This window comes from Enhydra lutris, unplaced genomic scaffold, assembly GCF_002288905.1.
Source record: "Enhydra lutris kenyoni isolate GAN:26980312 unplaced genomic scaffold, ASM228890v2 scaffoldscaffold13, whole genome shotgun sequence".
NCBI lineage: Eukaryota > Metazoa > Chordata > Mammalia > Carnivora > Mustelidae > Enhydra > Enhydra lutris.
Window position 1 is genome coordinate 55,092,805 of NW_019154097.1, and position 65,513 is coordinate 55,158,317.

At 63.6% G+C, this 65,513-nt stretch overlaps 2 protein-coding genes across 10 annotated transcripts; both read left to right on the forward strand.

Moving 5' to 3' along the window:
• Positions 1-917: 917 nt before the first annotated feature.
• Positions 918-29,907, forward strand: LOC111145695 (integrator complex subunit 1). Of its 5 annotated transcripts, none has more exons than XM_022500801.1 (47): positions 918-1,147; positions 1,580-1,870; positions 4,163-4,359; positions 4,503-4,640; positions 4,945-5,104; positions 5,244-5,349; positions 5,463-5,655; positions 5,746-5,891; positions 6,059-6,200; positions 7,039-7,215; positions 7,762-7,870; positions 8,440-8,560; positions 8,838-8,915; positions 9,548-9,705; positions 10,284-10,380; positions 13,076-13,167; positions 13,356-13,416; positions 13,990-14,187; positions 14,406-14,535; positions 14,804-14,983; positions 15,077-15,226; positions 15,573-15,752; positions 15,826-15,930; positions 16,902-17,069; positions 17,160-17,286; positions 18,150-18,311; positions 18,891-19,037; positions 19,392-19,490; positions 19,712-19,836; positions 20,750-21,004; positions 21,505-21,664; positions 21,962-22,102; positions 22,445-22,616; positions 22,694-22,817; positions 23,512-23,642; positions 24,122-24,209; positions 24,304-24,530; positions 24,621-24,744; positions 25,442-25,575; positions 25,964-26,156; positions 26,659-26,786; positions 27,051-27,163; positions 27,594-27,707; positions 28,732-28,802; positions 29,109-29,200; positions 29,331-29,440; positions 29,589-29,907. In XM_022500801.1, the coding sequence occupies exons 1-47, from the start codon at positions 1,090-1,092 to the stop codon at positions 29,702-29,704; spliced, it is 6,588 nt and encodes a 2,195-aa protein (XP_022356509.1). In that variant the 5' UTR covers positions 918-1,089; the 3' UTR covers positions 29,705-29,907. The 5 variants fall into 5 exon arrangements, with proteins under 5 accessions (XP_022356509.1, XP_022356511.1, XP_022356510.1 ...); XM_022500803.1 differs by having other exon boundaries at positions 17,160-17,271; XM_022500802.1 differs by having other exon boundaries at positions 5,469-5,655.
• Positions 29,908-39,324: 9,417 nt separating this feature from the next.
• On the forward strand, positions 39,325-57,858 carry LOC111146367 (MICAL like 2). Of its 5 annotated transcripts, none has more exons than XM_022501894.1 (16): positions 39,325-39,516; positions 46,427-46,475; positions 48,126-48,267; positions 49,131-49,318; positions 49,937-50,046; positions 50,274-51,059; positions 52,528-52,784; positions 53,836-53,926; positions 54,495-54,631; positions 55,018-55,085; positions 55,179-55,302; positions 55,407-55,497; positions 55,641-55,714; positions 56,340-56,454; positions 57,208-57,254; positions 57,643-57,858. In XM_022501894.1, exons 1-16 carry the CDS (start codon positions 39,374-39,376, stop codon positions 57,735-57,737), a joined length of 2,517 nt encoding a protein of 838 aa, XP_022357602.1. In that variant the 5' UTR covers positions 39,325-39,373; the 3' UTR covers positions 57,738-57,858. The 5 variants fall into 5 exon arrangements, with proteins under 5 accessions (XP_022357602.1, XP_022357603.1, XP_022357604.1 ...); XM_022501895.1 differs by having other exon boundaries at positions 55,021-55,085; XM_022501896.1 differs by having other exon boundaries at positions 54,495-54,517.
• Positions 57,859-65,513: the final 7,655 nt, after the last annotated feature.

The window sequence follows — 65,513 nt, forward strand, 5'->3', positions numbered from 1 at the left end:
GTTGCTCCGGGCCTGGTTCCTGCTGCCGGGTGGGGTTGCAGCCAGATACCCCTTGGACACACCCAGAACTCTGGGAGGAGTAGGGCCAGGGGTTCTCTGCTGCCATGGAGCCCTCACTCTAGGAGGCTGGACTCCTCCTCTGCCACCAAAGGGACTGGGAGAGGTTGCAGAGACCCACTGTGCAGGCGGGGAAACTGAGGCTGGGACAGATTCCTCTCCTCCCCCCAACCCCGGTTTTATTTTTTTATTTTTAAAGATTTTATTTATTTATTTGACAGAGAGAGATCACAAGTAGGCAGAGAGGCAGGCAGAGAGAGAGGGGAAGCAGGCTCCCTGCAGAGAGACCGATTTGGGGCTCGATCCCAGCACCCTGGGATCATGACCTGAGCCCAAGGCAGAGGCTTAACCCACTGAACCACCCAGGCGCCCCACCCACACCCCGGTTTTAATGTGGGTTGTGCCCACTCCCAGCCCTACCTAGTCCCCTCCTCACATTCCACGCTGGGCACCCCAGACCCTGCCATTGGACAACTAAACAGGACAACAGGACCCTGGAGGTGCAGCGCGGCGGGGTCAGAATCCCGTACCCCCTCCCACATTGCGCGTCCACGGGAGCATGGCTCAGTGACGTCACCCTCACCTGCATCAGCAGGTGCTAGACGGCTCGGCGCCCGGCCGGCCTCCCGCCGCCAGAGAGCGCCGCAGGCAGCACGCAGCGGTCCCTGGCCGTCGCCGCCCGCGGGCCCCTGCGGCGGGGTTTGCTTCCGGTAGCTCCGGAAGTGGGCTGCCGAGGGCGGTGGCGGCGGCGCTTCCGGTTCCGGGGCGGTCGTAAAGGCTGCGCCGGGCCGGTGCTGGCGACGGTGATTCGTGGGCCGCTGCTGCCGGCGACGCCGCTCCCCGCCCAGCCGATCGGAGGCGAGCATCCGCGGCCTCCCGGAGTCGCCCCGCGCGGCGGTCTCTGCCCGTGAGCCCGCAGGCTGCAGGCCCGACGGCCCCGGGGCGAATGAATGAATGAGCGGGGACGGCGGACCCGGCGCCGGCTTTCTCCGCGGTTGACACCTCGGCGGCCAGCGCGGGGCGGGGGACGGGATGAACCGCGCCAAGCCCGCGACGGTGCGCAGGCCCAGCGCGGCGGCCAAGCCGTCAGGTGTGGGCTTGGGCTGCGGCAGCGGCGGGGCTCCGGGTGGCGGGCTCCCTGTGCGCACCACATCCCGGGCGGGGGAGCCGAGGGCGGGCCGGCGCTGGGAGCCCAGGGCGGGAGGCTTGCTTGGCGTCAGATCGGCCTCTGCCACCGCGAGCTCGGTCTGTTCCTTGTTTTCCTCTGCAACGCGGAGGTCGCGGCCTGGCTGACGGTCCTGCCCAGGCCTGCTCTGTGGTGAGCACGGCGTGACTGTCAGCCCCTGTTGTCCCTGAGTGCTCCAGACACGGCTGCGCCCTGGGCTTGCTGGCCACTTGTCCCTTGCCTGCCCTGACCCTTGTTTAATCCCCTTGGAGACCGTGGGAGGTTTCGGTCCATCTCCAGCACCCTTTCCACCGCCACCACCTAAAGTGCGTGTTTGCTCACCCCTCTTCTCTGCAGGGCACCCTCCACCAGGAGACTTCATTGCTCTGGGCTCAAAGGGTCAGGCCAATGAATCCAAAACAGCGTCCACCCTGCTGAAGCCTGCCCCTTCTGGCCTGCCTTCTGAGCGCAAGCGGGATGCTGCAGCCGCTTTGGCGGGCGCCTCAGCCCTGACCGGCCTCACCAAGCGCCCCAAACTCTCGTCCACACCCCCCCTGAGTGCCCTGGGGCGCCTGGCTGAGGCTGCAGTGGCGGAAAAGCGCGCCATCTCTCCATCCATTAAAGAGCCATCTGTGGTCCCAATTGAAGGTAAAGTTGGTTTCTGGGCTTCCCTTCCCAGAAAGCACATCCCACCCTTCGGCCGCCTCCCGGGGATTCGCTGAAGGCGGCTTCCCGGCTTAGCACCAGAGTGGAACACAGGTTCTCTGGAGAAGTGGGGAGAGGAGTCATCAGGGAGTCTGTTCTGCAAAGCACTCCTCACACAGGTGCCTTTACTGCCATGTGCTTCCAAACTGGGATGGAGATGGGAAGTGTTAATGGGACCCAGGGCAGCGTGGCACAGGCAGGTCTCAGGCCCCACTGTGCTGCGGGAGCTCGTGCTGGCGAGTGAGCTCAGCAGCCTGTGCCGGTGTTCTGTCAGCTGGGAGACGGATGGTTGGTGACTCTTCAGCTGTTCCCACGTCATGAGGGGGTGCCCCTGCTGCGCTGACAGCGGCTGTTCTTCGGGGAGCGGAATCCTTTCTTTGCCTGGTGATTCCTCTGATGTGCTCGCCGTGTGCATCCTCTGTGTCTGGTCTGCGCATTGGACATCAGCAGAAACGGAGACCAGAGCCTTGTTTTGTGGGCTCTGTGTTTTCACGCGTTCCCCTCTCTGCCTGCTGCGTGGGCGTTTGGACTTCGGTGATCTCCACGGACAGTGAGGGCTCGTCTGTCTCCGTTTCTTCACTTCAGGAGGTGGTGCTACGACATCAGTGACGTCCAGGGAGAGTTTTTAAAAAATCACTTATAATTCTGTTATTTATAGAAGAGCTTTTAATCTATGTGCACATCAGGTTGGGCCTGCTTTTCTGTGTCATCTTCCCATTGATTATTTCTGGCTGCTCCACAGTACCCTATAGATCAGATCCGTGAAATATCAAGCTAGCCCCAGGTTTTGAGCACAGAGGGATTCACACGACAGCTTTGGCACAGGGAAGACCCATGAGGGATCGGTGACGTTGAGCCTTGAAATCTGGACAGGGTTTTGACAGGTGCTTGAGGACATTAGAAAATAAGCCGCTGAGCGAGGCATGTGTCCTGGAGAATGGAACCGTGCCCGGGGAAGAGGTGAGGTCTGGGCAGCTCTCGGGGGCAAGAACCGAATCTGGCAGGCAGGGAAGATGAAGTCAGCAGCGGGGAGCCCCGGGGCAGGAGGAGCAGGAGGACACGGCTGGGGCTTGCTGGGCTTCAGGGGTGAATCAGACCTCTCATCCAGCCCAACCCTCCCCGGGCCGCCGCCCCGCCAGCCCCATGGCACCCACTCCTGGCACCGAGGGCTGAGGCCCCAGCTGGCATCTCCTGTACGAGGTGCTTCTGGAGATGAAATGGAACGCAGTTACGGAAAATGTGCGCTGAGCGGTGAAGCACTTTACAAACGTGTTAAGCAAACAGAAGGCGGAACACAGCACAGCCGTGCATAGCCCCGGGCACGTGGAAGGTCGACGCCTTCACGGCATCCAGTGCGTCTGCGCGGCCTGCTTGCCTCGTGTCCCAGGCACCTGGAAAGCGTCCAGTGGGTATCACTGAGTCCTCTGCCCTCGAACGGTTTACTCATACCAACGGCAGCACTTCCCTCTACATGTTTGCATCTTTAAAAACCACCAGAACACTCTCTTGGGTCAGAGAAGACGCTACGGTGGGGATTGCAGTCTCTGCGTTGGAGCGACACGGGCTGTCACTCCGGGAAGGGGCGCGGTGGACCTGCGGCGTGCTCCAGGGGCTGACCGCACAGGGAGGTCAGTGAGCTCCGCGTGCCGCGGACGCACAACGGCAAAGGAGGGGGCAAGGAGGCATGAAGAAATGGTGGAAGTGAACATGGGAGAGAAGGTCAAAACCCAAGGAGCAGAGACCATTGAAGCAAAACCCTGCGGGGCAGATCAGAGTTGAGAGGGCCAGCAGCGCCAGGCGGGGAGACTAGCAGAGAAGTGGCCGCTGTTAAGAGGAAAGGCAATGAATGGCATTGGGCTGGTTAATTTGAAAACTCAGAAAAAGTTGACCTATTTGTAGAAAAACGTAGTGCAGGAGCAGTTAAACCCAGAGTAACCATGAGGGACATAGGGAAAGGTCTGGAGGTGGCTGGGCCGGTGCTCGGAGTCTGGAGGGCCCTGTTCCTATGGTGGCCCGTCGTTGGCTGAGTCGGGCCCTGTGAGGCGGGCAGCATGCTCCCTGCTCCCTCCCCAGCTGTTGTCCTTGGAGGTGGGGGACCCGTGGCACAGTCCTGAGACCCTCACTCACTGGGCTTCTGTGGGTTTACCCTGTTGCCCCCTGGCTTTGGGAGGGACCCTGAAGGCGGGTTCTGCTCCTGGCTGCCCGCTCTAATGATGCCCTTCTTGTACCTGCCAGTGCCGCCGTCCGTGCTGCTGGACGAGATCGAGGCCGCCGAGCTGGAGGGCAATGACGGCCGGATTGAGGGCGTGCTGTGTGGGGCTGTGAAGCAGCTGAAGGCCACGCGGGCCAAGCCCGATGGCGCACTGTACCTGAGCCTCATGTATCTGGCCAAGATCAAGCCCAACATCTTCGCCACAGAGGGGGTCATTGAGGTGAGGGCCAGGCTGAGTGAGACAGGCCTTCACTCTGGCCTCGTGTCCCGTCCCCTCCCACCCCAATCTGCTTCTCCAGAAGCTTGTCAGCTCTGCCCTGTGTGCAGGGCACTGCTTCCCTGATGACATGCTATCTCTCATAGGCTCTGTGCAGCCTTCTGCGGCGGGACGCCTCCATCAACTTCAAGGCCAAGGGGAACAGTCTAGTGTCCGTGTTGGCCTGTAACCTGCTCATGGCTGCATACGAAGAGGATGAGAACTGGCCTGAGATCTTCGTCAAGGTGGGTTCGCCTCTCCTGGGCAGCTCCCTGGGACCTCCACCCTGCTTGGGGTGGTGGGGGCAGAGCACAGGACCCCAGGAGGAAAAAGAGGCCAACCTGAGTGTGTCCTCTCGGGAGGCTGCGTATCTGGCAGCCCGGGGCGTCTGTCTCCTGTGCTGGTCTCTGGGGAGGTCGTTCTGGGAGCCCCCTCCCACCCCAGGCAACTGGAGATGCTTGGGGAAGCACCTGTCTTGGGAGCCACAGAGCGCGGGCAGAAGAGAACTGCCCAGCAGGGGCCAGGAGTGTGGATGTCTGTCCCATGCAGGTGTACATCGAAGACTCCCTGGGTGAGCGGATCTGGGTGGACAGCCCGCACTGCAAGACCTTTGTGGACAACATCCAGACGGCGTTTAACACCAAGATGCCCCCCAAGAGCATGCTTCTGCAGGGGGAGGTGGCACGCAGTGGCGGGGATCTCAGTGCTGGTAAGACACGCCGGGTGGCCGAGCTAGGGAGCATCCGGGGTGGGGGTTAGGTCGCCGCCCTCCACGGAGCCCGCTGTTGGCGGGGATGGGTGCTCACAGGGTGGCTGGGGGATGTGTCCACAAGTGCCTGGGTCCACAGGGAGCAGCCCTCACCCTTCCCTCACGGAGGAGGAGGACAGCCAGACAGAGCTCCTGATCGCTGAGGAAAAGCTCAGTCCCGAGCAGGAGGGCCAGCTCATGCCCAGGTAGGCGTGCCGAGCGGCCTCCCGTCCGTGGGGCCCTGCGTGTGGCTGGGAGGCTGGAGGGGTGGGCCTGTGAGGGGAGCCAGCTCTCCTTCTTTCGTCCCCCCGCCCCTCTGGCCTAGGTACGAGGACCTGGCAGAGAGCGTGGAGGAGTACGTCCTGGACATGCTCCGTGACCAGCTGAACCGGCGGCAGCCCATTGACAATGTGTCGCGGAACCTCTTGCGGCTGCTCACCTCCACCTGCGGCTACAAGGAGGTGCGGCTGATGGCCGTGCAGAGGCTGGAGATGTGGCTGCAGAACCCCAAGGTGAGGGCGGGGGCGGGGCCTCCTCCTCCGGGGTGCTGTGGGGGCTGGGCTGTGCGCGAGGCTGATGGGGCGCTGCCCCGCCCCCTGTAGCTGACCAGGCCTGCCCAGGACCTGCTGATGTCCGTGTGCATGAACTGCAACACGCACGGTGTGGAGGACATGGACGTCATCTCGCACCTGATCAAGATCCGCCTCAAGCCCAAGGTCCTCCTGAACCATTACATGCTGTGTGTCAGGTGTGGCCTGGACGGGAGCCGGTGGGAGGGCGGCAGGGCCAGAGGTGGGGAGCCGGAGGGCGGGCAGGGGAGTGGGAGGGGAGCCAGGCAGGAGCCAGCGGGCAGGAGGGTGGCAGGGTGGGCGGCCACAGTCTGCACCAGCGCCCCTTGATTCGCCCTGTGTCCAGGGAGCTGCTGAGCGCGCACAAGGACAACCTGGGCACCACCATCAAGTTTGTGGTCTTCAACGAGCTCTCCAATGCCCGGAACCCCAACAACATGCAGATCCTCTACACTGTGCTGCAGCACAGCTCGGAGCTGGCGCCCAAGGTGGGGTGCTCCGCAGCACGGGGGGCCAGCCGCAAGCCGGGAGCCCCTGTGGACGTGGGGAGAGGAGAGGAGTGCTTGGTGGCGGCTGCAGCCCCGGGCGCTGGGATGCGGTGGGTGGTATGGGCCGAGCTGCGTGGGAGAAAGCCCAGGAGGGCATAGAGGGCCCAGGTAGCAGCCTGACTTCAGGTTGGGTCCGGAGCGGGTACAGCCCTGCAATGGGGCATCTTCCTCAGAAGCCCGGGCTCAGCTTGTTCGGGAGGAGGCAGCACTGAGCCCCCCAAAAAGGCCCCTGTTTCCAAGCCAAGGCCCGTCCCACCCTTCTGAGGGCTGGTCTTTCCCAAACAGGACCGGCATCTCTGGCATTGGCCTTCGGGTCCCCAGTATGAGAGTCCCCTGCACTGCAGGTGCTTGTGAAGGGAGAGCCGAGAGCAGCCCTAGGGTCGTTGCTGGAGGGAGCTAGGGCTGTAAACGGCGTCTGCGCGGGGTGCCGCTTCTCGCCGCCACTCTGCCATCCCCTCTTCGCTCATCCCCGCAGCCCGGGAGCCTGGCACGCCTCACCCCCAGGCAGTGGTTTAATGAGGCCTGGTCCCCCACGAACCAGCTGCCCTGAGAGTGAAAGCCGTGTCCTCCACTGTGCCATGCTGTCTGGGAGCGGCTGGTGTGGAAGCGTTCCTGCTTGCTCAGGCCCAGTGTGCTCCAGGGAGACAGGGCCGTCTTCCCGGCGGGGCTGTGGGAAGCCTCGCGCAGGGCCAAGGGAGGCCCCGACGGCAGGCCTGTGATGGTAGGGGAGCTGGTGGCGGTGGGGAGTGACCTGCCTGGGTGTTCTCTCTCCTCCCAGTTCCTGGCCATGGTGTTCCAGGACCTGCTGACCAACAAGGATGACTACCTGCGGGCCTCGCGGGCGCTGCTGCGGGAGATCATCAAGCAAACCAAGCACGAGGTCAACTTCCAGGCCTTCTGCCTTGGGCTCATGCAGGAGCGCAAGGAGCCCCAGTACCTGGACATGGAGTTCAAGGTGCCCCTCCCCCGCCGTGCTCCGTGGCCTCTTCTGCCATCCATGGGTGGCGCCCCTTGTGGCCAGCGGCTGGTCTCAGAGGGTGGCCTAGGTTCTATTCTCTGTGGGGTCTGAGGAAGGACTGTGCGCATGTGGGTGACCTGGTGAGGCATGGAGGTGGGGACGGACTTGGGGACAGAGTTGGAGCTGCTGGAGCCGCAGGTGTGCCCTAGGGAGGTATTGGACTTTGAGGTGCGGAGGGAGAGGAGGAGGACAGGAGCAGGTTGTAGAGGGTCTTGAGAGCCACAGGGGCGAGTTGGCAGATGGCCCCACGCCCCAAATGGTGGGCCTTGCCCGGCTTTGTTGGCTGAACTTTCTTCCGTGGTCTGAGCCTTTCGCTGACCTGCTCCTGGTCCCCATACCTCCTTGCGCATGTTGTCTCCAGGCATAGTGCTCCCTGGGCATCCTCCTGCGCCCGCTGCCTGTGGGCTGCGGGGCCTGAGCAGGGCCTCTGGGCTGCGGGCCCCTGCCCCATGTGAACCTGGCTGTGCGGTGCTGTGCTTATAGGAGCGATTTGTGGTACACGTCACAGACGTCCTGGCTGTGGCCATGATGCTGGGCATCACGGCGCAGGTGAAGGAGGCTGGCACCGCCTGGGACAAAGGAGAGAAGAAAAGTAAGGACTCAGGACAGACCGGATGCCACCCAGCTTGAGAGCAGGGCCGGGGGCCATTCCCAAGGCTGTAGGCTGTCCCCCGGGGGACCCGCCCACCATCCCGGACACGCAGGGAGCTTCTGGAAGTTGCTGTTGCCTGTTCTCTGGGCCCAGGGCCTGCTGTCTGCTCAGGTCATCTGCTCACTGGGGGCCATTTCGGGCTTGCAGTCCCACTTCCGAGAGCAGGAGGATGGGGTGGGTGGTCCTGCTGCTTGGTCTCATCACGAAGCCTGCTGGGAGCCTGGCGGCAGAGGCTGCCCAAGTGTCTTGAAGTCATGAAAAATGTGAGGAATGAAACCCTTGGGAATTTGGGGATTTTCTTTATCTGGAATTTCCCCGGCCCACAGGAGGCTTACGCGGTGCTCCCTGAGTGTTCCTCCGGCTGCGTTGGTGTCCGTCATTGTATCCCTCCTGTCGCCTGTAGGAGGCGCAAGGATGGATGCTCAGAGACCCCATCCCTGCCCCTTCTCACCCCCCGACCCTGGGAGGCTGCCGTGCAGGCACACTGTGACCCTGCACGTCCTTTTCAGACCTCGAGGTACTGCGCTCCTTCCAGAACCAGATCGCCGCAATCCAGCGGGATGCTGTGTGGTGGCTGCACACCGTCGTCCCCTCCATCAGCAAGCTCGCCCCCAAGGACTACGTGCACTGGTATGGGCCGGCTCGCTCTGCTTCCACGGTGGCCCCTTCCCTGGGCCCAGCCCACGGGAGCCTGCCACGCTGGATGTGGCCATGCACTGGCGCTGGCCTCTCAGCCAGAGATGTGCCCCGAGCAGGGGACACGGGCTCAGCTGCAGGGTCTGGTCTGCCTAGGCTCTGAGAGATGCCCCGGAGTCCCTGCCTAGAGCGTGCAGTTTCCACCCTGCGGAGCCCAGTGGGCTGGGGAGCGCCCCGGGCACCTGCACCGACAGCCCCTCTCTACCCCCAGCCTGCACAAGGTGCTCTTCACGGAGCAGCCGGAGACCTACTACAAGTGGGACAACTGGCCCCCGGAGAGCGACCGCAAGTGAGCGTGCCCCTTGCATGCACAGGGGCAGTGTGTGGGGTGCTCTGCTCCCATGAGCACTGTGGACGCCAGGGCTCCCTCTGTCTGTTCTCCCGGATCACCATCCCTGTCCCCTTCCCCGTCCCCGTGTGCTGCACCTGCCGTGCCTCTGCAGTGCCGTCCACTCCCAGGGCTCCAGCTGGCCCATGTCCGCGGGACCCTCAAACTCACTGCTCCCTCTGGGCCTCCCAAGCAGCCACGTACACGTGCCCTTCCTCCCCGGGTCGGTGTTGTGGCCCCATCTCCCGAGCATTCTTGAGTGGCTCCCGGCCATCTTTACTTTTGGGTCCCTGCTGCCCGGTCCAGCTTGCGTGCCTCCCACCCCCGTGCTTCTTGCCCCTCCTTGTGCTGTGCTGTGGGCGGCTGTGGGTGGTGGCTGGTTTATCTGTGCCCCTGGGGGTCGGGCACCTTCTCGCTTTCTTCCCCGGCGTGGCCAGGCCTTGTCCATGGAGGCCTCAGGAGCGAGTGAGCACAGGAGCGGGATGGTGTCCCCCTCCCTGCCCTGTAGAAACTCAGAGCCGGGGCCTCTCCTGCATGGGGTGGGGGGCATGTGCAGCCCCCTCCTGAGCCAGCCCTACCTGCTCTGCCCACAGCTTCTTCCTCCGCCTCTGCTCGGAGGTGCCCATCCTGGAGGACACACTGATGCGCATCCTGGTCATCGGGCTGTCCCGGGAGCTCCCACTGGGTCCCGCAGACGCCATGGAGCTTGCCGACCACCTCGTGAAGCGAGCTGCAGCCGTGCAGGCAGATGGTGAGGGTCCCTTCTCATGGTCTGGCACCCCCTCAGTGACGGCCTCCCCCAGTGGGCCTCTGCTGCTCACATCCCTGCAGATGCCCCTTGGGCACCTGTGTACGTGCTCCCGGGCTGCTGGGGTGGGCCCGCGTCCTGGTGTCTAGCTGGGCGTCTGCTCCGTCCCACAGCCCCGTGCCCGCTGGACCTGATTGGTCCCTGGAATCGGGGATGGGGCAGCGGGCATTCATCTGGCAATGACTCAGGGCGCTGTGTCTGGGTCTGTGCTTGCTGTCTGTGGGATGCACGGCGGCAGGTGCAGCGTCTGCCCCCGGAAAGGGCCGCACCAGCAGTCCTGGGGATGGCACCCGTGCCGCGAGAGCCACTTGCCTCCTCCGGCTGCCGCGGGGCCCGTGTCTGCGCCCTTGGCCCACCTGCTTGGGCCGCCCGTGTCCATCCCTGTCCCTGCCCATGCCTCGGCTGCTGGAGAGCGAGGCCCCATCTGCCTGCTGTCCTCCCACGGCCCGAGCCCTGTGCCCCGGGCCCCCCCGGTGCGTGTGAGCGGGCTTCTGGCAGCTGCACGTGGCTCTCGGTTTCAGACGTGGAAGTGCTGAAGGTGGAGAGGATCCAGCTGATCGACGCGGTCCTGAACCTGTGCACTTACCACCACCCTGAGAACATCCAGCTCCCCCCCGGGTAAGGCGCTCTTTCCCTTCCTCCCCACCCCTCCTCCCATGTTGGGCATGCCGGGCACAGATGCCCTGCAAGGCCCGCAAGGCTGGACGTGGGGCCGGACAGCTTGCGGGGGCCCCAGGCCTGCTGTCCTGCCCGCACCCGCATCTCAGGGACTCGCGGCCCAGCTGTATCTCTCTCCTGTTTACGGGCACGCGCGCGCGCACACGTTCCCAGGCGCACAGCAGGGGTTCATGTGGAGTCCCCCATCCGCTTTATCGAGCTGAGGTCCGCATAGGCCTCACCCACTCAGAATCGCTGGTGCGCTGGTTCTAGCAAATACACGGGGCTGTGGTGCCGCCGCCACAGTCCTGGTTTAGAGCGTGTTTGTTCCCCTCAAGAAGCCCGCACTGGGAGCCGTCCCTGCTCTGCTGCACACAGCCCTGGGCGGCCTCTGACCTGCACTCTGTCCCTGTGGCTGGGACGTTGTTGGACACCTCACAGTGACAGAAGCCGGTGACCCATGGCCTGCGTCTGGCCCCCCTCGCTGGGCTCACTGGGGTTCAGCCAGGGTGTAAGACGGCCGCACTCCCTTTCTTCTCCTGGCCGCGTAGCATTGCTCCGTGCGGATACCACGCTCTGTTTAAGCTCCCGGTGCCCCGAGAACACTGCCGAGGACGTTCTGCCATCCCGTGCAGACCTGTGTTTCCAGGGCTCCTCCTGGGGGGGCAGGGGTCATGTGGTTAACTGAGGTGCTGCCAACTTCTCCGCAGCAGCGCCCGGGGCTCCAGTCCCGCTGTGTCCTCACCCCACCAGCGCCTGTGTCTCCTGCGCTCACTGTCCCAGCGGGTGTGCGGAGGTGTCCTGCTGTGGCTCCCACGGGCACGTCTCTGAGCACTGACGGTGCTGAACTTCCCTTCGTGTGCTGTTCGGCCATGTGTCCATCTTGTCTGGAGAGATGTCTTTCTGGGTCCTTTGTCCATTTTTAAGTTGAGGGGTTTGGATTTTTGTTGCTGGGAGCTCTCTATTTTGCATGTAGACTGCAAACAGGTCTGTAATCTGCATGCGTCTTCCCGTCCTGTGGGTTGTCTTCCGAGCTCCTGATCGTGCCCTTTGAGCCTCTGAGAGACAAATGCTTTAGTTGTGGGAAAGTCCCATCCTGCTGGTTCTCTCCCATTTCTTGTCCTCCTGTGTCATTTCTAAGGAACTGTTGCCTTGTGTGGGATCGTGAAAATTTGCATCTGTGTTTTATGGCTTTAGCTCTGGAATTTAGGCCTCTGATCCCCCGAGTTAATTATGTGGACCGAAAGGCCAGGTCCAGGTTCGCTCTGCCACGGCAGACGAGGCGTTGCCCCAGCACTGTTTGCTGGCCACGCTCGCGTGGCTTGTCCAGGCGCCCCCACTCTGCTCCGTGCGGGAACCCACTGACGACGTGGCCCCGTGTGCTGCTGTACTGCTGCGTGGCTGTCGTGGCCCACCCAGGCTCACGGAGCTCTCTTGCATGTCCGCCCAAGACCTCGAGAGTTTTAGCTCATCAGGTCTGACTTCATTCTCCCTCCGTGGACAGCCTGTGGTGCCGACACCATGCGCTGAAGGCTGTTCTCCTTTCCCCGTCCCGCTGAAGGTTTTGTCACCCTGGTCGGCCATCAGGTAACAATGACATGTGTTTTCTTCTGGGCTCTTGGTTCTGTTCTGTTGGAGCGCGTGTCTGTGCCGCGTCCGTGCCACTCTCTTCACACCTGTGGGCGAGGCTGAGTTCCGAAATTGGGAGGTGGGAGTCCTCCAGTTTTGTTTTGCAAGGCTGTTTTGGCTCTTTGGGTCCTTGTGTTTCCCCATGAATTTTCAGGTCGGCTTGTTAATTTCTAGAAAAAAGCGCAGCGGGGTTTTGACGGTATCACTGTGGGTACAGATGGGTTTGGGGGGTGTGGCCAGGTTCACGGTGACAAAGCTCTGGTCTCCGTTCGTTTAGATCTCTTCCTCCTGTCAGCATCGGCCTGCCGCTTCTAATGGGTTAGTCTCGCGCGTCTTCCGTTGTTTGTACCTGAGGATTTTTTTTCTTCCCGATGCGTTTTGTCATGCCTGGCATTCATTTCTTTGTTGCCTTTTCAGGCTGCTGGTGCGTGCTCTGCTTCCCGACCTGCTTGCTCTCACGTGGCAGCCCTTCACTTATCTCTCCAAGTTGGCTTTTTGGATCTTCTTTGTACCCAGCAGCAGTGGCATTCTGCTTCACTCTCTAGAATGTTCTATCACCCGAAAGAGCTGCACTTTAATCAGAAGTGTGTTGTAAACATGATTTTTAAGTCACGGAGGCGGTGTTAAAGTTTGTGTGGGTGGATAGAGGGCTGCTTCTGGCTCTCCAATGGAGAGAATAAGACCCATAGGGAACACTAAGATCTCGCATTGTGACCGCCCTTGCTCGCACTTAGCAGCCAGCATGCCGGGGCTCAGCCGGCGCAGGGACCTGGGCGGTGAGTCCCGGGGCTGGGTTCTGGGCAGCGTCATGGTGGCCACTGTGCCCTTCCTGGGACGCCGGTGTTCCTGAACGACCAGGTCCTGGGGTTGTGGAGTCACAGGTGTCGACATTTTGATCTCTGAAGTAGTCCCCTCACTGGTCTGTCACCACATCGTCTCTGGGCCGTTCCACCCTGGTCAGGACCGAGTCCCATCACTGCCTCGCACTGTCGAGGCCAAGCCATGCCAGGGTGTCCTTGCATTTCAGGTACCAGCCACCGAACCTGGCCATCTCCACCCTCTACTGGAAGGCGTGGCCCCTCCTGCTGGTGGTTGCGGCGTTCAACCCTGAGAACATCGGTGAGCCTCCCTCTGGCCAGCTCGCGGTCACTCCCCCGCCCCGGGTGCTGCTCTTAACGTCCTGTCGGGACTTCGTGCTTGTTGGAATCCGGGGTGGAGCCTGCCCGGGAACTGGGCGGTGGGCCGGGACCCCAGATGGGCAGGAGTGCTATGTGCTGGCCGCGAGCCGCTCTCTCGTTGCTCCCTAGGCCTGGCTGCCTGGGAGGAGTACCCCACGCTGAAGATGCTCATGGAGATGGTGATGACCAAGTGAGTCCACCTGGGAGGACTGGGTGCCTGGGGTCCACAGCCGCCGAGCTACACGGTGGGCATGGGTGCTCGACGCCTGGGCTGGACAACTGCGCCCTGCTGTCCGCTGTGTTCCTGCCGAGCCGAGCTGGTGGCCGGGTGCATGTGATACGGTCCTGAGTGGCTGTCACAGGCGGTGGGTTCCATCTCAGAACCCGTGACAGCTGGGTTGCTCGGCGGAGCTGTGTGTGCCTCTGGGAGCAGCTGGTCAGCCTGCAGATGCTGTGTGGAAGGGGGTTGTGGTCTGGGGAGGACTGAGCGGGCATCCAGGATCCTGACGCCTACCGGGCTCGATTCTGGGGGTGCCTCATGGGCTGCCTTGCAGAGGGCGAGCGGCTTGCCGGGCACGGGGCTCCCTCCCAGGGCCCCGACCCAGCAGCACTGCTGACGGTCCAGCCAGCCTCTCTGGAGCACTTGGCAGCCGAGGCTATCCGCAGGGTATCGGTTGTGCCATCCTTGATCCCGTGGGCTGCTGTCTGGTGGCCACACGCCTCAGACGGGCACAGAAGCGCATTCCTTCTGTTCGGTCCCCAGCAACTACTCATACCCTCCGTGCACCCTGACGGATGAGGAGACCCGGACGGAGATGATTAATCGGGAGCTGCAGACCTCCCAGCGGGAAAAGCAGGAGATCCTGGCATTCGAGGGCCATCTGGCGGCGGCTTCCACCAAGCAGACCATCACTGAGAGCAGCAGCCTTCTGCTGTCGCAGCTCACCAGCCTGGACCCTCAGTACGTGGAGCCCACGCCATGGGGCCAAGCTGGATCGGGCGGTGGCGGGGCTGTGGGGGGGGGGCACAGCTGGAGGAGCGGACGGAGGGACTGCTGGGCCTCTGGGGGGCGGCCTTAGGTGGGACATAGGCCATCCCCCTGCCCTCACATGTAGTTGTTGCTCTGGGGACTCTGTGCACACGTGGCTTCCTAATACTTGTGTTCTCTGGGACCTTCAGAGGACCCCCTCGGAGGCCTCCGCCCCACATCCTGGACCAAGTGAAAGGCCTCAACCAGTCCCTGCGTCTCGGGCACCTGCTGTGTCGGAGCCGAAACCCGGATTTCCTCCTCAACATCATCCAGAGGCAGGCGAGTTCCAGGCGGCTCTGGGGTGCGGGGCTGGGGCCTGGCAGAGGCGTCCCAGGCTTTGGCATTAAGCAAGACTATAGCCCGAGAGGGCAGCCCGGGACTCCGGGCCACAGAGGACGGGCTCCATGGCTGTAGGCAGCTGCCCGCATACAAGTGGAGTCCGTGCCCTGTGGCCGGGGCACGCGGGGAGGCAGGCAGATGGGCCACAGTGGGGGAAGCATCAGGCTCGTTCGTGCCGGGCGGGCTGAACGTGTGTGTCGCCTCCCAGGCGTCCTCGCAGTCCATGCCGTGGCTGGCTGACCTGGTACAGTCAAGCGAGGGCTCCCTGGACGTACTGCCCGTGCAGTGCCTGTGTGAGTTCCTGCTGCACGACGCGGCCGACGACGCCACCTCTGGGGAGGAGGAGGAGGAGGGCGAGAGCAGAGAGCAAAAGGCCAAGAAGCGGCAGGTCGGTGCCCTCCCCTTGCCTCCAGGCCCCCCTGGGCGCCAGCTCTTGCCTGTGGCCCCGCAGGCCCACCGGGGGTCTCCTTCGCCTCTGCAGAGGCAGCAGAAGCAGCGGCAGCTGCTGGGGCGCCTGCAGGACCTGCTGCTGGGCCCCAAGGCTGACGAGCAGACCACATGTGAGGTGCTGGACTACTTTCTGCGGCGCCTCGGTTCCTCCCAGGTGGCCTCCAGGGTGCTGGCCATGAAGGTGAGGTTTGGCCCCCTGCCCCTTTGCTCCATGGCATGGGCAAGCCTGTATGCTCCTGGGCTCTGTCCAGCGGGTTCCGCACACTGGAGGGGGGATGGGGTGCCGTCGGGGGGGAGTTGGACCCTCATAACCATCCTTGCCCTCTCTCCTGAGGGGCTGGGCGACTGTCCAAGGAAACCGGCTCGCACTGCTCTTGTCACCTCGGCTCAAGTGTTTGTGACCAGACGCGGTGTCCTCATTAGTTGGGTGGCCCCCGTCTTCCCAGGGCTTTGAGAGAACGTGTCCGTCCCCTGAGACCCACATGCGGGTTGGGGCCGAGACGTGACATGGGAACGTCTGCCTGCAGGGCCTGTCCTTGGTGCTGTCGGAGGGCAGTGTGCGGGATGGCGAGGAGAAGGAGCCCCCAATGGAGGACGACCCCGGGGATCCGGAGGCGCTGCGCGGCTACCAGTGGCTTCTGCGGGACCTTCCCCGGCTGCCTCTGTTCGACAGCGTCAGACCCACCACCGCCCTGGCGCTGCAACAGGTGGGGGAGGTGCCAGGATGGGGTGGGGGGGGCACAGCCTGCAGCCGGAGCTCACATGGCCCTCCGTCCGCAGGCCATCCACATGGAGACCGACCCGCAGACTATCAGCGCCTACCTGGTCTACCTGTCCCAGCACACGCCTGTGGAGGAGCAGGGCCAGCACAGTGACCTGGCGCTGGTGAGGGGGTGTGGGCAGCCCCGGGCCCTTGTGGAGAGAGTGGTAGGGCAGCCCCTGGGGTGGGGGGCCGGGCCTACATGTGCCCCACTCACTTCCCCTTGACTTTCTGCCCAGACTCAGCATCAGGGGTGTGAGGGTCCTGGCATGCTTGGTGCCAGCATAGCCGTCGGGGTCACTGGCTGGCTTCGACACTACCTTTGCCTCTGGGGCGATGGTGCCTGGGCTCTGAGGTGGGTTGTGCACCCCCCACCCAGGCACACTGGCTTGGGGCAGGCAGGACAGGGAGCCGGGCCAAACCCGGGGTGTTGTGGCAGCTCTCCGTGGGACAGCTCCTCCATTGTGGGCAGTGGGGCCCAGGGCTTGGCCGTTTCCTCCTCGCCCACTGCCCTGGTCAGCTTTCTTGGGACCTTGCTGTCCCATCCGCCTGCTCTGGCCCTCACGCGGCTCCTGAGGACCCTGGGCTTTGTGGGATGAAGGCATGCAGTCCGCTAAAGGTCCTTGGAGGGGGGCTTCTTTCCAAGTGTGGGTTCCTTGCTGAGGGCTGGGTGGGAACAGCAGCCCAGGCCCTGACACCTTGCCCCGAGTGCTCTGGTGGCCCGTGTGCCGGTACTGTTGCTGCGGGTTTCACATTAACACTCTTGTGGCTGTTGGCTTTTCATTTTGGGTCTTGAGAAAGGTGTGCCACTGTTGCTCTCGGGCGGGGGCGGACGCCAGTGTCCCTCTTGGGGGCCAGGTGGACATCCCCTGCCTTCAGGGCATGTGTGTCACTTCTCACCCCGCCACGCCCAGCCGCCTGGTGGTCTGACTCAGAGTGTGTCCACGAGAGCCCCTCCCTCCGCCGACAGCCCGCCCACTGCGTGCTGCTGGATCTTGGTGCCCCTGGCCATGGCAGGCCGCCGCTGCCTGTGGGCCTGGTGTGGAGATGAGGGCCGGCGGGGGAGGCCCTCTGACGGCCGTGCTGCTGCCCCCAGGACGTGGCCCGGCTGGTCGTGGAGCGCTCCACCATCATGTCCCACCTGTTCTCTAAGCGCTCCTGCAGCGCGGAGTCGGACGCCGTGCTCGTCGCCCTGCTCTCCATCTTCTCCCGCTACGTGCGGCGCATGCGCAAGAGCAAGGAGGGGGAGGAGGTGTACAGCTGGGTAAGGCTGGCGGCTGCTCCCCGGGTCGGGCCCCTCCCCTGTCCAGTGGTGCCGTGACGCAGCCCAGCCACCCTCCCCCTTCTCCTGCAGTCCGAGTCCCAGGACCAGGTCTTCCTTCGCTGGACCAGCGGGGAGACGGCCACCATGCACATTCTGGTGGTCCACGCCATGGTCATTCTCCTGACGTTGGGGCCACCCCGTGGTGAGTGGCCAGCGGGTGCGTGAGGGCCAGGCCCGGGGTCTGTGCCAACGGGCTTTCTCCTCCATGAGGCACGTGAGTGCCAGCCCCACCCTGCGGAGCGGGAAGAGCGCCTGCACCCACCACGGTTTCGGGCAGGTCCCTGTTGGGTGGCACCAGGGTCCGCAGGTTAACAAGCCTGTGATCTCCGGCCTCGTCACCCTGGCCCATAGCAGAGTGGTCGTGGGAGGCAATGCCTTGCTGTGTTTGCTGAGTGCATTGAGCTCCAGAGCTGGGGGGTCCAGCTCTTCTGCACAGGCCTGCCCCTCGCTGGCCGTGGCCTGTGTCCGTCCAGGTGGCTGCACCCTTGCTGGCCTGGCAGCCTTCTCTCTGTCCCTTCCTTGCTGGCTGCCGTGGACCAGTCTGCCGCATGCTCGTGTCCAGGAGGGGAGGGCGGGGCACTGGCTCTGCTGGGAGGGGGGTCCCTTGGGGGCCGGTGAAGAGGATGTGTCCCCTCAGAAGGACAGGAGTTCACAAGCCCTGGGCGACTAGCAGGGGGACTGGCCTCCTGTCAGCCCTGGGGAGTCTTTGGAGCTTGGGAGTGGGAAGGGAGCTGGTTCAGCCAGGCCCAGGAGCCCGGGACGGTGCCTGCCCATGTTACAGCCCCCCCAAGGTAGACTGGCCAGCTTCTGAGTCCCTGCGTGCCCTCAGCGGGAGTCGTGGGTTAGAGCAGGAGCAGGTGCAGCTCACATTGGCTCTCCCATGCCGTGAAGCCTCTGTTCCCCCAGACACAGCAGGGAGAGGAGGCTCTCCCAGCCTCGCTTCCGGTCCCTCAGGGCCCGGCACGCCTTTGCTGCGGAGGCTGAGCTGTCCTGCTGCTCACCCCATCGTCTCTCTCAAAGCTGGTGACGGTGAGTTCCAGGCCCTGCTGGACATCTGGTTCCCGGAGAAGCAGCCTCTGCCCACGGCCTTCCTGGTGGACACGTCAGAGGAGGCACTGCTGCTGCCCGACTGGCTGAAGCTGCGCATGATTCGCTCAGAGGTCCCCCGCCTGGTGGACGCCGGTATGGGGCTGCCCGGCCTCGCGCCGCCCGCCGGGCTGGGTGCTCCCACCACCGCACGTGCGAGAGGACAGCTCCGCAGCTTTGTTGGCACCAGGCGTCTGTCATCCCGCAGGCGCGTCTGGGGTTCCCGCTGTGCCCGGGGCCACCCTGGGCTTCGGGGCAAGCGCCACATTGCCTGGCCCCTGCCCGCCGGCTCCTCACAGGCAGGCAGGGAGGGGCACATGGTGCCACAGGACAGGGTTCGAGGGGAGAGGGAAGGGTCTTCTGCGCTGCTGCTGGAGGATGAGTGGCTACGGGGTGTCCCCCCTGAGGAGCAGCACTGGTTCCACAGCGGCCAGTGGGCATCCAGTCGGGTAGCTCCTGGGCAGGTGGGGGCAGCCTGGGAGGCAGTTTGGTGCGCGGTGGGCTGAGTGTGGGAAGTGTGGGGAGGGCACTGTAGGGGAGCCAGCGACGACTCCAGGGGAGCTCAGGGGCCAGAGGGAAGGAGCCGCAAGGACCAGGGTAGGGGAGCCCACTGTGAGCTGGGCGGGGAGGGGCCGGGTGCCGGGCGGGGGCTCCACGAGCCAGCACCCCTCTCAGCCCTGCAGGACCTGGAGCCACAGCAGCTCCTGCTGTTCGTGCAGTCCTTCGGCATCCCCGTGTCCAGCATGAGCAAACTGCTGCGGCACCTGGACCAGGCGGTGGCCCACGACCCCCAGACCCTGGAGCAGAACATCATGGACAAGAGTGAGAGCCGGGGGCCTCGCGCGTGCTGCAGACCCCGACTGAGCGGCTCGGGCCCAGCATGAGCGATGGGCGGTCTGGGGTGGGAGGCACGGGGGGCGGGCACACTAGGAGAGGCTGGGCTGCCCTGCGCTCCCGGCGTCCGTGTGTGCTCTGGGCTTTGAGGAGATAGGAGCCACAGGGGCGGGCTCTGTGCGACCAGGTCCTTGGCTAAAAGATCCCATAGCGCAGCTTGCGACACTGTGTGCTGGGGTGTTTGGGTGGCAGGGTGGTGTTTCCAGCACAGATTTCTGGGGTATAGGGAGGCCGTTGCTGCTTCGGGGCTCGTGTGTTTAACTATTGGCTGCTGGCTCGCAGATTACATGGCTCACCTGGTTGAAGTTCAGCACGAGAGAGGAGCGTCCGGAGGCCAGACCTTCCACTCTCTGCTCACAGCCTCCCTTCCTCCACGGCGAGGTACTGTCCCATCCCCCTTCCTCACAGCTCAGCACCCGCCAGCATGGGGAGACCTGGGGCACAGTCTCATCTCCAGCCAGTGTCTGGCTTCCTGTGTAAAGGCCCTGCTGCTTTTAGGCCTCAGCAGGCCCGAGGGAGGCTGGGGTGCTTGGGGGAACGTCCCCTGCTGGAGGCCGGGCGGGAAGTGTCAGCAGCTGAAGCCTCTCCCCATTTCTCTGCAGACAGCGCAGAGGCGCCCAAACCCAAAAGCAGCCCGGAGCAGCCCTCGGGGCCGGGGCGGACCCGGGCTGTGACCCAGGTGCGGGTGCTTGGCCCCGAGGACGACCTGGCCAGCATGCTCCTGCAGGTACCGCTGCCGCTACCTGGGACAAGCTCTGCAGAAGGGGGTGCCCTGGGCCCAGGGATGGGTAGGGGCTTTACCCCAGAACTCCACATCCATGGGGAGCCTGTCGCTGGGCGGGAGCCGGGGGGACCACAGCCTGACTGCTCACCTGCCGCAGGCCTTAGCGTGCTCATCCAGAACTGCGGCCGGGAAGGTCCCCTCGCTGGGCTGTGTCCGCTCGGGGGGCGGGGCCTGGAGGCGCGGCCGGCGCAAGTGCTCGGCCCAAGCGGCGTCCTGGGGGCAGACGCGCTGTGCCCATGTGGGTGTTGTTCCTGCGCTGCTCCTGCTGCCGCTGCCGGCGCCCAGCCTTCAGCCTGCTGGGAGCTGTGTGTGTAGAACAGCCGTGTGAGCGCTCCCGCCCCGGCCGTCACCCTGCTCTGTGGCTGTGCCTCTGCCCCACATGCTGCACATGTGCCGCCTGCCACCCGGGGTCCTCCATGTGGGAGCTCGCCAGCTCACACGCCGACGGTCGCTGCCGAGCGTGCGTCTTCCTGCTCACGCGCCCGCATGCACTCTTTACCTCCAGTGGTTTCTCTGGAGTCCTGGCTGTGCCTGGGGGGCCCCTTAGCGGCCGGCTGCAGTCCGCACACCCTCTGGGGTCGGTGCCCGGTTCTGTGAATGGAACAGGCAGTGTTTGCCGGGTGGTGGGATTGCCTGTGGTCTCAGCCCTAGTGGGGCTCCCCATGCAGGCCCGTCAGGAGTCCTGGGTCCCCTCCCTACGCCTCCTAGGGGCCTCTGGCAGGGACGGGGAGCTGCCAGCGGTGCCCAGGCAGGGTCTGGCCCACTGGGCGTGAGCGGTCCCGTCATGAGTGCAGGGCACGGCAGGCCCACCAGGGCCGAGCGTGTCCTCCTGATGCTGCCCTTTGCTCTGGCACAGATCTTCCCGCTGAGCCCAGGCCCCCGGTGGCAGAGCTCCAGCGCCCGCCCCGCTGCCCTCGCGCTGCAGCAGGCCCTGGGCCAGGAGCTAGCCCGCGTCCGTCAGGGGAGCCCCGAGGTGACGGGTGTCGCCGTGCGCCTGCTGCAGGCCATCGCCACCCTGCTCAACTCGCCGCACAGCGGGGCCCTGGTGATGTCCATGCACCGGAGCCACTTCCTCGCCTGCCCCCTGATGCGCCAGCTCTGCCAGTACCAGGTGGGTGCGGGCACCGCAGAGCCCGGGTCCACGGGGGCCTGCAGCTGTCCGCGGTGTATCCCCCGGAGCTGCGCATCTGCCCACGGCTGCTCCCCTCTGCCCGTGGAGCACCCTAGCTCTGTGCCTCCGCGGCCTGGGGGTTGGCTCTCAGTGGAAGGAGGAGACAGGCTCCTGCGGAGCCAGGCGTGGAGCCCCCGCCTCTGCTGACGGAAGCTTTCCGGGAAATAGGAGGCGCGGGGGTCGTTCTAGCCCACGTGCGCCCGGGTGTGGTAATTCTACCGTAGCTACTGCTCTGTCTGCGCAAGCGTGTGAGTGTGTCGACGTGCCTTTGCGGGTGCAGGGGCGTCTCTTCTCCAAGCTGCACAGAAGTGACTCACAAACAGTGGGGTGCCCAGTCAACCGGGGGCTCGGAGAGGCTGTGTGCGAAACGGAGGGGCAGGGTGACAGCCGGGGACCATTCTGGCCACGTGCCCACGCTGAGCTGCCACTTGTCCCCACAGCGCTGTGTGCCCCAGGACACCGGCTTCTCGTCACTCTTCCTCAAAGTGCTCATGCAGATGCTGCAGTGGCTGGACGGCCCCACGGGGGAGGGGGGACCCCTGCGGGCACAGCTCAAGCTCTTCGCCGTCCAGTACTCCGCACGCCACAGGATCAGCGACGGTGAGGGGGCCGGCTGTGTCCTGGGGTGGGGGCCCTGGGCTTGTTGCCCCTCCCCCAGGGGCAGCGGGGAGGGGGTGATAGCCTCGTTGATACGGGGGTGTCAGCCCTTGGGCTCTTTGGGCCCCAGAAGGGCGTCCGTGTGGACAGGGTTGATGGTTGGAAAGCAAGGGCTTTGGGGAGCGAGGTAGGATCCTTGGCTGGAAACGCACATGAGGCCCCGGGGGCTCCCGGGACAGGGTGGGCCAGAGCGGCGGTTCGAGGGCTTATCCGCTGGCTCACACCCATGCTTTCCGGCAGTGCGGAGTGGATTCCTGCGCCTAGCCGAGGCCCTGGCGTTTCGAGGGGACTCGGAGGTGGTCAGCTCCACTGTCCGGGCTGTGGTCACCACCCTTAAGTCAGGGGAGAAGTGTAGCGTGGAGCCCGAGCTTGTCGGCAAAGGTACCTCGGGCCCGGGAACTGGGAAGACCCCCGGCTTGGCGGCCAGCGCAGAGGTTCTCCCAGGTTTCCCAGAAACGGGAGCCGTAGAGAGGAGTGGCGATCTGGCAGGAAGGGCCCACCCCCAGCACAGTAGCCATGCCTGGGCTTTGCTGTTGGCATCGTGTGCACGTGGGGAGCCCACCCCCAGAACCAGTGCTCACCGCCAGCCGCCCTGGCCTGGGCACGCAGGGGCCTCGGTGGCCTTAGGGGGGCCAGGGGTTGTCTGTCCTGGAGTTGGGTGGTCTGGAGCCTGTCTGTCTGTCCACCAAGCCGGAGCGACCTGGAGCACCCTTGTCCCCACAGTCCTACAGGGTCTGATTGAGGGGGGGTCGCCTCACCTGGAGGAGCTGCTGGCTGCGCTCTTCGCCACCGCCCCTGCCTCCCCGACCCTGCGGCCCGTCGCCGTGGTGAGCTCCCTGCTGCTGCAGGAGAAGGAGACCCCAGCCCCAGGGGATCCGGAAGCCGACGGCTGCAGGTGAGCCGGCGGGGCTGCGGCCGGTCTGTGTGTGCCCCTGGCTGGCCGTTGCTGAGCCTTCCCTGCTTTCCCTTCAGCTTGGAGGCCGTGCAGCTGGGTCCCTGCTCTGGGCTCCTCGTCGACTGGCTGGAGATGCTGGACCCCGAGGTGATCAGCAGCTGCCCCGAGCTACAGCAGAGGCTGCTGTTCTCCCGGGGCAAGGTGGGCTGCGCTCCGCGCCAAGGACCGAGGACCGACGCGACCCTGGGTGTGGTGGGGTCCCACGGCAGCCCCTGCCTGGACAGTCTCTTTGTGTTGGTTCCAGCAGAAGCCCGGGCCTGACTCTCACTGGTCTGGACGGGTGTCCCGTCCCCGGTGACCCGTAGCTGCAGCGGCCAGATCTGGCTGCTCTGGGCAGGTGTGGGGGAGGAGGACCAGAGCTTTGTGGCCCAGGGCCTTCTGCCGGGATGGGAGACACCGTACTGAGCGGAGTGGAGAGTGGAGCCCAGCACTCCACCGGGATGGGTCCCCTGAGGACCCCGTGGGGGCTGCTGGGGGTCTCAGAGACCCCCCCCATCACCCTCCTGTGTCCGTGAATCTCTCAAGGTGCTCCTGCAGCTGGGGGCCTCGGACAAGACCCGGGGGGGTTCTGGAGGCAGGAGTTGGGGGTTTGGGTTGATTGGTTGTCTTTGTTCACGGGCACTTGCTATCTCTGAGGAGCTGGTTCAGGTCAGCACACGTGGCCTTCCCGGCACACCCCAGCCGGGCCCCACATGGTGCACAGACTGCCGAGGCTGCCTTCCAGGCAAAAACTCGGTCTTTCTGGAAACAGCCTTCTCCCTCTGCTTTCCAGTGCCTCAGGGCCAGGTGGCCAGTCAGCCCCACAGGGACCATCCCCGGTATCTTTCTTCCCCAGGGCAAAGGTCATCCCGGCCCCCAGGTGCCGTCCTTCCGACCCTACTTGCTGGCCCTGCTCACTCACCAGTCCAGCTGGTCCACACTGCACCAGTGTGTCCACATCCTACTGGGCAAGAACCGGGAGCAGAGGTGAGCACCCCCTCCCCGCACCCCTGCCCGGCAGGCCAGCTGGTATGACGGCAGCACCCAGGGGCCCTCTGGGCATCTGGCCTGGCATCCCCCCACTGGCACCTTGGAAGGGGTTCCTGCAGTGGCTGTCACAACCCTGGGGATACAGAGCCCACCTGGTCCAGGTGTGCTGCTCTGGGCAACCACCAGGGCAGACGGTCTGCTCCCCAGATGGTGTTCGTGGCTGTCATCCACGCCGTATGCAGGGGACTCGGATGTCCCCTCTGCGTGGCCAGCAGCCCTGATGGTGGGCAGGACCGGTGTTGGTTTTGCTGGTTGGGGGGTGGGGGGTGCACATCCTTGAACAGCTGACCTGGGCCCGTCTGGTTTGCTGATTAAGAGGAGGTGTTGCGGCCTGAACTTCTGTGACCATGCCTCATCCTACCGTTTGTTCTCCTCTCCCGCCTGGACACTGAGGCAAAGCTCCCACGTGCTTGCAGGTTTGACCCTTCAGCCTCTCTGGACTTCCTCTGGGCCTGCATCCACGTTCCACGAATCTGGCAGGGAAGGGACCAGCGCACGCCCCAGGCAGGTGTTGGGGCGCGTTGCCCTGCAGGGTGGGGAGAGGACAGGCGCGGGCCCGGCCTGTCCACCCCGGCGCTGACCGCGGTGCCGCTTGCAGAAGCGGCGGGAGGAGCTGGTGCTGCGTGTGCAGGCGGCCGAGCTCATCGGCCTGGTGGAGCTGATCCTGGCGGAGGCGGAGGCCAGGAGCCAGGACGGGGACGCCGCCGCCTGCAGCCTCCTCCAGGCCCGGCTGCCCCTGCTGCTCAGCTGCTGCTGGGGACACGACGAGAGCGTCCGGAAGGTGACGGCGCACCTGACGGGCTGCATCCAGCAGTGGGGCGACAGGTGAGGGCTCGGGCCCCCTTGCCCACAGGCGCCCCGGGCTGGTGCCCCGCCAGCCCCGCCCGCCCCGCAGCCCGATCCCGTGTCTTGCAGTGTGCTGGGCAGGCGCTGCCGGGACCTGCTGGTGCAGCTCTACCTGCAGTGGCCGGAGCTGCGGGTGCCCGTGCCCGAGGTCCTGCCGCACAGCGGAGGGGCCACCAGCGGCAGCACCTGCAAGGTGAGCGGGGAGGGGCGGGGCAGGGTGGCCCTGATGAGGGGGTGCTCGGGGCCGCCTCCATCCTTTACTACTGGTGTAGAGACCCGAGCCGGGTCGTGGAGAAGTGCACTTCTTCGGGTTCGAGGAAGACAACGACATGAAGGCGGTGCTGGCGCGTCCGGGCAGCTGTCCTTGACCCCGTCAGCGCCTGAGGACAGAGCCCACCTCGCCCCCCCCCCCCCCGCCTGGCGCGTCTCTCCGAGGGCCAGAAGCCGTCTCTTCTCCTTCAAGCAGCCCCTCAGGCTGTGGGGCGAGCAGAGGGGCCGTCCACCAGCACCCCTGTGTCTCCTTCCCAAGGCGCCAGAGACGCACAGCCTGGGGCCCAGTGACGGCTGTGTGCGCCGGAGGGGCCCATCCCTCGGATATCCCCCACCCGGGCATCCCCGCGCCCCGCCCCAGCCCCTCCCAGGCAACCCCCCCTGGAGTTTGTCTGGGCACGTGCCCCTCGTGCACCCAGAAAGCAGGGGGCCCGGGGGGTGAGTAGCTTCTCTGGTCACTGCACGGCCATGCCAGGCTTTTGGGGGACCCGGGGCGCCCCGCCCCCAGTGAGCCCCGTCATGGGCCCTTCTGTGGTGGACTCAGGCCCCGTGGGGGGGCAGGCATGTGAGACACCAGAGTTGCGGGCGGCCCCTGAGGCTCACCTCCCCCATCCCCTCAGCTGGACGGCCTCATCCACCGCTTCATCACCCTCCTCGCGGACACCAGCGACTCCCGGTCTTCGGAGAACAGAGTGGCCGACGCTAACGTGGCCTGCCGGAAGCTGGCTGTGGCGCACCCCATCCTGCTGCTCAGGTACGGGCGCCCCAGCAGGCCTCTCCCACTCCAGGCCCGGCAGGCCCTCTGGGGGCTCTTCCTGCACTCGGGGGCTTGTGCAGGAATGGGGTCTGCGTCTACAAGCTGCCGTGCACAGTGCAGGGCCTTGATGGCTGCTTTCTAAGCAGAGCCTGGCCGGGAGAGCCCTGGGGCGGGGGTTGGGAGAGACAACGCCTTATAGACAGAATCAGGTGGGACAGACAGGGTGGCCAGGTTGCAAGGGGACATGTCTGCAAGCCCCAGACCCCATGGGGAAGCTGGGGTGTGCCTGCCTGTCGTGTCCCCGAGTGTGGGTTTCCTGCGGGGCCAGGCAGGGGTGCTGGATTCCTGGGGGCACGGACCAGTGAGCGCTCTTGGTCGTCCCCAGGCACTTGCCCATGATCGCTGCGCTCCTTCACGGCCGCACTCACCTCAACTTCCAGGAGTTCCGCCAGCAGAACCACCTGACCTTCTTCCTGCACGTGCTGGGGGTCCTGGAGCTTCTGCAGCCACAGGTGTTCCAGAACGAGCACCAGGGGGCGCTGTGGGACTGTATGCGCTCCTTCGTCCGCCTGCTTCTGGTGCGTCCTGCTGCCTGCGTCTGCTTGGGCAGTGGGGACGCGGGACGTTCAGCCGGCCCCACCCATGTGTCCCATCCCTCCTCTGCCCGCTGTTTCCTCCTGCGGCCCCCTCCGCTGCCCGGCCTGGCCTGACGTTTCTGCCCGAGGCTGTCGGGTGAGGGCGGACACAGGACATGGACTCTGATCAAGGGCAGGCCTCTCTAGTGGCTTCTGCTGCCCGCCCTGGGGACCAGCTCCTCGCTGGTGGCATGCCCGGGGAAGGCCTGTGTTCTGCAGAGGGCCGACCAGGAGCCATGGTCGCGCTCAGTGCTGCCTTCTCTGTGGCCGGCTGCTGTCGGTGCCTGTTAGACACCTGTCTGGCTGCACCGGTGGCTCGCAAACGGCAAGGCCATCTTTAGCACAGGCATTGCTGGCATCCATGGTCCGTCCTGAGACCTCCTGGGCAAGTGCGGGGGCAGGGCGGGGGTGCTCCGGCTGTGAACACAAGGCTGTTGCTTTGCAGAGCTACAGGAAGTCTTCCCGCCACCTGGCGCCCTTCATTCACAAGTTCGTGCACTTCACCCACAAGTACGTGACCTGCAACGCCCCAGCGGCTGTGGCCTTCCTGCAGAAACACGCGGACGCACTGCAGTGAGTGTGTGTGCGCGTCCGGCCTGGCCTGCTCGGGCACTCGGGCTCCGTCTGGCAAGGGTCCCGCTGCCGGGCTGCAGGGGTGAGGGCCTCCCGAGCCACGGGGTCAGGGGGCCTGCAGTGCCAGAGCCCAGGGTGGTGGGGGCTGGGGCCACGCAGCTCTGAACCCGCTTCCCAAAGCTCTGGCCTCCCACGCCCGCCCTCCTCCCCGCCCTGTCTGCCGTCTGTGGCATCTTCCTCACAGAGCACCTGTGCTGTCCCCAGCGACCTGTCCTTCGACAGCAGTGACCTGGTGATGCTCAAGTCCCTCCTTGCGGGGCTGAGCCTTCCCAGCAGAGATGGCAGAGCCGACCGGGGCCTGGATGAGGAGGGCGAGGGTGAGTAGGGCCCATGGGGGTTCTGCGGGCCTGGCAGCCCTCGGGACCATCCGGTGTCTGTGGGCATGCCCGGGCCTCAGCTGGGCCGTCGCTGCGCCTGCCATGAGGTCGCGCTCCATGCGGTGGCTGAGAGGCTTGGGGGGCAGGTCCCAGTGGGCTCACAGTTCCCACACCCTTACTGGGCGCCCACTGTGTCCTGGGCGTTGTGCTCAGTCCTGGGGCAGTGGCCGTATCTTCTGGGCTTGTGTGGGACCCCAGGGGCTGCTTGGCAAGGACAGCGCTTGCTTATAGGCGGGTTCTGGAGTTTGGGTGTTGAGTGCTGGCAGGCCATTCCCCTGGACGGACCTCCCTGCAGGCCCTGGCCGGACTGTGCTCCCGGGGTGGGCTGTCTCTACCTCTGGCCTGACGGCATTGACTTCCTGGCTTCCAGATGAGAGCTCGGCCGGCTCCCTGCCCCTGGTCAGCGTTTCCCTGTTCACCCCCCTGACAGCGGCAGAGATGGCCCCCTACATGAAGAGGCTTTCCCGGGGCCAGACTGTTGAGGGTGAGTTTGGGAGCCGGGCTCCCGCAGGCCAGGTCGGCCCCTGGTGGGTGGAGGGCTCCCATCGGAGTTCTGTGGTGCCATGGCTCTCCAGAAGACAGCAGGGTCCCTGCCAGGCTTCAGGAGGAGCAGGGCTGTCTCCTCACGGTCAGGGGCCAGAGAGGGCCTATAGGGAAGACGCAGGGGCTCGAGGCAGGGACAGACAGCTTGGCTGGTGGTCTGACGGGGCAGCAGTCTGCAGACGGCAGGAGATCAGGGACTCCCGGGGCTGAGGGGCACCTGCAGAAGGGAGGCCTGACTGCAGCTGGTAGGGGGAGGGCCAGCCGTGTGCAGGGGAGGGGAGCAGAGGGCAGGGCAGCTGCACAAATTTGGGCTGTTGGGTGCACCGTGGTGCTGGCGACCCCCAGAAATGGCCGTGCATCTGGGGGTCGGTGTCCCTGTGCAGAAAGGATCTCCGGGAGCTGGGTGCTACCTCGCAGTGGGAGTGGCTCTGGGCAGCCAGGGACAGGCAACTGGGCAGGGGATTCCAGCGCAGACCACTGGGCGCCTCAGACCTGCCAGACAAGGGTTTGGGGAGCCTGCACCTCCAAAACCCTCCCAGTCAACCAGCACCTACACTTTGGGGTCGCTGGCCTGGTGGGACTGGGAAGCTAGCCTAAGTCCTGGTGCTTTTTATCTGGAGGCACTGGGGACTCCTGGGCTTATCCAGCACTCAGGTGGCATGGAAGGTTCTGGAGGTCCTGGCACCAGCGTTCTGAGGGGCCATACTGCAGCCGGAACACAGGGTCCCTCTGCTGGAACCTGTGCTGAGGCTGGACCAGGGACTGGCCAGGGTTCCTATGGAGCCTCCACTCTGCCCCTGCCTGACAGGCGGGGTGAGGGCCAGCATGGCCTGGGGTCCTGCCACACCGTAGGCTCTGGTCCCAGGGCTTGCCCCCTCCTGCCTCTGGGCTGCGTGGGGACACAGGTCCGGCCTTGAGTCCAGCAGCCACGACGTGGCCCTCATGTGCCTCTCTGGCTGTCTCAGACGTGCTGGAAGTTCTGAGCGACATAGACGAGATGTCTCGGCGGAGACCAGAGATCCTGGGTTTTTTCTCGGTGAGTGAGGTGGGGGCCAGGGGAGCCCATCAGCCTTCTGGTAGGAAGCGTGCCAGGCCGGGGGATGGGGTACCACACGTCTGAACCTGGCCTTGCCCCAGGAGCTCACAGTTGAGGCGGGAGCCCACCACTGGCCTGGGCTGGAGCCTGCAGACTACCAGTGTTTCCCATCCTGTGTCCTGAGGCCATAGCAGTGGGGGTGGGGGTGTGGGGAGCAGGGTCTGTGGTTGCTGTCGGCAGCCTGGGGGCTGAGTGGCTGAGCTCCTGCCAGGAGGGGAACCGCAGTAACACCCCCGCCCCCCGCAGACCAACCTGCAGCGGCTGATGAGCTCTGCGGAGGAGCCCTGCCGCAACCTGGCCTTCGGCCTGGCCCTGCGCTCCATCCAGAACAACCCCAGGTGAGCCCAGCATCCCCAGCACCCCGGACCCCAGCCCTGTCTGGGCCTCCTCAGCTCAGGTCCTGGCCGAGGCTCTCCAGGGCGATCTCGGGTGCGGGAGAGGTGCCCGCCTGAGTGTGCGCCTTCTCAGCTTTGCAGCGGACTTCTTGCCCACGTTCATGTGCTGCCTGGGCAGCCGGGACTTCGAGGTGGTGCAGACGGCCCTCAGGAACCTGCCCGAGTACACCCTCCTCTGCCAAGGTGAGCCCGGCCTGGCCCACCCAGGGCGCCTAGTGCCCCCAAGGCCTTTGCTCCCCGACGCCTGGCTCTCAGGGGGGCCCAGACGCCCTGCTTCCAAGAGCCACAAGCTCATCGGGGCCAGACGTGTCCTGTCCTGTCTCCCACACAGAGCACGCGGCAGTATTGTTGCACCGGGCCTTCCTGGTGGGCATGTATGGGCAGATGGACACCAGCGTCCAGATCTCCGAGGCCCTGAGGATCCTGCACATGGAGGCGGTGATGTGAGCCGGCGTGGCAGTCTGACCGCACGCCGCCCCTGCATCCCTCCGCCAGCCGCCTGCCCGTCTCCTCTAGGGCGGGGAGAACATCGAGCCACTGCAACAGCGTCCATGGCCTGTGGCTCCATGCCTGCGGTGACAGGAACAGATGCTGATGTCCTGGCGAACCACAGCAAGGGGTTGGTCTGAAATGAAACATTGTGAATTCTCCAAGTGCTAGTTGCCTGTGTTCACCTCCCTCGAGTCGTCTGGGGGTTGAGCGGGGCCCAAGATGGGGAGCTCACTCCCTCTGGTCCCTACTGTCGCACCAGTCCCTTCTCTGCACCCGCTCTCGGGCAGTCAGAAGGAGGTGTCAGCGCCTGGGCGCCTGGGTTGGGCGGGGCTTGCTGGTGGCACCTGTGGACCTGACTCCCGTCCCGCCCCAGAAGGGGTCACAGGCCAGGACCCTTGGCCATGGGCACCTGTACAGAAGCCAGTTAAACCGCCCCCGAGCACTGGCTGGGGTCCCTGGATGATCCCATTCACGAGAGGAGTGGGGGGGGAGCCCTGAAGGATCATGGGGGTGCGAGTGTCCCCCAGTCAAGCTGCAGGTGCTGGCGTGGGGGCCCTGCCCCAGAACTTGACCTGGAGGCATCGGGGGTGGGCCAGTGCCCCATGAAGTCAGCCCCTCACATGAAGCCCCAGTCCCTGGCTGCATTAGCATCTCACCAGTTTGGCGTGGGACAGGGGAGCCCCCGCACCCTGGCAGGTTCCCAGCAGCATCCATGTCGCCCCCACGTTACCCTCCTACCCGCTAGTGGCTGCACTCCCCCACCCCCACAGGTCTTCTCCTGCTCCTGCTCAGCGGGGCCACCAGGGGGTGCTGTGGCTGAACTGGCCCCAGAGCTGCTGGGCCTTGGTGGGGAGGCAGGACGGTCCGGGCTAAACCTCGGCCTCAGGGGAAGGACTGGCCCTCAAGCGTGGTGAGAGCTGGCGTGTGCCCAGCTGCTCCGTGCTCCTTGCCCCTTCCTCCACGGGTCCCTGCACCCCGGCCTGGCCTCAGCACAGGGACGGCTGCCGTGCCCCTCCCTGTGTGCAGCCGGCTGGTGCCGTGTTCCTTCTTCCGAGCCCCTTCCCAGGTACCCTTGCTTGCTGGTCCCGAGCTCTCCACAGGTCAGCCCCCACGCCCCTGACCCCATGACGGCCCCCCGGGTCCAGATCCTGTCGCTTCTCACATGCTGTCCCCATCCCTTGTGGCTCACAGTGCCTTGTCCGGGGCACGTGACCCTGGCCTGACCCACCCCTCAACTACAGCCCAGAGACCCTGAGAAGGGTGGGCTCTGAGGGGCTGCTAAGCCCGGCTGCTGGGATCGCATCACAGACACAGTGCCCCAGAGTGGCACCTCCTCACCGAGGGGGCCCCAGGATTTCCAGTAGGTGGGTGGCGGGCGGCCTGCCAGCTGGCGCACAGAGCCTCTGTCACTGGCGTGTGGGAAGGGTCCCAGCAGGCAGGGAGGCAGCTCACCCATCTCTGGGCCTAAGGCCGAGGTCCAGGGGAGCTCAGGGCCAGATGCAGCCTAGGCCCCTGTCCACCTCGGCCTGGCCAGCCCCGCTACTCCCCTCACTGCATGACAGCTGCGCGACAGAGGAGGGCGACAGGCAGGGGCTCAGCTCTGCCGTGGGGAATGTGGGAGCCCCAGTGGCCCCAAGATGCCGCCTGCCCCCGTCAGCGCGGGGAAGACCAAGGCATCCTGGCATGGGGGTAGGTGGGCAGGCCGCTCGCTGCGGCATTGGCCGTGGTGGCAGGAGTGGCGGTCGCCTGCGGGCCCGCAAGGAGCCGGGCACAAGGGTGAGACACGCAGAGGGACAGCGGGGCTCGACGCAGGTGTGCAGGCTCTGGCTGTTGCCGGCAGGGCGCTCCTGAGACGCTGGCTGTTACCTCGCTGCGGGCGGTCCGGCCGGACGTCCACTCCTGGTCACCGGCAGTCCCGGCATTGCAGTCCAGGCGAGAGGTGCAGGGCGGGTTAATAGGCTCTGGGTCTCTGGCCAGGACTTGGGTGGCTGAGATGCGAGTGCTGGGGGCTGTGGGGCCAAAGTCTGTGCTTGTGACCACCACCAGCGCCACTCCTCATGTGGGGAGATGGGCAGAGATCCCAGCCACCCGGATGCACAGGCCGGGCCAAGTGTGGGAGAAGGGGCCCGGCAGGGGTGTGCACGCCCCCAGGTTCCAGCTTTGTGGGCGAGGGAGCGCACAGGAGTGAGGGTGTTGGAGGCCAGCTGAGCCCCCCACTTGGGGTCATCTCACCTCCCAGAGGGTCGTGAACTGCCCTGCCCACTCGGGGGCTGGGGGAGCCGTGGTGTGTATGCTCCTGCTCAGCCCTTACACCCGGGCTCTCCCACTGGTGGGACAGGCTGTCAGAGCCCACCCGTGACCTTGGCCTCTGTCTCTCTGATCCCCAACGCCCCTCAATGGTGGCCACCCCTTTCAGAGCCCAGGGTCCCCAAGGTCCAGCTGTGGGGAGGGAACATTAACAGGACCCCCGAGGATGGGCCCCCACTCGTCTGTTCTCCATCAGTGAAGCCCCGTGGTAAGCCGGGTAGGGAGCTCCCTGTTGCAGGGGCCAGTGTGGTCAGGACCACTCCACTCTGGGGCTCCGAAGCAGTCCAGCACCAGACTCGTGGCCCCTTTAAATGTAGGAGAGAGGGGAGGCCCCGGGGAGGACGCTGGGCCAAGGCCAGCCCCACTGCAAGGGCAGCTAGTCACTGGGCTTCCTTCAGCAGGTGGGAAGGGGTAGGGCTGGGTGAGGCGTTGCCATAGTGACTGGGCACCACTTCCCAACAGCTTCAGAACAAACACCTGGTTTCATTTTCAGTCCTGGGAAGGGGTGGACCCTGACTGGACTGGCGCTCTCCCCACCAGGCTCCCCAGGCCTCGTGCCCCCACATTCACCCTGGGAGGGCTGGCTGACACCCCGGTTTCATGGATGAGGGCAGCGAGGGCTCACAGGGCAGATCTGCTTAGGTCCTGGGTCAGGACCTTCCTCCTTATCTCCTTAGAGCAACCAAGGACTGAGCCATTTAGGCCCAGCCAGGCTGAGGTGGGGTTATTTCAGGTGTCGAAAGGGAGAGTGTGGCTCGAGGCCTCCCCAGGACTGGAAGGACTCTGGAAGGACTGTCCAGTTCCCTTACCCCAGAGCCCAATCACCTGTCCAGACCCCAGTGCCAGTGCCCGGCCCAGCTTGGCCCCCAGGGGACCAATAAGGCCTATGCCTGGGGAGTCAGGAAGAGTTCTTCACGAAAGGTAGACTGCCAAGTGGGTCTTGAAGAATGAATAGGAGTTTTCAGGCGAGGACTCCACCTATCAGCCTACAGTTGGAGCCGCCGGGCTCTGGTCTCTCTTTGGGTGTGAGTGGTGAGCGCACGGTGCTGGTTCTCTGCCTGTGCCCTCCTGGCCTGTGGGGGATGGTAGGGCTGAGTGGGGAACAAGAGGCCGGGCCTACACGTAGTGGGCCTGGGTGGTCACTTGTCTGGCAAGTGGTCTGGTCCTGCTGTTCCCAATGGGGAGAGGAGGCTTGGAGAGGTCACACAGCCACAGGCAGAGAGGATCTGGGTGAGCATGGGACTTAAGCTGCAGGGCCCAGGGTTCCTGTGACCGTATGAGGGCTGACCTCCATCTAGCTGCACACCCAGCCTGCTGCCCCTGACCTCAGCCTCCCTGGAGGTCTCCCGAGGATGCAGAGTTGGAGCTGGGGTACCGTGGAGGGACAGCTGGGTCCCAAAGTCTCCTCAGACCCTCTCCTCCTTGGTCAGCATTACAGCCCGCGTCCCAGGAGCCCATGGGCCAGACTTGCAGCCCCGAGAGCCTTTGGGATGGCAAAGCATGTGACTGCAGGAGCCAAGGGGCCGCCTGGTCAGAGGCCAGTGGGAGGGGTGTCCCCCAACCCTAAATTTCCAAGTTCTTCAGTCCTGCTCTCATAAGGCCAGGGCAGCCTCGCCTGACCTCTCATCCCCAGCCCTGGGGCTGCCCCCGGCTCTCACACCAGCCCAGCTGTGGCTCAGGCACCTCCTTCTCCTCCTAGAGCCTGCGTCCACATCTGTGAAATGGGCCTGAAGCCAAGGCTCAGGGTGGCTGTGAGCGGCGTCTGACAGGAAGTGCTCAGTAAATGACCTGCTCTGTGAACAGAGACATGCAGTGAGCGGCCCAAGGACACACAGCCATGAGAAGCAGGGCCGGGCTTCCGTGAGCCCTGGGCCTGCCGCCTGGCCACCCCCACCAGCCCTTGCACGCTCTGTTTACCAGGGGCTGGGCAGGCCAGGCCTCATTACAAGGGGCTCCTATAAACGGCGTGAGGAGGATTAATAATGTATTTATAACACATCGTCGCGGTAGCCGAAAATGATCTATAAATGTGCGGTAAATGTTTTATAATGTTTTTGTAACCCGTTATAAATGATAAATGGCAGACTATGGATGCTGGATCAAATATTTATAACGCATTGTGTGCGACGTTGGGCTGCTACAGTTCAGGAAAGCCATTAATAATAAAGTGGATGGAAATGGAGAAGTTACCGACATGCCCAGCAAAGCCATTTATAATGAAATATAAAATTTGGCTGTCGGAAGCAACCCACGAGCCCTCGCCGAAGCACTGGCCAGGCGCTCCCGGAGCCCAGGAAAGGAGCGGGGTCATGAATTATTTGTGAGGTGTTCCGACGCAAATGTGTACCACCCATAGCACGCCATATAAATATGCTATTAATATACCCCAGGCGGCATGCATTATTCATTGGGCCTAATTAATTAATGGGTGGCCCCTGAAAATGGGGTGTCACAGCTTCCAGCTCCCTCCCCTGCCCGGGCCGCAGGCACGGCATTGGCGTCCCCTGCAATCTGGGTGAAGCTGCGGCCGACCTGACTGTGGCCTTGGGAACTGGGGGACGAAGGACATCCCTGAGGTTCTGCAGTGAGGCCAGCGTGACCCCCCAAATGTCCGTCCTGTGCAGGCCACGCACAAGCGGGCTGTGGTCCACTCCGGGGGCACTCTGCCCAGCTTGCCCCGCCAAGTGTCCATCTCCTGCAACCATGACTGCTGTGGCCCGTGGCCCCGGGCAGGAAACCACATCTCCAGCCATCACCCGTGGTGCCATTGTCCCTAAACGCCCGAGGATGAGAGGCCGTGTCTTACCAGGAAGATGAGGAAGCCCCAGAAGTGGGGAGCCTTTCACAAGGTCCCAGGGCAAACTGGTGTCTGAGCAAGAGCGCCAACTTGGCCCACACATCCGATAGCAAGCCATAGCTTCGGAGGGAGCCAAGGCCCCCACTTCTGTTCTGTGGAGTTCTGTGGGCACCCCTGTGCAGTGTGGCTGCTCCCGTGGACATCCTGGTGTACCGTGGGACATAAAGGCTCTGAGAAGCCCTGCAGAGAAAGCTGCAGGGCCAGGACACCTCCCTTTGATCTCAAGCCCCCTTTGGTCCCCCCAGCCTTTGCTTCTCTCCTGGTTTCTCCTCTCTGCCTCAGAGGCTTAAAGTGCTGCTGTTCCCGCTTGGCCCATCAGCCCTGGGTCAAATTAGTTACTTGGGGTGGAATCCAGTTGACAAGTCTGCGGGTCCCACCCCACCACTGGGACTCTTCCTTGGGCCCAGTGGCCAATGCCTCCTCCAGAAACCAAACTGACACACCAGCTGCGGTTAGCTTTTGGATGGAGATTAAGAATGACTCTGTCCCTGTCCCTCCTCTTCCTCCCAGAATCGGCCCCATCATCACTAAGAGGGGTAGAATGTTCTGGAAGCAGGAGGTAGGGGAACTGATGCTGTCTGGCCTGGAAGTCCTGCCCCCAACACCAGGGTGACCACGCAGGCAGGACGCCAGGACACCGGCCTGTGCTGATCCAGGCTCCTCGGGTCCTCGCCCCACACTGGGACTGGGGCTTCTCCAGGCTGGGTCCTCCCTGCTAGTCAGGTAGTCCCTTCTCTTCTTGGGACCTCAGTTTCTTGGGCTACAGGAAAGGGATGATCAACCCACTTATTATTCTTCTTTCTTTCTTTTTTTTTTTTTTTGCTTAAAAGCAGGGCTTGAACTCAACCCTGAGATCAAGACCTGAGTTGAGGAGCACTTAAAGATAAAAATCTTAAAAAAGAAAAAAAAAAAAAAAGACCTTTAACCACCTGAGCCACCCAGGTGCCCTGATCAACCCACTTTTAAAGGATGGCTGTGTTAAAAGGGGAAATGGGTGTGAAACTGACAGACTGGAGTAGGGGGCCTGGTGGCCCTGCCCTCTTCTCCCCAGTTCCTCTGTGGGAGCTGCCCTCACCTTCTGTATTCCTTGGACCCATCATTCCTGCCTCAGGGCCTTTGTACACACCCTTCCTTCTGCCTGGGAAAGTGTTTCCTGCCCTCTATCTGTGGATCCTTCAGGTCTCAGTTCCCATGCTCCCTCATCAGGGATACCCCCTTGCCACCTTCTGAACCAAGGGTCCTTCTTCTACCATTGAGTGAGTGGCACCCTGTGTGCCCTTGGGGTGCCATGCCAGGGGCACTTTTTTTTTTTACGATTTCATTTATTTGACAGAGATCACAAGTAGGCAGAGAGGCAGGCAGTGAGAGAGGAAGGGAAGCAGGCTCCCTGCTGAGCAGAGACATGGGGCTCAATCCCAGGACCCTGGGATCATGACCTGAGCCGAATGCAGAGGCTCTAACCCACTGAGCCACCCAGGTGCCCCGCTAGGGGCACTTTTACCTTTGCTTGTGAATGTGTCATGGGAGGGGAAAGCCAGCTGGCTGTGCCAGCAAAATGCCCCCAACTGAGCCCAGTGCGTGTCCATGTCTCACTTGCCCAGAGGCCCACATAGCCGTCTCTGGTCAATGAGGCCTCAGCCTTCACCTGCGTGTCCTGTGCACCTGGCCGGCAAACCAGGCAAGATGGGGAGTTGAGTCTGCAGGTGTGCCTGTCCCCTCTGTTAGCCAGAACTCAGCACCGCGGCCCCACTGTCCTGCAGGAGATGCTAGAAGATTGAGCCCAGCAGAGGAAAGCGTGAATGTGGAGGTCCAGAAGCAGGACAGTGAGCTTGGGGCGGGGGCGGAGCGCAGCCATGGGAAAAGAGGTGGAGAGGCCCCGTCAGGAAAGAGGGGAGGATGGCCGCTCTGATGGCTAGAGGGACATGTCCTTCCAGGAATGCTGAGGAGACTTTGAGCATGCTCTCACTCCCACTGTTCCAGAGTTTGGGTCGAGAATACACTGTAGGTAGCAAAGCTGATGCAGAGGCAGGGTCAGAAGTTTCCAGTGGGAATCCAAGCTCATACTAGGTGGTGGTGGTGGAGGGAGTGGCCATGGTTGGTTTTCTGCTGGACTGCATTTGGGCATGGAGCAGACAAGAAGGAGCCATTAACCACTGTGTGGCCAGCTGTGGGTAGGGCCTGGTTGGGGTCCTGGAGGAGGGACTGAGTTCAGGGGATCAGCAGGGAAGAGGCTCTGAGGCCAGAAGGGGAGGGTGACGCCAGGGAGGGCAGGCGTGATAAGGACCAGGAGACATGACAGGGCCTGAACTTTATTCGGAGTGCTGCAGAGGCCCAGCAGGAAACTGCTTGTCCAGTTGGCTTTCTAGAAATCTCCCTTGGCTGCTGGGGGAGGAGTGGGCTATGGTGGCTGGAGGGGGCAGTAGGGAGAATTGGGTGGACTTGGGGTGCCCTGGCTTGGAGGTCCTGGAAGGGAGCAGGGCCAATGGAAGGACATGACATGCTTATGGAGACCCCACCACAAATGCTGCTCTCTAAGTCACTGTCCCTAGAGGAAGCTGCGTGTGACCAGCAGGGGCAAGAATGTAGCTTAAACCCCTGGGACCAGAGCTCCAGCCATTCCCCACTCTTCCTTCTGAGGGAGGTGGGCCTCCAGCCCTGTGTGTCTCTTGTGAGTCCCTGTGTTCGCCCCCTGCTCTCCCCCCAGGCCTCTCCCTTCCTCCCTGGCTTTTCCAGTTCTCCTAACTGCTGCCCTGGGGAGCAGGAAAACCCAGCTGGTTCCTCGTTCCAGGACCAGCTACCAGCCTGGCTAAACTGGCATGACACTGTCCTTTGTCCTCCTACTGGGAAACCCCCAGCAGGTCAGGGCAGTGGTCATTGTCAGCCTTGATCCCATGTCTGGGGGCTCCCTGTCTAGCACCTGCTTGCATGTCCCCTTGTGATGGGGAGCTCACCACCCACACACAGGCCTCACTCGCATTGCTGGGCAGCTGGATGTCCACCCGTCAGGGCCCAGCTGCGGTAACGAGCTGGAATGCCATGTCCTGGCTCTGGCCTGGAAGACCATGGTTTTTGCTCCTTCAGGTGGGCACAGAGAAGCTACCCCTTAGCCCTGCCAGGGACCAATCATGGGGAAACACCTTCCTTCCTGTGGGCCTTGTCTGGACAAACCTTGGAGCTTGGGGGCCGGGAAGGTGAGGTCATCTTCCATTTCTGGTATCAGTGTTTCTGGCTGTCCAGCGGCCTGGCCTCAGCCAGGGCTCCATGAGAATGAGGAATGAGAATGAGGAAGCCGCCTGGGTAACTGGAGTCCCACAGGAGGTGCATCTCCCCCATGACTTCTGTCACAGATGCTCTCGGTGGAAAAGCAGGACACAACAGATCAGCATGACCTGCGAGGGTCGCAGAGCCCTGGGAACAGCCCCGTGGACAGGCCCACGGGGGAAGACTCCTGGAGGGCTTGACCTCTCCCCCACACTGGCGGGGCCACGCGAGGACCGTGGCCCCTTCCCAGCCTCAGCGCCCTGGGCTGTAACCAGAAGCGAGATCACCGCCTAGCCTGGCTCCCCGCCAGCCAGCGTGAGCACCCCGGAGGAAAAGCCCCTGAAAGCCCAGGAACGTGAGGGGCGTTCCCGCGCTGGGGGGCTCAGGGGAGGCCTCCCTGGGGTCAAGAGTGCCCAAGGTCAAAGGCAGGCCGGGGCGCTCCAACACTTCCTAGCCTGTTTCCCCGTCTGTAGAGAGGCTTTGTCCCTGACTTCTCCACGACAGTTGGTGGGAGGGCGTTAAAAAGAAAGTCCCGGGGGCACCTGGGTGGCTCAATGGGTTAAAGCCTCTGCCTTCGGCTCAGGTCATGATCCCAGGATCCTGGAATCGAGCCCCGTATCGGGCTCTCTGCTCAGCAGGGAGCCTGCTTCCCCTCCTTCTCTCTCTGCCTGCCTCTCTGCCTACTTGTAATCTCTGTCAAATTAAAAAAAAAAAAAATTTAAAAAAAAAAAAGAAAAAGAAAAGAAAAGAAAGTCCCGAAGAAGCCCAAGAGCAGTGGAGGTTCAAGGGGCTCCGAGGGCAGGTGGGGTGGGCGTGGCTCCGGGCGGGGGCGGGCCCTGGAGGGGGCGTGGCCAGTCTAAGCTGAGCCTGGAGGGAGCGGACCCTAGGGGCCGTGGCCCTTCCCTGGAGGCGGGGCCACTCGGGGGCGGGCCCTTCAAGGGGGCGGGACCCTCTGGGGGCGGGGTTTCTCAGGGGCTGGCTCGGGCCGCACTCCCGCCGGCGGCGCGGCTGAGGCTCGCTGTGGTTGCGGGGCTCCGGCAGGGTTCTGGCAGGGTTCCGGCAGGGCTCCGGCTGGGCTCGGGCGGCAGTCGGCACCTGGGGCCGGCGCGGGGAGTCGGCGGTCGGCGCGGGCAGCGGCCCGCAGCTCCGGGAGGCGCAGTTGGAGCCCCGCCGCCGCCGGGGCGCGCGCCGCTGCCCGCATGGCCGCCACCAAGGCGCTGCAGCAGTGGTGCCGGCAGCAGTGCGAGGGCTACCGGGACGTGAACATCACCAACATGACCACGTCGTTCCGCGACGGCCTGGCCTTCTGCGCCATCCTGCACCGCCACCGGCCTGACCTCCTGTGAGTGCACCGCAGGCGGGGAAACTGAGGCTGGGGCCTGTGGCGCCGCCGGGCGGGGCGTGTGTGCGGAACCGCGCGATGGGCGGCGCGGAGCGGGGTCCCTACGGTCACGACCCGCCCGGTGGCCTCAGTGTGCCCGTCCACCGAGTGGAGCTGGGCTGGAGCCAGGCCGGCCGGCCGGCCGGCCGCCCCCACTGGCTTAGTCAGTCCGTGAGTCAGGCTGGGCTCCGGACACAGCCACTCGGCCCACCCCGCGGCTTCCCTGGGAGAGCGCTGGCAGGGCTGCCCTTCTGCGCGTCGCCCAACCCCAGCGCCTTGCTCCCAGGGACTTCCCCCCAGATGGAAGGAGCTGTGTCTCTGCCCCAGGGGGTCCAGGCACCTTTAAGAATGCAACCCAGGGACAGTGTGGGAGAGGGACGGGCACAGAGCTGAAAGCCCCAGACTTCCTAGCTCTTGTCCCACAGGCCTGCCTGGGCACCCTAGAGTGACAGGTATGAGGTGGAGGCTGAGCCCCTATCCCTGGGAGACAAGGAACGAGGGCAGGGGAAGGGACTAGGGCGACTGCCCCAGGAGGCTCTTGGAGTTGGTGGTTCGCAGGCTGGATCTTGTCCCCACGTCCGTCACGAACAGCAAATGCTGTTCAGCTGAGTGACTGGGACCCGGCTTGCTGGGGCAGAGGTCTGTGTGTTGATGGCCTGGCCCCCGACTCATGTGAACTAGAGATGGGTAAAGCTCCAGGGGAGGGTTCCTGGACTGGGGGCACCAGGGCTTAGGAAGGGGGTCCTCAGAAGGCCACCTGCCTTCCGGAAGAGGCATGATGTTCAAAAGCATTCTGAGAAGCTGTGGCTGGATCCAGGGGTAGGTTGGGGTGTGTGTTTGCCAGGGTGGTCTTGGGGCTGGGAGAGGCCAGAGACAGTACCTCCGCGAGGCCCCTGTCTGCCCAGACTGGGGAACTGAGGCCTAGAGGCCACACACCCTGCCGAGGGCACAGAGCACGTCAGTCCGCAGAGCCGGGGCTGGCCCTCGGGGCCCCTCCCTTACACTCAGAGGTACTCTGTACTCCCAGGCACTCTACAGGGAAGCTCGTCTTGACAAAGGCCTGCACTTACTTCCTGCTCCTGCCCCAGGTTGTGAAATGCATTACTGGAGCCTCCTGGGGACGCCCCATGTGGCATTTAGGCAGCAGCTTCTGCCCCTTGCCCAGGGGTGCACCTCAGTCACGCCTGCAGGCAGAGGTGTTGGGCAGAGTGGGCTTCCACAATGAAAACCCTAAGCTGAGCTTTGATGGGGAGGAGGGCTAAGGGTGGGACCCGGACAGGCGGAGCCCCCCGGGGAGCATGGAGGGTCCAAGGTGAGGCTGGCTGGGGCCTGAGCCCAGGCAGCTGGGACCGAGCCGCAGGAGAAATCCACGGTTACAGGCAAATGGGGTATGGCCGTCTCTGGGCCGGCAGCCTCGGGACGACACTGTGGGTGTCACTGGAGACTTAGGGCTTTTCCAAGCCCTGGGCCTTCTGTCTGCTCCTTGCTCTGCTGGAGTAGAGGCCCCCCTGTGGGTGTGTGGGTGTGTATGTGGCGCCTGAGCCTGTCCCAGCGGACACTGCCCAAGCGTGAGCACAGGTGTGCACATATGGGTGTGTACCGTGCTGGCACAGGCAGGCGTCAAACAACTGGTCCTTTAACCGTTAATGAGTGCCTGCTGTGTACTCAGCACTGCAGACTGAAGAAGGTGGACTTGGCCCCTGCCTCCGGGAGTGACATCGAGGGCATCAGTTATCTCATTTACTACTGACTTGGTTTTGTCCATCTGCCCCCACTGCCCTTTAGCTCCAAAAGGGTGGGGATGTCTTTTTTGGTCACTGACTGCCCTCAGTGCCTGGAACTGTGTCTGGCACCTGCCAGGTGCCTGGTGCATAGGAGCACATAGCTGGAGAGCTATAGATAAGGGCGTGCACTTGGCGCTCCACAGGGACAGTAGGGGTTTGGGAAGTGTCGTTGCAAGGTTGGGGCTCCGCAGGTGCCTGTGTGCAGGGGGGAGGGGAAAGAGGCCACATGACCATGGAGGCCGAGACCCAGTGATGGGACCGCAAACCAAGGAACGCCTGGAGCCCATGGGGAGGTACAAGGAACAGATGTTCCCCGAGAGCCTCCGGAAGGAGCACGGCCCTGCCGGTGCCTTGATGTTGGACTTCTGGCCTCCGGAACTGGAAGGGAGTGGGTTTCTGTTTGTGGTCACTGGTAGAACGTTAGTAGTTTTTGATGCATGGTGGGCGCTTGAGGGCTGGTGGAACGCTGTACATGTACTTGGTGCTGTGTACATGCTGACTGTGGGTACACATGTGTCCTTTGTTGTGCCTTACGCACCCCTCCCCCGCCCCAGTCCCTGTGCACACACACACACACACACCCGCCGAGGGGTGCGGGGAGGGGAGGAAGTATGAAATAAGGAGTAGTCCAGGATGCCGTCTCCAGGAGGACGCCTCCAAGGCCAGACTGGACGAGACCCTCCCCCCCTCCAGGCTCCCCGTCCTTCAGAAGCCTTCTGGCTACAGGAGAGTGGACATCCGGCTCCGTGTCCTCTGACTTGGCCACCAGGAAGTCCTTCCCTGTGCCCCATCTCCAGCCTTCCTGCTACACCAGAGCCGTTTCCTCCCGCGGTTTCCTGGGGAACATCTGTGAAGGAGCCCGGGCGCTGAGCTGGACAGGTGGTGGTCAGCTGCCTGACGCTACAGCTCCGCTCCTGCGGCTTGGCTCTGGGAGGCACGTGTGACATGCTGGTGGCCCGTGGGGACCCCGGGAGGCAGGCGTACCCGAGATACCCCCCGGAGCTGGCCGGGCAGCAGCCGCCAGGGCCCCTCTCTGGTCAGCTTGCCCCAGAGTGCTAGGCTTTCTCAGGTGGGCCTCCAGGGTGCCCGCCTGTGGTCCATGTCCCCAGGAACCTCACCTCAGCCAAGCAGCCTGGTGAACGCTGGAGCCACCCAGAACAAACAGCCCCCTCCTGCCTCGGGCGGTAGACCTGTCAGGGCTGGAGCGGGCAGCTAGGCTCCTTCCCCTTCTGGGCTGACCAGGGGTGGCTGAGGTTTTCAGGGGAGATGCAGGAGGTAGGGGTGGCAGCTGCCACCAGGAAGAGGGGGCAGGAGGCCTTCCCAGCCCCTCAGTCCTGAGGTGGGGGGACCTGATCTTTCTCCAGGTCCCTCCGGCTCGGGAGGCCAACGTCAGGGCTGGGGCAGAGCCGGTGGGGGGGACGGTGACTCCCCGGCCACGGCGGAGCTCTCTGAGACGTGCATTGAGACTCTCACATAGTCCGGAGTCCAGAGAGCCCCCCCACCCAGATCCTTGGAGACAGCACTGTTTCTCTTCCTGGGCCAGAGCAGAGGGTGGGCTGGCCCCAAGCAGCCGGGCTGGCGTCCCCTCCCACACCGGCCTCTTGGCCAGCAGAAAGCTGCCTGGGGATAGAGGCCTTCTGTTCCCCGGCCTGAGGGCCTGCTGCCCAGGCCCCCGCGGCCTCCTTCCGGCCAGACTCTCCAGGATGGACCCAGGAGGAGCTGCCAGCCCACCTCCTTAGGGCCACCTGGGGCCAGTGACCTGTGATACCCGCCTCAGGCCACCACGGAAGCCCCAGGGCTGACTCTTGGCTGGGCCCTGCCCCAGGCCAGGGTCGGGGTCAGGGTCTACTCCCACCTCGGGGAGGCCTGCGGCTTTGCAGTGAGGCTGAGGGGTCTCACTTGTCCACCGGGTGCAAGGAGGTGGGGCCCTGGGCCCTGCACCAGCTGAGACCCTTCTCCCTGCCTCAGGCCTCCGGCGCCTGTCATGTCCCATTCCTCCCTGTGCCGTCCACCTTGCCGAGGTCTGTGCTAGAGTCTGCCTGCTGCCTCCCTCCCCTTCTGCCGTGCGGCCTCGGTCTAGTCTCTGTCCCTCTCCATCTCTGTGTGTCTGTCTCTGTGTCTCCCCTTCCTCTCCGCTCCCCTTCCCTGTGGGATTAACTCCAGATGTACTGGGGGTGCCTGGAAAAGGCGCCTTCCCTTCGGTCAGTCCCTCCCAGCCCAGCGCCCACCCCCCGCGTGGCTGCGTTTTGTTCCGGGAAATAAACAGCGTGAGGTCAGCTCTCCAGGAATTCGGAAGGGGGTACGCATTCCTAAGAGCCCCGAGGTCAACAGTTGTGGTCAGCTGTGGCCAGCGGTGGGGGGCCATGCCCTGGCTCTCATGGCCAGGCCAGGGCTGGGCCCACGCCGGCGCCCGGCTAACGGCAGACCAGTCAGCGGCCACAGGACACACGAAGAGACCCGACGAGTCCGTTTGCTGGCCGATGTCGAAAGAATAGATGGACGCCCCAGAAGTCCCCTCGCTCGGGGAGCCTGGGAACTAATTCATCAGCCAGTGTGTGCAGAGCCCCAGGCACCTGGGAGTAGTACCAGAACGGAACTGAATTTAAATGACAGGAATTCGACTAAAACATGATCTAACCGGGGTAGAAGGGGTGGGGGTGCTCTGAGCCACAGCCGCCTCGCCGAGGGTCAGCCAGCACGGCCCCTGAGGGTGCAGCTCATGCATTTTGGTCCAGCAAGGCCTCATATGCCACCTTCCCACCCCTCGGAGGGTTGGCCGAAGCCGGGCTGTCTGTCTGTCAGGCCTGCTCCACGAGGCACCACACAGAGGGCGGCTGGAAGAGACGTGTGTCCTCTGAGTCAGGAGCCAGCAGGTGGGCCCCTCCGGAGGCTCTGGGCCTCCCCCCTGGGCTGGTGGAGGGCCGGCTCCCCTCTGTGTGCGTCCGGGGCCTGATTTCCCTTTTTATAAGGACGCCAGTCGTTCTGGATTAGGGCCCACTGTCATGACCTCATTTGAACGGGATTCTGTCAGGAACGAAGATCCTGTTTCCAAAGGTCACGTTTTGAGGTCCCGGGGCAGGGGTTACTCTCCAACAGATCATTGTGGGGGGCCCAGTTCCACCAGTCCCCACAAGAGGGGACCCACCATCTCCCTGATGGTGGAGAGCTGGCCCTGTTGGACTTCCTGGCAGGGACCGGCGTGGACTCTCCTTGGCAGTCTCTGAAGGGTTTGCTGGGCAACTCAGTCCAGAGATTTCTGCCAGAGCGCCGGGCCAGGCGGCCCTCAGGGACAAAGGCGACGCCGACCGAGGCCCCTGCTGTGGGGGTGTGAGCTCACACGGCCACCAGCCAGAGGCAGAGAAGAGTCCGCTGGGGCCCTGCGGGGTGCCTCTGGGGAGGGGCCGCGGTGGGTGCCTCAGGCAGGGCCAGTGTGTGCCCCACGGAGGGGGCAGCGTGGGCCGAGCTCAAGAGGCTGGGAGGGCAAGACCCTGGGCAGAGAGCTTGCTTCAGGAAGGGTGCGGTGGCCGTGAGACTGGCCCGGGGAGTCTGGGCCCACTGTGGAGGCCTTGAGGGCCCAGGGTCCTGGGGGCAGGGTGGTCCTTGACCTTGAGTGAAAGGGCCACGGGGCAGGCTCCGACCTGCCCATCTTGGCGCCTGCTCAGCGGGGTCGGCACCACCACGGTGAGGTGCTCCCTTGGGGTCTGGGCGAAGCGAGGCCCCCCTCCCCGCATTCCGCCAGGCGAGCCGCTGCGCCCCCTCCCCACGGCAGATGTAGGGGCTGGGGCCTCCTTCCCCCGCGTGTTTGCAGACAAAACAGACCTTGTTATCCTGCCCTCCCACAACCGGGGCATCTTGCTGAGGACACGGCCATGTGGGTCAGTGACCCGGGGCAGGTCTGGAAAAGAGATTGAACTTTCAAAGGGATGGGGTGGCAGAGGGAGGGGGGCGGTGGACGGAGGCCCCGGCTGCCGAGAGCCCCCTGGGTGACGGGTAGAGACGAGCCCCTCCGTGTGCTGTGGACACCGGTGGGACAGACCCCGGGTGAGCTGCTTGTGGCTGCGCTGAAGAACCAGGAGGGTGCCGCGCCCGCCCCTCTGGCCCTTTGTCCTCCTGGAGACAGAGCTGCCTCCATCTTGTCCCATGCACAAAAGCACTGTCTGTGCTCATGGGGTGGTCTTAGCATCTGGAACACGTTACCTGGGGGGTGGTCCGAGCGGATGGCGAGTTCTCCCCGAAGCTGGGCAGGGTGATGGACGCGGGGCTGGAGGCTGGCGGGGGTCTCCTTGGAGGAAGCTGGGCACACGGCAGCCCCGTCCCCTCCCTGCCGCACCCGCTGCAGCCAGACCCCCCGGTTCCAGTCAGAAGCTGCCATCCTCCTCCCAGACGGGGACACTAAGGCCTTAGAGAGAGAGGAGAGGGCTCCCCCTGGGTCCAATAGCGCACATACTGAAGGGGCTTGAGCCGCAGCAGAGGCCCTGCCGGTGGTATCTGAGTGGCCTGTGTCAGGACAGGTGGCTGCCGGGCTGGCCATATTTCCTGCTTGGAGCCCCCTTGCAGGGGGTCAGTGAGCTGAGGTGTGCCCGTGTTGGGTGGGGCACGGAGTCCCATCCAGGCTGGGCCTGGCACCTCGGACATTCAGCACCCCCGAGGTCAGGTTTTGGTGGTGCCCTGACTAGTGGGCCGCGTGGAACTCCGTCCCCCACTGCCTCTTATGTCCACCCCCTGCTCTCACCCCTGGGACACGGGCCTCCGGTGACCCACGAGGCCCACAGGCTTCTGGGAGTTTGGAAGCAGCCCACTCGGACGTGTGCTTGGCTGTGCTGCCCAGGCTGGTGCCTTTGTCTTGACCAGAGGTGGCTCTGAGAGGACAGGGCCCTGCGGTGGGTCCTGCCTTGGCTGTGGCCCTTCCCCACCCTGTGGGGACCCGCTGCTTGGAGCATGCTGGTCAGTCTGGTTGCCCAGGTGCCGACCAGCATTGCTGAGCCCGGAGCAGGGCCAGCTCTGCCTGCTTGGGGTGCCGGGTGGTGACCTCGTGCCTCGGTCTCCCTCCCTGAGCTATTTCGGACACCTGTCTTTCTCTCTTCCAGAGACTTCAATGCTCTCAGGAAGGAAAACATTTATGAGAACAACAAACTGGTGAGTGCCCCTGTTTCTCTAGTCTTCCCTGCACCGTCACCCAGGTCCCAGATCCCCTCGGGCGCCCCCAGGGCAGCTGTGGGAGCTGCCGGCCTAGCAGGTGAGCACCCGGTGGCCGGAGACGCACCGCTGAGCTCTGCAGCCTGTCCTGAGCCAGGTCACCCTACCCCAGAAATACAGCCTCTTGTCTGGTACCCCGGACCTCCTGGTCTCCTTCCTCCTGTGGGGGAAGGCAGGGGTCGGGAGTGGCTAGGACTCAGTTCCCACCCAAGGCAGATGGGGGCCAGAGGTGGCTCTGGGAGGACCAGCCCTGGGGTGGGTCCTGGCGGGCCGGTGGCCCTTCCCTGCCCTGTGGAGACCTACAGTGTGTGCCCGCCAACCTCCTGCCTGCCGGGTCCTGAGCACACTGCCTGCTGCACTGACGCCAGACCCTTCCCTGCCTCAGTTTCCTCACTGCAGAACACGCCCCATTGTCGTTGGAGGCCGTTGCCTAGAGAGACAGACTCACGCCCTTCCTCCCAGAGCTGGCTCTCCAGCGGGGTGTCAGACTGGGCTCTGGTGGGGCAAACCCAGGTGTCCGCGGCCGGCCCTGCCCAGCTCGCGGATGGTTTGCCTTTCAATTTGACTTAATTTAGATGAAATAAAGGACAGATTCAGTTCCTCAGCCGCGCTCTCCACGGGTCGCCCTCAGGATGGACAGCTTGGATGGGAGCTCGTCCGTCGTGGCAGGAAGTCCTATAGCGACACTGTAGCGTGCGCCAGCAGGATGAACATGCAGGGACAGTGCGGCAGAGCTGTGTGCGGCCTCATGAGGGGACAGGGCAGGTCCTGCCCTGGAAAGATGGAGCCCCCTGGGCACTTCTGGGAGGGGCGTACCTGGTGGGGGGGTGCTCCCTGGGCAAGGGCGCTGGGCAGGCAGGGACCTGGGTAGTAGGAGAAACAGCGAGTGGGGGCACGGCTGGAAGAGAGTGGGGGCACGGTGGGAACAGACTTGGGGAGGCGGGGGGAACAGAGTGGGAGCAAGGCTGGAACAGTGAGGGAGGCGGTGGGAGCAGAGTGGGGCTGGCGGAGCATGGGAAGTGCTTGGCCTCCTCTCCCAGGGGAGAGTGGGAGTGCTTTGTGGGAGTGCTCGGGGTCCACAGGAACTGTGTTGACAGCGGGGTGGGTGACAAGGGGATGATGATGGCCGCAGGAGGAGTCAGATTCTGAATGTGTTTTGAAAGGGAGTCAAAGGAGATTTGAGGCTTTTGGCCTGAGCATGGCAGGAAGGTCACCCCTGGAGCCCTATTTCGGACGCCTGGAGACTGAGGTGTTGTCCTCAGGTGTGGTGTGGCTGTGTCAGCAGTTAGGGGAAGGGAGCATGTGGGACTCGAGGACCATCAGGTGAGGGATGGGCGTTTGCAGGCAGGAGATAGCAGGCTGGCCATGGCAGGGACTGGCTCATGCGTGGCCAGGATATGGTTCCTGTTGTACAGACTGGTAAACTGAGGCTCAGGGAGGTCATGCAGCCTGAGCAGAGCGTGAACGTTGAACCCAGAGCTATCTGGGCTTGAGCGGGTTTCTGGCCTCCTTCCTGGAGGAGCTGGTGGGCTGGCAGGGAAGGAGGAAGGGTTGTCCCCCAGCCCACCCATGCTGACCACCCCCTCCCAGGCCTTCCGTGTGGCCGAGGAGGAGCTGGGCATCCCAGCCCTGCTGGACGCTGAGGACATGGTGGCCCTGAAGGTGCCTGACCGGCTGAGCATCCTGACCTACGTGTCCCAGTACTACAACTACTTCCACGGACGCTCCCCCAGTGAGTCAGGAGGCCCTCTCCCACCTCGCCTCTGCACAGCCCGCACGGCCAGGCCCACCCGCCGTCTCGGCCCCCAGCGCTGCCCAGTGGGGCAGAAAGTGGGCAGGGAGGCCCTTCTGGTGCCACATGTATGGGGCTCCCTGAGCTGTGGTCTCCTCCCCAGGGGAGCAAGGCACCCCCATGCTCTGGAAGTAATGAGCACGGGTTCAGACCCTGCAGGCCCCCCCACATCTGTCCACCAAATGGATGTGCCCAGATCCTCACCCTTTTGATCTCAGCTTGCCCATCTACATGCCTGGAAACTGTGCCCACAACTCTTGCCTCAGGCAGCTTGGCAGACCCTGTGTGGGCTCCCGGGCCTGGCTCCAGAGGTCGCACCCCCTACCACCCCATTTGGTCCTGACATTTGGTCTTATAGACACCAGGATGGCCCTGGCAAGCCAGGGCCTCCAGGCAGGGCGCGTGGGTGAGGGACAGGCCCGAGGAACTTTATTCTGGCTGCTTTGTGCACCCCAAAGCTCAGCCACTTCCCCTCCCCCCACATTCCTCATCCAGGCCTCAGAAATCCCCGGAATCACTCTGGGCACAGGACCAGCCCCGCCTTGATCTTTCCACTTTGTGGAGAAACAGAAAAGTTCCACTTCCCAGACCCCAGATCGGGGCTCTCAGAGCCAGAGGGGAGGGCCATGGGGGAGGCCAGGCCCCCGCTGGGAATGTGCGCCCAGTTGACCTCGGCCACCCCTCCCGCGCCCCCGGACAGCGCGGGAGCTGCCCTTCCCAGCAGCCCCGGGCTCCCACAGGGGACCTGGACCAGGGGTGGCCCCAGATGCTTTCAGAGCCTGAGCCTGTTTGTGTCATGGCAGTTGGGGGCATGGCTGGTATCAAAAGACCCTCATCGGAGTCCAGCGAGGAGCCGTCTGGGAAGAAGGCCACATCCCAGCCGGCCAGGCCCTCACCCACTGCAGCCCGGGAGCAGCCACTGTCTCCAGCCAATAGAAACCCCACCATCCAGTGGAAGGACGGCAGCTCAGGCGGCCTCCTGCCAAAGACCGTAAGCACCCCAGCCCCGCCTTCCCTCTGGCTCCTGGCACTGAGTGTGACCTGACACCCCCTGGGAGTGGGGTCCTATCCCGCGGTCGGGACAGGATCCCCATTGTACCCATAGGTCACTGAGGCCCAGGGAGGTGGTGCAGGCTGAGCACAGCTGGGACCCTGAGTCCCGACCTTTGTGACCTTCTGCCCCTCCCTTGTGGGTGGGCCAGGAAAGAATCCTGGGTGTGTCCTCCCAGCCTGCCCAGGGCATTAGGGTATCCCCACTTTCAGAGGCCGGGACGAGGCAGGGGATATGCTGTGGTTGGGCGCCCCCTGCTGTTCGAGCCTGCTGTTAGGACCGCTGCCCCTCCCGTGGCCGCAGGAGCTCGTGAACCTGTCCTCTGTGCCCCCAGACCCCCTATGCTGGGGTTGGGCTGCAGACCCTAAGGTTGGAGTCTGGCCGGCCGGGGCATGGGCCCTCCTGGCAGCGTCTGGCAGGCTGCTGCTCCCCTTGGGGCCTCAGTTCTCTGGTCTGTAAAGTGGGATCTTCTCGCCCACTGATGGGGCAGCGGTCAGGAGGGAGGCCTGGGGTGGGGGGACCTCAGAAATGACAGCTGGCACCCTTCCCATGGGCCAGGCCTCGCCGAGCAGCTCAGTCAGCAGCACCTGTGGGGTCTGCGGCAAACACGTGCACCTTGTGCAGCGACACCTGGCCGACGGGAAACTCTACCACCGGAGCTGCTTCAGGTGGGGCCGGCGCGGGGGGCCTCGGCACGTGCGTGTGCTCGTGTGTGTGCGTGTGCCGCGCTGATAGGCACAGACACTAATGACCGCGAGGAGGGCTGGCTGTCGAGTGAGTCCCCGCCACACACGCGGACGTGGGGCTGCACGAGCCTGTGCCCAGGCGTGTGCGTGAGTGGGGCACGCATGCCAGCCTGGAGTGTCCTCACGGGCCTGCCTCTGCCCCGCCTCAGGTGTAAGCAGTGCTCCAACACGCTGCACTCTGGGGCCTACAGGCCCACCGGCGAGCCCGGCGTCTTCGTGTGTTCCAGCCACCACCCCGAAGCCACGTCCGCAAGCCCCACGTTGCGGGCCCCGGGCCCCCGACAGCCAAGGGCTGTGCCCTCGGACTCCCAGCCACGCAGTGCCCCGTGGAAGGCCCAGGAGGCAAATGGGCTCCGAGACACAAGGCCAAAAGCCAGGCCAGCGGCCCCGGAGCCGGTGGTGGGCAGCTCAGCGGCCAAGGGTGTCCCCACTCCAGCTGAGCCTCCGGCCGCCACCTCCTCCCACGTCCACGCGGGTAGCTCAGCCGGGCCCAGTTTCTTGGCGGGCCTCCAGGGTGGCAAAGCCAGCATGCGTGTGGCCAACAGCTCCCCAGCGGGGTCGTCACCGCTGGTCCAGGACACAGCAGCTGTCAGCTCCCGTCCTGCCCTGATGCCAAGTGCCACGGACTCTCACCTGGCCACCCCACAGGGCCCAGGGACCCCCCATGTGGCAGCCCCCCAGACCAAGGTCAGTGTGGGCCCAGCGTCTCCAGTCCTAGCAGACACCCCAGACGGCACCCCATCAGCTTCCAAGATGCAGCAGGCCCGCGAGAGATTCTTCCAGACTCCCGGGGCCACCCCCAGCCCCGGCCTGGCGGGCAGGGCCCCAGCTCCAGCAGATGTGGCTTCTGGGGACAGCAGCAGGGAGCAGGCACTCAGCTGCCTCCGGAAGGCCCTTCCCAGGCTCGGGGACACCGGGGCCCAGCTGCCTGGCAGGTGGGTGAGGGGCTGGGCAGGGTCAGGGGCAGCTGAGGAGGCTTCCAGGCCCTACCTGGGTGTGCTCTCCAGCCTCAGCTTCCTCATCTGGGAAGTGGGAATAAGACGGGACCCAGAGTGCCCAGTGGTCATCAGGAGGGGACACCATTGTCACTTAGAGCTATAGTGGTTGGGCTTTCAGGGGCATGGATGCTGTCCCCTGGGGCCTCTGTATGGCACACGTGGAGGACACCCAATGGGGAACCAGAGGATGGGAGAGGTCCCAGTGTCCTTCTCTCTGACCTGGGCAGAGCTCATCCCCCCACAACTCCCCCGGTGCCCTCTGCACGCTGGACACGGAGCGGGCCCTGATGGATGGAGTGTCCCCGCGGTCATGTGCGGAGGCTACTGGACAGAGCACCGTGCTCTGGGGGCTCAAGCGACGGAACTTTGTTCTTTCCCAGTTCTGGAGGCCAGAGGGCCGAACCCGAGGCAGGCAGGGCTGCACTCCCTCCGGGGATGTTGGGGGAGGGGCGTCCTTCCCCCCCCAGCCAGCTCCTGGTGGCCCCGCTTTCCTTGCTTGTGGCCATACCCTCCCTCTCAGCCTCCAGGGTCACCTGAATTTCTCTGTGTCTGTGTCCTCTACTTTTCTTTTATAAGGACACCCGTCACTGGACTTAGGGCCTCCCCAATCCAGGATGACCTCATCCATACTTGGTTACGTCTGCTAACACCCTATTTCCCAATAAGGCCATGCTCTGGGCTTCTAAGTGGACGTGAATGTTGGGGCGGGGGGGAAACCGTTCACCATGCAACGGTGGCCTAGTGAGTAAGAAGGTTGCACACCAGGCTGGCTGATGAGGCCATGCCCGCTACCTCGTGTGGCCCCTTATTTTGGGGCGGCATTCTGGCTTAGGGCTGCCCTGGTCACCGTGCACCCAGATGGTGGGGAGAAGTGGGAGGGAGAGACTGGTTTCCTGGGGAGCATGGGGCACATGGAGGAGCTGCTCTGGTTTGGGGAGGTCCCAGCCCTCTGCCCTGGGCCCTGTTGGGAGCTGGCAGCCCTGCTTCCTGCACGCATGTGCCCCAAGAGGGTGCAGGATGGCCGCTGATGGGCCACCCATGGGGAGGCCTCACACATGTTGCTCAGATGGGGCTAGGCGGGCCCAGTGCATCCCGGCTCTGGGCAGGTAGTTGGAAGGGGGCGGGGCTGTGGTGTGGCCCCTCAGCACATGCACAGTGTGTTTTGGGGGTGTTTTAATCTCAGCCCGTACCAGAGTAAGATGGGAAGGTAATATCCAGGGCCGTATACACCTGTGCCAGAAGTGGGTGCCCTTGGCTAGTCCCTTGGAGGGGCTGTCTGTCCCCATCAGGAGGGTGGACATTAGGAATCAGCTGCCAGGGGAGGCCAAGGGGCTTCTGCCTGGGGGTCATGGCGGGAAGGGCTCCTGGGTCCACCTGTGCCTGATGCCTACGTTCTCGCCCATAGACCCTCCCCTGCTCTGCAATCCCATACCAGAACCGAAGGACCACAAGCAAGTCCATCAGCCAAGCTGGCACAGCTGGCATCTCCCCGGGCCCTTAGCCCCCCGGCGAGGCCTGAGCTTCCAGCCCCCCTGAAGGTGGGCACCATGTCAGGGGCAGCCACATCGCCCCAGGCGGGCAGGAAGAGCCCGCCTGTGTGCTCCGGGGCCAGTCGGGCGAGTGCTGGCTCCAGGCCGAAGCCAGAGGCCCCACCAGTGAAGGGTAAGAGTTCCCCTGGAGCAGAGGTGGGGTGGGCGCTCCCTGGCCTGTGGTTCTGCAGTGATTTTCGGGTTCCTGCCTGGCACCTGGGCTCGCCAGCCCTGAGTGCCTGTCCTCTGTATCACCTGGGTCACAGCACCCACCCTGGTCTTTGCTCTCTCTCCCTGCTCTGCCTGACTCAAGTTTCGGGGCGGCCGATGTTCTTGGGGTGGCGTGGCTTTATGGTCACTGTTAGCCACCCACCTGCCCCACCGGTCCTTCTTGCTGAGGCCCCGTGGCCCCGGTCATTGGCGTCACTGTCCCTGGTGACCACGCCAGGGTGTCCGTGATTCCTCTCTTGCCTTGCCCTGGTCGTGGCCTCACCCCCTCTTCCCTGGGGTTTCTCGTCCATGGTTCCTGTGCGTGTCTGTCCTTCCTGCTCTGTCCCGACAGCAGTGCCCCGGGGCTTCTTGCATCCTGGAGCCGCCCCTGGGCCTGGGCCTGGGCCCCTCCCAGAGGCCCCTCCCACCGCTTACTACCATCTTGTGGCCTCGTGTTCCCGGCGCCGTTTCATACACTTTTTGGGGTAACTGTGGAGTTACCTTGTTTCTGGACGCCTGGGTATCTTACGGGTGCCCTGGCGTTACTGAGCTAGGCTCACATGACACCCCATGCTCAGTGTTTTACCAAGATCTTTCCCTCAGCCGAGTCCCCCTGTAATGAAAGCCACTCTGTTCTCAGCCAAGGAAGCCAGCAGATGGGCTGTCCCAGCTTAGCCATCCGTCCCACAGACACATGGGCACTCAGCATCCATGGGGCTCACCTGGCCTCCCCCTCACCCATGTGGCATCAGGGAAAGTTGAGGCCCAGAGAGGGGAGCGATTCCCCTGAGCACACACAGTGTAGGCTTGAAGTCCTGAGCCCAACTCCTAGCCCGACTCTGTCCTGTGGGCCCGGCTGGCTGTGTGGGGATTCAAGAGGCTCTGGCAGCAGGAAGCTGGGGTGGGGGTGGGTGAGATCCAGTCTTTCCCAGCAGAACACCCCCTGTGACCTGTGTCCCTGTCCCCCAACCTAGGCATGAGTGCCAGCCCCCAGGAAGACCAGGAGGACGGGCCGGCAGGATGGAGGGCCCGCTTGAAGCCGGTGAAGAAAAACCCTGCTGAGAGGTGAAGGGGGGGGTTCCCCTGCACCTGCACCTGGGCCTCAGGCTTTGTGCTCATGGGGTCTGAGGGCTAACACAGGGTCAGGCACAGAGTAGGTACTCACCAGTGCACACAGGTGAATAATGGCGCACAAACGGACCGACTAACATACCCATGGGAGGGATGAGTGCACATCTGCCCGGACCTCTCAGCAGTGGTAGCAGAAGCCAGTTCACACCAGCATGAGTAATGGGGGGCAGTCACACCGGCTTGAGTGACGGCGGGGGGCAGTCACACCGGCCTAAATCACGGTAGGGCAGTCACACCAGCCTGAGTCATGGTGGGGGCAGTCACACCAGCTGCCCTGAGTGCACTGTAGCAGTGTGTGGCCCGGGGGCGGGCAGCGGGGTTGGGGTCCTGCGCCAGATGTGAGGATGGTGCTCACACCCACAGGTGAGTGCTCATGGGAATACACATCTGTGTTCTAAGAGGGTCGCAGCTGGTCACGAGCTCATCCCTGCCTCAGGTTGTCTGCACCTGGGTGTGGGGGCAGCCTGTCCTTCCCTCCGCTGACCTCCTGCCCTCTGTCTAGGGTCCTGGCAGAGCCCCGGACTGGTGAGGCACTTGGGAAGGCCCGTGAGAGCTCCGAGGGGCCCGTCCACATTCCCCCGACCCCTCTTTCGCCTGACAGGACGGTGGGTGCAGCTAGCCCTCCACCCAGCCCCTCAGGTAATGCTGGGCGGGAACCCGGGGGCTCCGGATGCCCAGCCCTGGAACACGACCCAGTGGTGTCAGAGGGGCTTCGGGTGGGGCAGGGAGCTTGGAGGACTCTGTCCCTGAGCTCTTGCCCACCAGTAGGGAGGGGAGGACCAGATAGGTCCTCCTGGCGATGGGGGAGCGTTTACGCTTGGGGTGCCCGGGCTGCTGACGGGGGCGCACAGGGGCGGGGAGGATGGTGCCTGGATCTGTCTGTGAGCTCTGGCTTTTGGGCACCAGCAGGGCACCGCTTAGGGCTGCCAGGGTGAAGGGCGAGCAGGGCTGCTGGTCAGGCAGGGTGGGGTCAACACAGCTTTGGGCCTGGTGCCACCAGGTCCAGGAGACTTTTTCGCCCTCAGCAGGGAAGACCTTGGGTTCGGCTGGTGTCCCCTCTTCAACCAGCAAGGCAGTGACCAACCCCGCCAAGGTGAGTAAGCCAGGGTATGGGGAGCCAGGAACGCCGCCCGCCGGGGCATGGCCCGGCGTCTCCCACGGCCCCTCACCAGCCCTCCACCCTCAGCTGCCCCCTAACTACATGCCCCCGGAGGAGATCCAGAGGCACATGCAGGACATCGAGAACCAGCTGGACGTCCTGGAGCTCAGGGGCGTGGAACTGGAGAAGCGTCTCCGTGCCGCTGAGGGAGGTGAGCCGATACGCTGCCTGGTGCCCCAGCCTGGCCTTAGCCAGCTTCGCCCTGGAGCCGCCCTGGCCCCAGCTGAGCCATCCTGGCCCCCCCACTCTCCACAGATGCCTCCGAGGACACCCTCATGGCGGACTGGTTCCAGCTCATCCACGAGAAGCAGCTGCTGCTGCGGCAGGAGTCGGAGCTGATGTACAAGTGAGGGGTCCAGCCGCTCCTCCCCCGGAAGGGGCCCTCTCCTGGACAGCCGCCTCCTCTTCCGGCCGCCCCAGCTCAAGCACTGGGCGGGTGGGGGCGGCCAGCCAGGCGGGCTGGGCCTCACGCCTGCGTCCCCTTGGCAGGGCCAGGGACCAGCGGCTGGTGGAGCAGCAGTTGGACCTCGAGGGGGAGCTGCGGCAGCTGATGGCCAAGCCCAGTGAGTCCTGCCTACCCCAGGGAACCGCAGCCAGCCGGGGTGGGCGGGTGGGGGCGGCCTCTCCCAGGCCCCTCCTGGCTGCCTAGGCAGCCACCTTGGCAGAGGCTGATGGGTTGCCCAGGGTCAAGTCTCAGCGCCTCTTCTCCTGGCTGTGTGTCCTTGGCCAGGGCACTCACCCTCTCTGTGCTCCTCTGCAGTGATTACCACCTGCACTCCCCTCAGCTGCAGTGGTTACGTGAGCTGATCGTGTGTGCAGGCTGTAAGCCCTGACTAGCATGGCCTCTGGGTACTGCAGATGGTGGGGCTGAGGCACGGCAGCCCCGGCTCTGCCCTTCCTCGCTGTGGGATGGCGGCAGCGGCGCTTGCGTCTGATCTGGCCGTTCTTCCACTGATTCATTCATTCGTTCACTCACCCACCCGACCACCCTTCCACCCGTCCATCCGTCCATCTGTCCATCTGGCGTAGCCAAGAGCTCACCGCAGAAGGGCAGACTCTGTCCCCAATTGCCCCCAAGACCCTTCCCCCACCTCCAGGGGAGGAGCCTGACCCTTGGGGATGGGGACGCTGTGTCCCTGAGCGCGATGGGATAGCAGGGCTGCCACTGAAGGCGGGCTGTCCCTGCAGAGTATCTGAAGTCCCTCCAGGACCAGCAGCGTGAGGAAGAGCTGCTGAGCCAGTATGTCAGCACGGTGGACGACCGCAGCAACATCGTGGACTTCCTGGAGGAGGACCGGCTCCGGTGAGGGCGGGGCTTGGGGCCCAGGTGAGGGGCGGCCAGAACACCAGCTCCTCCCTGCCAGGCCTTGACTGGTCACCTCCTGCGCAGAGCCTTTCCCCACCATCAGCAGGGAGAACGCCCCCCCACACTGTGTCCTGTAGGAGGAGGCCCTGAGGCCGAGGGCAGACCCAGGCTGCCTGTCTTAGAGGTTGCCCCCCAACCAAGCCCCGTGTTCCCTGACCCTCAGGGGTCAGCATCTGCTGCTGGAACATTCCACAATGTGAACAGCTCACTGTGACCCATTCAACAGGGGAATGGAACTTTATATTTTATTTTTATTTAAATACACACAGCCACCCGTGTCTCCTGGTGCGGCACTGGGCTGCTGGCTTCCTGACCAGCCCTGGGGGTGGCCTCTGGTTTCCAACCAGCCCTGGGGGCAGCTGCCGGCTTCCTGACCATTCCCCATAGGGGCGCGTCTGTCCCTATGCATAAAGGAGGGACCTACCAAGGTCACAGAGTCAGTGGCCAAATTTAAACGTGCTCCCATCTGAGCTGAGGGAGCCCTGGTCCAGGTCCTTCCAGGGCCCTCCTGTCCCTGTGCCACCGATGAGTGTCCGGACCCAGAGGGGGCAGGTGCTGCCTTATTGGCCGATGGGCGACAGCTGACGCAGGTGTCCCATGGGCTGGGGGCTCGGCTATGAGTCTGACTGGGAGCCCTTAGCCCCTCACCCCTGAGGGCAGCCCCTCACTGCTGTGCTTCTCCTGTTTCAGGGAGCTAGAGGAGGACGAGATGCTACAGAACATGATCCAGAGGCTGGGTAACGGGGGGCCAGGGCAGAGGTGGGGGGGTCCGGGCTGAGTCTCCCGTGGGGGTGGGGGCCAGGACCCATGGACAGATACAGCCCGAGGACAGGAAGGCTCACCCCAAGGGAGCTAGCTTGCCATCATTCAGCGGGGCCGAGAGGCAGCTGCTGACCATGTGGTCAGGGTAGGAGGGTGCCCAGGCCAGCGGGAGCTCTAACAGCAGGCGCAGAGGCAGTTCCCCAAGGGAGGGCTGAGTCTCAGGGCTCCTGACAGGGCCTGGCTTCCTCCAGGCTCTGGGGGCCCAGGGAGGGCTCCCAGGGCTGGGCGGGAGGGACAAATGTGGCAGGGGTGGTGGCCAAGAGGTGGTGAGTATCCTCAGTGTCCATCCCCTTCCCCCACTAGACCTCCAGAGAAACAGTGGAGACCAGAAGAAGAAGTCCAAGTTCAGATTGTCCAGGGTCTTGTCCCTGAGGAGCAAAAGCAGGACCCCTGAGTGAGCTGCCTGGCTGGCTACAAGACCCTTGCCCCTAGTCTGGGCAGGGCGGGCACCGTGGGGGTGGGGACCTGCACCCCCCTCCCTGTGGGTTCTGAGCCGCCACAATAAAGAAAGTGACCACATGGCCTGGGCTCACTCTCTTGCTCGCCACGTGTTCCCAGGCGGCCTGGCACCTGGCCCGAGGTCTTGGCCAGAGCCCGCTTATGCATCAGTGGGGATGTGTCCATGGCCTTGAGCAGGCGCTAACCCTCTCTGAACTGGTCTGGACGCTCCTAGATGGGCATTGGGGCTGATTCCTGGCCTGGCTGCATGGATTGAGCCAGGGACAGGACAGGTCTGTGCCAATTGTACTCAGGGACTGGCCCCAAGTGGGGATCTCCAAAGCTTGAGATCTGTGACCTTGCCTGGGGGCAGAGGGAGCTGTGCCCTGGGACAGAAGAATCCAAGCCCGGGCCTGGTGTCCAACAGGGAGGGGGGCTCACTGCCCTTCCCCATGTCTGGTGGAGAGGGCACAGTCGGGTCAGTGAAGGCCAAAGTGGAGCAGGCCCTCTGCAGCTCACCCTGAGTCCCTGCCCCATGCTGCCCTCACTCGGGTACGCCAGGAGAGGAACTTCTCCATCGGCCTGTCTCCCTGTTTGTGCTGTCTCCAGCCACTGTGGGAGCCCATTGTGGCGGTCTTGGTGGACTGTCCCCAGGGGATCAGCACCAGCATTCCCCAGGCTGGTGGCAGACGGGGTCCCCGGCTGAGTATTTTGGGGACCCACAGAGCTCCCACTGCGTTCTGTTGCCCTTAAGGGGTGCCGGAGTCTCAGCCGGGCACTCTGGGGACTTGAGGCCGGGGTGTGACATGGGACAGGGAGGGCAGCTGCCTGGTGCAGAGATGGGTTTGCAGTGTCTGCTCTGCTGCCTGGCTCAGTGGTCTTGGGCCAGGGCCCTGCCCTCTCTGAGCCTTTGGTGACCGACAGAGGGGCTGCGTGTGGGTCATGTGGGTGTATCTGGACCAGCGGCAGTGGCGGGGGGTGGTGGGAGGGTGGGACTTGAGGCCTTATGCTGGCCGGCCCATCACAGCAGGACCCCCACTGGAGAGGCAGGAGGGCCCACAGTGGAGGGGTCGGCTGCCAGATCGGTCCGCGGACAGTGGGCCACGCAGGCTCGGCATCGTTCCTGGGTTCTGGGCGCAATGGGCTCTTCTCAGCAGACACCCCAGGGTGAGATGCGTGGTGAAGGGCAGCCTGGACGGGTCTGCTCCACCGTCCAGTGGAGACCCCGGCCTGCAGCAGTGTGGGCTCTTCACCACCAGGGGGAGGCAGAGGGTCACCCAACAGGGACCCGGCTCCAGAGACCCTGAGAAGCTGCAGTTCTCAGACAAGGAAACGGCAAAGAGAGGCCACCGGACCCCTGAAGCTACACAGCAAGCTAGGTGGGGCCTGAGCTTGGTCCCTGGCCCCCCCCCCCCAAGGCCCTGGGGGCCCTGTGGGCTGGGACTATGGGGGGGGGTCTCTGAGATGGGGCTGGGCATGTTGTCCACCCCGGTCCAGCCACAGATACATGCCCCTCATCAGGGCTACTCCCTGGGGTGCTGGGTGGGTTCAGGTTGGTGCTGGTGGTGGAGGCCTGGGCAGGACGTCATGCTCTCCGCCGGGTGCCCCTGTGGACACTATCAGAGCAAGACAAGCACGGGTGTGGCCTTGGGGGGATCCCAGGACAAGCACGGGGCTCCCAGGTCCTTGCAATATCCATTCAGCTGGGGCAGAGCAGGAGGGGATCCACAGGTGTGACTGCTTGTGGGGTGTAGGTGGGGCCTGGCTTCTCCGCTGCCTCCCCAACTTGGAGGATCCGCCCAGTTCCACCCACAGCAAGGAGGCCAGGGGGCTCACACCCCAGTGAGAGAGGGCTCAGCAGGTTCCAGAAGGCACAGCGAATGAGCAGGAGGCCCAGCCAGATACACGTCTGTGTGCTTCCCAGGGCTGCACTGTCTGTGCATACAGGAGGGCCTTGGCAAGTGTCTGGGCTTTTCTCTTCCCACATGAGGCCCGGAAAGACCTGGGGTGGGGGGTACCAAGGTTGGGCTGTTCCCTGGCTGAACCCCCTCCCACTCATGGCACACACATCTTGAAGCCCCCTGCTGCTCCATGGGTCTAGGGCTCATGGCTGCAACTTCTGGAGGACATTCAGGGCAGAGGGAAACCATGGACTAAGGGCTGACGGGGTAGAAGTTTTGGGGGAATCTCAGGGTGGGTGTAGCCGGAGGTGGGGAGGGAGGGGCTCATCCAGGCCAGGGATGGGGTGCTTGTGTGTGTGTGAGGGGGACCTGGGCTCCTGCACCCCTCACTCCCAGGAAGGCAGGGTTTGAGTTAGCTTCCTGCTGCCCCTCCTCTGTTCGCTCTGCCACAGCTCACTGGCCTCCAAGCAGATATACCACAGGGCCTTTGCACATGCCCATGCCTCTGTCTAGAACTCATCCTCCATCAGGCTGACTCCTTAGCTGTGCCCTCCTCAGGGAGCTTTCCTGATCCCCCTGGCTCTCTGCCTGCCACCCCAGCAGATTTTCTCATTTGGAAGTCACCTTCTGGATTCAGGTATTGGTTTTGTCCTAAGACAGACATCCCCTGAGTCAGGGAGCTCATTGGTCCGTGGTATCACTATGTCCCCGGCGCCCAGAATATGGTGGGAGTGCAAGAACCGTGTGTGGAGGGAATGAATGACATGCATATACTGAGCTGTGACACTGGACACGCCAGGGGTCCAGTTTCCAGGCCTCCGTTTCCCCTCCCGTGAGAATGGACGGCCATGGGCCCTGTGTGGACCCCCGCACAGTCACAGAGGTGCTCCCAGGGCCTGGGAGAATCAGGGCCTCACCTTGGCAGAGCACCCCCCCCTGCAGGCGCCAGGGACAAGGAGGGATGTAGGCAGGGGTTCAAGGTCTCTGGGGGACATTCTGGGGCATCTTAGACCCCTGCCCACGTGAGGGTTGGCAGCATGTTCTAGGGGCCCAAGGACATCATAGAGAGGAGCTCACTCTGGCCACACCTTACCCTTGCAACCTCCACTGACTTGGCCCAACCCCCCTCCTTCAGTCCCTGCCCTGGGTGGAACCCCCAAGATGGGGGTCTCAGGCTCTGACGGGTGAAGCTGGCTTGGATCTCCCATGGATGGCGCCTCAGCCCCTGCGACCCCCTCCCATTCTAGAGAAAGGGATCAAGGCCCAGAGAGGGAAGGGCTTTCCCCAGGGTCATACAGCAGGGACAGGCAGGGGCAGGGCTGGGCAGTGCTAACAGAGGGGATCTTCGGGGGGAGGCACCTAGTTTTTCCACAGAAACTGGAGAGTGCTAGGCGGCGCTCTGTCCCTTTGACAAGAGGGGAAACCGAGTCACAGAGGAGCACCCAGGGTCACATGTCAGGAGTGGCGGGTCCTGGGTTTGGGTGCCCTTGGCCTTGACCTGGGAGGATACAGACAGCAAAGCTTGGACTCCCTGGCGGCTCAGAGACCCTGTGTGGCTGGGCCCACACAGAAGCCCCGGTCACCCTGCAAATGAAATCTGTGTGGACGTATCTCCACACCCATGTATCTGGGGTCCAGGAAGAAAGGGCGGGCGGTGTCCTGGGTCTGAGCTGGGTTCTTCTCACCCAACCCATCCCTCCTGCCCCTCGCAAACCTCAGGGCCATCTGCCCCTTCATCATGGCCATGGACAGGTCCTGGGGCCGGGGGCCGGGTCTGCTCACCCAGAAAGCTGCCTCGCTGGGCCTGCACATCCCTCCCTCCTGCGGGTGCCTCGCTTCCTGCCCAGGACTGTGCACGCTGCTGGCTGGGGGAGCTCATCAACACCTCAAAGAGGGTTTCAGGGCATCCTGGAGCCCCGGGTACCCAGAACACTCTGCGGGGCCGTGGATGTGCGTTCAGGTCATGTTCCTGGGGCCCAGCAGGCTCCTAACCCACCGGCAGGGCTGCGGCCAGACCACAGGGGCCCCAGCCCCCCTCCTCCCTTGCCCCTCTAGTGCTGCCTCATGCAGGCGGGGACCTCCCTCCCCTGCCCCCTGGGATCCTGCCTGCGCACTGGTCCACCCAGGGATCTCCTCCCAACCTCCCGCCCCAGGCCCCGGGGTTTGGATTCCACACTAACGAGGTCTCCCAGGTGGGCCGGAAACGCTGATGAAGACGGATAGAGCGAACGTGGCCCATTACATTGTTAATAAAGAATATCACACACACACCTTAATCTGCAGCCGGCCTGACACTTTACAAAGTACATTAGGATGTAATCCAATTGAAGCTGCAATATCGAGAACATCTTATCTTATCACAAATTGAAATTATATCATATTCCTCTTTTCTTAAATTAAAAAGCTAAAACCTTTTCGTTTGCTTTCACACGGTTGTGTAAAACTTAATCAGTGGTTTTAACAACATTATATTTCCATATGGGCCATTTCTATCCTCATTTATTTACAAGGGAGAACTTTCTGGAAGGGGTGACTGCATCTGTGGGTAGAGGCCTTGGGCGCTGGGGGCTGGTACCTGGCATGGTGGCTGAGGTCAGGGCCTGAGGCTCTGTGAGGACAGGGTGGGCTCTGATGTCTGCATCCCACGAGGCAGGGAGAGTGGGTTTGGGGGTTCCCAGTGTCCTGGGGCGGCTGGAACAGAGCCCTAGGCCAAGGTCTCCAGACAAGCACACTCAATCATCTCCCCGTCCTGGGGTCCAGAAGCATGAGCTCAGGGGTCAGGGCCTTGCTCCCTCCAAGGGCTCTAGAGGAGGGTTCCTCCTGCTCCGTCCAGCTCCTGGTCGTGATGCCGGGCTGGTGGCCGCGTCTCTGCCCCCATGGCCACGTGGTCTCCTCCCTGTGTGTGTGTCTGTGCTCCCCTCTTCTGCTGCTCCTGGGTGACCTCCCCTTAACCATCACACCCGCAGAGTCCCTGCTTCCGAGGAAGCTCACGCTCACGGGGACCAGGGCTAGGACTTGCACAGAACTTTTGTGGGCACAGTGCACCCCATAATGGATGACACAATCAGCATGTTCACCAAGGCCAAACGCCTGTTCTGTCAGATGTGGGGTCCACTGGGGCTGAGTCCTGTGATTTGGGGTGGCTGTGGGTGGTGGTGCTGGGAGCCCAGGGGCTGAGCTGTCCCGTGGTGAGGCAGCTGGACCCGGAGCATGTATGGCTGAGGATCACCCCGCAGATCTGTTTCTACCCCACGCTCCACTCCCAGCCCCCACGACACTCACTTCTGTCTACTCTTGTTGCAATCCATCTGCCACTCACTCCCAGGGCCCTGGGCATGCTTCCCCATAGACCACTGCTTTTCCCTATTTTGTTCAGACGTGCCCCCCACTCCCTGAGCCCAGAGAATGAATCATCCTTAGTATAAGCCAATCATGGCCATCCACACCCTTGATATAGGAGGCATGGGGAAGGCACATGCTCTTCTTTGCTGACCACGCCTGCCTGGGATGCATGGTGCTGCAGCAGCCACTTTGTGACCATGAGGGGGGATACGGCTGATGTGCTAAAGATGGCAGGACAGAAACATGAAGACACCTGGGTCTTTCATGACATCAGTGAGTGACCCACGGAATTAGCCAGTCCTAAAACCTCCATATCTCTGGATTTCTTGTCTTAAGGCATATAAATCTCCTAGGGTTGTCATAACAAAGTAAGACAATCTTGGTAGCTTAACACAACAGAAGTATACTTGCTCACAGTTCCGAAGGCTAGAAGTCTGAAATCAAGGTGTCAGCAAACCTGGCTGTGGGAACAAGTGTTGCAGCCTCTCTCCTGGCGTCTGGTGGCTACTGGCAATCCTGGGCCATTCTGGGCTTGGGACCACATCACTCCCCTCTCTGCCTCCATGGGCATGTGGCCTTCCCCTTGCATGCATGCCTGTGTCCAAATGACCCTTTTTTATAAGGACACCAGGCACAGTGGGTTAGGACCCACCCTAATGACCTCATCTCAACTTGATCATCCACAAATACCCTATTTCCAAATACAGGGCTCTGGCTACTCTGAGGTTCTGGGTAGACACGATGTTTTCAGGGGCAGCATTCAATCCACTACATATGGGGTAACAACCCCTTTTGTGCTTAACCTTTTCCTCGGTTTTTCCGGTATGTGTGGATGAAAGAGCCCTAGCTGATAGGGAATTTGATTCCAGGACTGGGGGCGTGATAATTCACCAGAACCATGGCCGGGCACTGGGCAGTGAGATCCTGCCCTTCGGGTTGGGAAGCAGGTCACTGGGAAGCACCCACGTCAAAGGAGACCCAGCTGACCCCAAGGGGTCCGGGGTCTGAGACCACAACTCAGCAAGGCTGGGAACACAGTAGGGAAACAGTATATCAGGATTAGTGGACTACTTTTGTGGCTCTTGGTGTCGTACAGGAGGGGAGCGGAGGGTCTCATTGAAGGGACTAGTGGGAAAGCTACAGGAGGAGACTTTGGGATCTGCTAAGAGGCCACTTTTGGCTGAAGCCACACTGATCAAGCATTCTATGACTTGGAGACTTACCATGTGACAAGCCAACCTTGCGGTTGAAACGGAAGTGCTTGCCAGAATTGGAAAAGGAAGTAGTAGGAGGCCTAGCAGGAGAAAACCTTGAGGTCCCAGGCCTCCCCACAAACCACCCATGAAGACAGTAACATGATTGCGTGCAACCCACCACCACCGTTTTGCTGCGGGCCCCGTGGCAAGGAGAAAGGGCTGCGCCGTTGGATAGTTAACCGTTAGGACGCTCAGCTTGGCTTTCAGAACATTCAAGGCAAAGAAACCCAAACAATCCTGGCTTATTATCCGCTAGAACAAGAGGTCTACATGAAGGAAGGTTCTAGATTGGCTGAATTGGGGCTCACTGACATCAACAGGACGTCAACAGAGACCCAGGCACCTTCCCTGCTTCCGCTCTGCCAGTCTCTGCATGGTGGCCGTATCTTCCCTGACAGTCCCAAGCCGGTTGCTGGGGCACTGGGAGTCCCAAGTCCCACCTGGGACTGGGAGCTCCTTGGAGGCAGAGACCTGATGCTGACCATGTCACCCCACCTCCCAGCCTGCCCAGGAGGGAATGACCCCTGGGCTCGCCGGCCAGCCAGCAGTCCTAACACTCCCTGCCCTCCCACAGGGCCAGCGCTGGCTCTGTTGTGTGGCTGCCCGCAGGGCCTTGGTGTCCTTGCCAGGAAGGTGGGGACACAGTGCTGTGCCGTGTGCAGGACTGGCTTTGTGGGCGGGAGGTGCCACTGGTGGTGGCCCAAGGCTGGTCGCAGGGGCTGTGGCCCCTTCGCAGGGCAGGTGTGGGGGGCTCAGCAGCTCCCCATCCTCCAGGCTCAGATCTGCCTGACACCGGGGGCGGGGTTGGGACAGTGTGTGTGCAGCATGCGGCCTGGGGAGCGCTGGCCAGCGGGGCACAACACAGAGAACTTCTCCCAGCACAGCTTCTGCTCCTCGGACCTCAGAGGTCTGGGGAAGCAGGGTCCCTACCTCACCCCACCCTCTCCCCGCGCTCCTGGACCTTGTCTGTGATGAGGGATAATCTAGCCAGCCCAGGAAGTCCACCTCCCATCTGACCACTGCAGAAGCCTGGGGTTTGCCAGAGCCTCTTCACCCTCTGGATGCGGAGGCTGGGAGGAGTCTCTCCTCCGGCAGATTGTTTAGGCTGACCTTTGTGTGACACTGGGCCAGAGCTCTCAGGCAGGGGCTCTGTGGGGGGGGGGGGGGGGGGGGGGGGGGGGGGGGGGGGGGGGGGGGGGGGAGGGGGGAAGGAGGGGGGGGGGGGGGGGGGGGGGGG

Coding starts and splice junctions, on each gene's coding strand:
- LOC111146367 (XM_022501894.1), top strand. CDS start 39,374: ATGGCCGCCACCAAGGCGCTGCAGCAGTGGTGCCGGCAGCAGTGCGAG. Junction 39,517..46,426: donor CGCCACCGGCCTGACCTCCT/GTGAGTGCACCG, acceptor TCTCTCTTCCAG/AGACTTCAATGCTCTCAGGA. Junction 49,319..49,936: donor GCGGCCTCCTGCCAAAGACC/GTAAGCACCCCA, acceptor CCCATGGGCCAG/GCCTCGCCGAGCAGCTCAGT.
- LOC111145695 (XM_022500801.1), top strand. CDS start 1,090: ATGAACCGCGCCAAGCCCGCGACGGTGCGCAGGCCCAGCGCGGCGGCC. Junction 6,201..7,038: donor GCTCGGAGCTGGCGCCCAAG/GTGGGGTGCTCC, acceptor CTCTCCTCCCAG/TTCCTGGCCATGGTGTTCCA. Junction 26,787..27,050: donor AAACACGCGGACGCACTGCA/GTGAGTGTGTGT, acceptor TGCTGTCCCCAG/CGACCTGTCCTTCGACAGCA.